Source organism: Heteronotia binoei, chromosome 6, assembly GCF_032191835.1.
Source record: "Heteronotia binoei isolate CCM8104 ecotype False Entrance Well chromosome 6, APGP_CSIRO_Hbin_v1, whole genome shotgun sequence".
NCBI classification, from domain to species: Eukaryota; Metazoa; Chordata; class Lepidosauria; order Squamata; family Gekkonidae; genus Heteronotia; species Heteronotia binoei.
In genome coordinates, this window is record NC_083228.1 from 67,180,632 (window position 1) to 67,252,720 (window position 72,089).

Here is a 72,089-nt window from a genome sequence, read left to right on the forward strand (position 1 = left end):
TATATGCAAGAATTCTACATGATTTACAAAGGTTTTGTGGCAGTCATGCAAAGGAGAAAGTATTCTCTGAAAGTACCATCCTTGAACACTACTGTGATATGTGACAGCTATCAATACTGTCAAATATTAAATATCATTGCAAATTAAGCTAAGGCAGCAACAGCTGAACTGTCATATCAAATGTTCAGAAAACAAGAACATCTGGAGAATAGTCACCATCCAAGTTCACAAGGAGAAAGACAGGCTATAAATAAAATAAATTCAAATAAATTACACCAAAAACAAGATTTTATGGGTGAGGGGAATCTCCCCCAACCCCCGCCCATATTTCAGCTTGTTCTCACTCTAGTTTTCTGTTCTTGAAATAACAATCTCCTATTGAGGCATTAAAGCAAAAACCTGCAGCAGATCTATAAAATGGTAAGACTATAGAGAAGTTGATAATAGCTTTGAAAAGTTTGATGTGCACATTGTAAAAACATACTAAATAAAGAGCTCCTTAGAAGTTATCTTCATTTTTTTTTGCAAAAAGAGTAAACCTATGCATATATTATTAAAGCACTTTGAAATAGTAACATGTTGTTTAGTAACAAAACAAAACATAAAAGCATTGGCTTGTGTTCTTGCTTGGCATTCAACAAGTTCACCCTACAATCCTACCAGCTGCTAGCATGCCTTGCCAGTAGTAGGAAATACACACTTTGGATGATCTATTTAGACTTGCATACTTTAAAATACAAACGTGGAACTAATGCTACATAGCTTGGCCACCAGTCCAATATTAATATGAGAGTAAACAAAAAATATTAAACCAGACTAATTTTTTTCCTGAATGCAGAACAGCTGATGGCTTGGAGTTACCCAAGACTGCCAAAGACAGAAGGGATTTCCACCCACATAGCATATCCCCTGCCTCCCTCCCTTCCTCCTCCAACCTCCAATACCCTTACGAAGGCTGCATGAAAAATGCCAATGCTCATGAACATTATTCTGCTGTGGAGGTGGGGGTCAGAGGTCTGCATAAAGATGAGGAAAATCAGCAAAAATTCCCCTTCCGTGGAATTATTCATCCCGAGCTCATTTATCTGCCTATGAAGACAGGTTTGTTTTACAACATACATTGCACAATGGGAGATTATCAAGGGAGGTGTCAGAAAGTAAATCCCCTCCTTGTAAGCAATAAATATTATGCTTCTGCCAGTCAATTCTGCATGAAATCATGATGTGGGAAAAATGTTAACCCATGTCTCAACAATGCTAAGAACTTGGCTTGCTTGGATACATACCCTTAACAATGTTATATTTTTATTGTAATAATTCTGTCTTTGGCATAATCTGTGTGATTAATTTTGGCAATTAAAATTGCTTGTGCAATTAACTTTGGAAATTAAAGCTGCTACAGAAGAAATGATCCAGACATTCATTGTTAGAACCGGTTTACTTGTGGAGATGTAATGATTATAAATTACTGCATTTTACAAAAGACATTTTGGCTATACCCTTTTAAGTCCACTGAAGTCAATAGGCTTAGAAGGGTGCAACTGTTTAGGACGGCATTAGTGAAGAAATTCACATTTCCAAGGAGACCCTGTTTATAGTAATTTTGGAAGTCCCACTAAATTCGATGGATTCAGCATTTCATTAGTACTATTACATGTATATAAATGTATGTGTAATACAACAACCTGTTCATTAACATTTATTAGAAATGTAGCATGTATGAAAGCTACTACATACATTACTAAATTCTTCAGGCATTTTTCTGTGCCTGTTAGACACTGAAGCTGTTGCAGTGACACCTTATCTGGTGCTTGCAGTTAACTGCCTGCTGTGCCTGTTTCCTATTGCAGGGAACGACAATGTTGTAAACCACTATGAGTAGCAGCTTGGAAGAGGAGGCCTTAATCCAAGTCTAGGCTGCCCTGACCTACGCCAAGCCAAAAAGAGATGCCAGGTGACAGCTTTATTGTGACTCAAAGCACCGAACAGTGGCTAATCATTTCCTCTGGAGGTCCAACAGCAGGTCAGAGGTCAAAGCCTTCCCCTGATGTTGCCTCCTGGCACTGGTATTCAGAGGTCAACTGTCTCTGGACATGGAGGTTTTCTAGTCACTATGGCTGGTTAGTCACCGGTTAACCTATCCTCCATGAATTTCTAATCCCTTTAAGGCAGTTTACAGTTGTGGCCTAAACCATGTCTGTCTCACACTTGCCTTGAAAAACCCCTTGCTTGGGTCATCCTTGGTTTTCACCTTCCTGAATAGTTTTGTGCCATCTGCAAAATAGGCCACTACACTGCTCAGCCCTAATTCCAGATCATTCATGAGCAAATTAAATATCAACCCCCAATACTGAATTCTTGTGGGACCATACTGCTTATTTCCCTCCACTGTGAGAACTGTCCATTTATTCCTACTCTTTGGCTGTCACTTAACCAGTTTTTCATCCACAACAGAACCTGTCCTCTTGATTCTTGACGGCTAAGTTTATGTAATGGTCTTTGGTGAGATACCTTATCAAAAGCCTTTTGAAAGTCTACATGTATAATGTCTACTGGATCACATTATCAACATGCTTGCACACTTTCTCAAAAAATCAAAGACTTATGAAGCAGGGCCACCTGGTGGGAAGGGCGGGATATAAATTACAAATAAATAAATAAATAAATAAAATTCCCTCTGCTGAAACCATGTTTTCTCTCAGGAAAATAGTTCCTTAAATTTTGCCAACAATAGGCCACCTGTGCCCTTCTATTTTTAATAGTCTTGGTGACATTACAGGCAAAACATAAATTGTACTGCTTCACAAATACAAAGGTTGACTAGCTGCCACTCTTCGTTTTTGCTAATTTTCTTTATAGTTACAGCACAAACCACATGCTACCCTAGACAAGAAGGTATGACAGATGAAAATATTTTATTGAAAACAGCAAGTAACTTCCATTTAGAGCCAAACACATCGTTCTGCTGGATTCTGCACCGCCTGGGATGGTTGCTCTAAATGTCTGTTTCAATTTCAGTCTTATAATGGAAGCAGCAGCTTTATTTTTCTAAAACAAATTTATTTTGATTGTATTGGATATTCATTTCCTCTTTGTACTAGGAATTCTTTGTATTGAGCTGAATCTTCTGAAGATGCAGTTTTATAATGACCAACCATGAGGATCTGGATTATGTTTCAATCTAACAAGGAATACTATTTGCATGGGGGGGTAAATGGGCAATTGGGCCTAAAAACTGTCCTTCATCTGGGTGTTTAGCAAAAAAGCATGACTGAAAAAATTAGCTTCCATATAAAGATCTAAGATGTAATCATACCATACACAGCTTCTATTATTTTGTTGTAGATTGCTACAATTACTCACATTTTTGCTATTTTAAGTATTCATCCAGTGTAAGAGAAAAGCTGTGCTCCATTTGGAGGCTGGTTATATCTCAAGCAACAACACGCCACCTGTGCAGCCATGATGTGGTGTATTAGCCAACAAGTGATTTGTTGAATCCAACAATCTGTATGTGGGCACAAGGATCACAGATCTTTCCTGCATTCCCCTTCCCTAGCAGATCCATCCACATTTGAACACTGATTCCAGGGTAATCTACCCCTTCTGTCAGTGCAGTGTATTTCAGCCCCTTCCATCTCTACACCACAACTCATTTGACCTGAACAGCTATTAGTCGAAGCAGGTCCATGATCCCAGGAATCAACTTTTCCTTGGCCTCCCTATGTATTTATGGTGGGCATCAAGTGGATAGAACACTCTTTCATAACAACCGAAGTTGATTTCAAAGAAATCAAAGGGCTGTAGATGCAAAAAATCTTAAGCAAAAAATCCTCATCCCATAATTAACTTGTAGAACTTAATACCAGTAGCTGTAGTAACAGTCAGTAGTTGAAATGGCTGAAAGAGATTAGACAAACTCATAGAAGTTAGGGGTAACAATCACTATTAGCCACAACAGCAGAAAAAGTCTTCTATGTTCAGAGGCAGCAACTCACTGAATACCAACTGTGGCAGACAGCAGCAACTTTCAGGCAGGGGGACAGATTTGGGATTCACTATTTTATTTTGATTTTATCTGAAAATGTTTTGGACTATTTTTGTAAGCTGCCTTGGATGATGATGGCCACTCTCTGGCCATATAGCTGACCCCTAGGAGAACCAGGATAAACTTTATCCAGCAAGGCTCTTAGATTATTACATTCCAATCTAAAAAATGTCTTCCATTATTTGGAATACTGTTACTTTGTTTAGCAAACAGCAGTACGATAATGCCGAATATATGTGACAGATTGTTCTAAACACTAATGAAGAACAATTAACAGAATTAATTAATTAAGTGTTAAAGAATTACTTCAGGCAACTTTTGGCATTTCCCCCAACAAGGTATAAACAACTGCAATTAGCACAAAGTAGAATTGATTTTTGTGTGAGGCACAGGATAAAGTTCATTTCATGTAAGTCTTAAGCAAATTTTAGTATCCGATTACTATTGTTGTTTCATGCATAAACCTATCAGCCAACACTTGCTTAAAATTTCTGTGAAACATTAATGGAACAAGCTTTTCTTTTATCTTCTTCATCCCCATGCTTTCCAGGAATCAAGATGGTGGGCAGACAAGAAAGATTTATTTAACAAGAGTAGAAGCAGTGCGTTTTGTGGGAGGATGAATGAGATCGTCTGTCAAACAGAGCAAAGTACAGGGAGGAACATTCCAAAGGATTATGATAAGAGGCAAGGAAGAAGAAACTGATTCAATTGAAAGCTCTCTTGGAACATGAATCAAAACTTTAGATTTACAAGACTCATAGAAATCCCATGCAATAAAATGAACCAGAGGGTTAAATTTATCTACAAATCAGTAAAATCTGCTGTAAAGTACCTGCCTGCATACTGTTTCTCCCATCTCCTACACTGCAACTAAAATGCATTATACATGAAGCAAAGATGTAAAGAGCAAAGCAGTTTTCCCCAGAAGTATGTAAATTACAGCATTAAAAGCCAACATTTTATTGAAGCTATTTTTAAAAAAAATCACGTGAGGCAGTATAAATGATAAAATAACTGGGAAGAAAAAGATGGCACATTTCAAAAATCTTTTTAAACAGAAAAAAGCTTTACAAAAAATCCAAAAGAATACATTTTCCAAACTACAATGTAATATAACATTAACAGGAATTTTATAAAAGAATACAGCAGCACACACATAAAATAGACTACAAAGATCATGGAAGATCCTAATTCAGATGACCTAAGTTCCAAATCTACTTTAACAGCGACTATGTATTTCAAATATACACAGTTGCCTGATATAGGCACAATATTTTACACATCTGCCTGGCAGACTGGCAATCCTCCTCCACTTAGCCATGAGTAGTATCATCTTCCACAAAGTCTTTAGCCATCTCTGCTGTGATAACATCAATATGACTGACCTGTCATAAAAAGAAACACACATGTAATCAATGAAACTTAGTTAAAATTAAAGCTAAAATAAACAACTATATAGCATGTATAAACTGGATACAGATGGATCATGTTTATAGCTGAAAGTACAGACAATGCAGTCTGCAAAGTGTCTTCTCCACCAAGCTGTGTACTCAAAGAATATGGTAATAGGTACAAAATCCAGCTTCCTGGGAGTCTTAATTTTTTTTCAAAGCTCTTATGCTTGCAGAGATGCATATGGACAAATCCTGGTGAAATCTTAAAAGCAGAATGGTGTCTAAATAAGATTCACACTCGCCAATGCTTTAAGCTCTGTATCAGGGGTGGCCAAACTGCAGCTCGGGAGCCATATGTGGCTCTTTCACACATCCTGCGCGGCTCTCAAAGCCCCCACCGCCTCATTAGACAGCTTGGAAAAAGCATTTGTCTCTTTAAATCACTTTTCCAAGCCAAGGCAGCCAGCAGCTTGGAGAATGAATTTAAAATTAAAGTTGCTTTCTTTCCACTTCTCCCTCCCCCATCTACCTTTTTTCCTTCCCTCAAACATCTGACATTTATTCTATGTGGCTCGTATGTTAAGCAACTTTGGCCACCCCTGTTCTATATACAAAACCACTCCTCACCTTGACTAAAAACAAAAAGGAGAGTAGGCAGAAGGTGCCTGCCTTTCCTTCCTATGATCACGAGCTCATAATCACAGAGCCTAGGCACTAAGTTCCTTTCCTGTTCCCCCATCAATGGAAGTGACACTGCTCCTGCAGAACTGCACCGGGCAGATCTCAGAAACTGTAATGACCTGAAAGCAGGGCCAATGTACTCATCTCTCTCCCTGCACATTCATTCAACACACAAAGGAGATTGTGTCCTTCATAATCTTTGATTCTACTTATTTGTAGCAAAAGTAGAGCAAAACTTTTAGCAGTGTGATGGGGTGGGGTGCACAGGCCCAGACATTTTATGTAGTATTATGTAGCATTTTACTACATAATAAATAGGCAAAAAGCATACAAGTGCCATAATTTACAAAAGTACCAAAATCCACGTGCATTTTTTTAAAATTTAAACTACATACATCCCTACTATTAGGCTATTTACAGAAGTGATAATAAAAATTAAGCAACCATTTAACACACACACACACTCTCTCTCTCTGTAAATGCAGATACCTTCTTGGTATCATATACCAGATACAATGTTATTATAAGCAAGCAACACTGTTTGGAAGTTAACTTTCAGCCACAGCCACAGCCACAATGTCAACATTTAAAAATGCATACCTTATTTCTGAATTTTACACCATAGAACTTATCTGCTGACTCAAGCAGTTCAGGTCTGAAAGTTGTGGTAATGAATTGAGCATGTTCTGCTAATTCCATTATCATATCTAAAAGTATAACAAAATAGTCAATTATTATTTTTCTTACAATTTGTAGTGCATTTCTTTAGTACATATAACTTAAATGCAGAGGCTTATAATATAAACATTTTTTTAAAAAAAATTAAGTTTCGTTTTCCTTCATATTGATGGTCTTAATAAATTTTATATTATTATCATGTATCATATATAATTGATTAATGAAGTTTATTACTTAAAAAGATTAATTTTTATTGTGACTATATATACTCTCAATTATACTTCAACAGGCACATTCTGTTCCAATGTAATGCAGTATGGAATCGGAGCCTGGGCAGAAGAGATCTGTGCTGCATGCCCTGGTTACATCTGGATTATGTTACTGCAATGAATTCTGTGTGGGGGCTGCCCTTAAAAGAATTTGGAACCTTCAATTGGTGCAGAATGCTGGAGCTAGGATTTCTTTTTTAAACTATCTAGGATGTTGACACAGTGGGTTGTAGGGACCATATCATTCCAGTCTTGGCACATCTAACAATGGCTCCCAAATTATTTCTGGGCACAATTCAAACTTCTGGTGTGATCTTTAAAGCCCTATGTCGCTTGGGACCAGCATATCTGCAGGACCATCTACTCCCTACAAACCTATCCAACCGCTATTGTCATCATTCAAGCTCCTGTTTCAGATGCCCCCTGCCTTCTGAAAACAGGTGAGTAGCAACCCAGAAGACCACATTCTTTGTTGTAACACAAAAACTCTTGAACTCTCTCTGCAGGGAGAGTAATTTGTCTTTTTTTGTTTTCTTCTGGCACTCCCTCAGTGAGCCCTCTTGCCTGCCCTATGTTTTAGTTTTTATATATGTAGTTTAACCCTGGGTTTAATTGTTTTAATGATACATTCAGGTTTAGTTTTAATGCCTTTTAAGATATTTTTATTATGTATGCTTTTGTTAGCCTCGGCAGAAGGTGAGATATGAATTTTGTCACTATGTAGCAATACTAATAATAAATTCCTATTTTATAACAATATATAACAAACCTCTCAATTCTTGCTAATATTATAAGGGAGGGAGATAGTGAGGGAACATATTTATCAGCTGCACCAGCTCACTGCAGATCTGCCCCCCTCTTAGATACCAATCAAGCTTGGCAAGAGGCATGAGTCCAGAACCAGCCCAAGATGTCATTTGCTGTGGTTTTCTTTATGGTTTATGCCAATAGCTAGGCTCGAGGGGTGGGATTGGTTGTAAGTTGCTTTGAGTCCCTTTAGGGAGAAAAGACAAATATCGAAATATATATATATATTAACTAATTGTAGATCTTTTTAATGCACCCATCTATTTACATATTACAACACAAACTCACTAAGAACATCAGTATTGAATGAGGCTGAGCATCTAACAATGCCTGCTATCTCCTGCCAACAGTTTAAACCACCCTGCAACTTTACCACATGTGCCTATCATTTGTCTACAAGTTACATTACACCAAGAGAGATCTGAAATACTCTACTGAATCTGCAAGAGTGAGATGCCAGTTACAACAAACTTGTTTTTCTTTAAATTGTAATGGCAGTTTAGTACTCCACTTTTAGTATTAAATCCTCTCATCATTATTCTATTACATTTTAACTTTAGAGTTTTCATCTTAACTCTCTGGACCTTCCTGTATAATAAACCATATATGCAGTGCCTTATCTGAAAATATCATAACAGCGAGAGATCATCATTATTTCCCATGAACCCTTGCAGCATCTTCAGTTAACACAGCAATGTCTTTTGATTCCTGGGAGGGTATGTTCCATAGCCTGTGGGCTTGTTCTGTGGCTGCTCCAATTTTACAGAAGAGTCTTCCAGAGATAATCAGAACATGGGTCCCAATTTTTTTCAGCCTGTGGACACTTTTGGAATTCTGATCCACTGTAGTGGGGACAACCACAAAACGGCTGCTGCAGAAGGTGGAAACAGCTACAAAACCTCTGCCATAGTTTAATTGCAGTCACACAGTGAAGATCTTTGAGTTCTGATGGCACCTGCTGACAAAACTATGTTTTTAAAAATCTGCAAAGCCAATGAAATCACCAATGGCCAACTGGAAAAACCTTGCTGGGCAAAAGTCCTACCATACCTCACCCACTTTCTGCAAACACTTGGCAGGTACCAGAAGTGTGTGTGTGTGGGGGGGGGGGGGGGGGGCACGCCGTGGCATTCAGTCACTGCATTGGGAACCCCTGAATTAGAAGATCGATGTCCCTCTTGCAGTTTTGGAGGGTTTCTTTAGAATTTTTAAAAGAAAAATTATTTAATTTATACCCCACACACACAATGCACATTCCAAATGGCTCATATCATTCTTCTCACCTCCATTTTATATGCACAACAGTTTTAGCTCCACAAGATGATTGCATTATGGGTGCTTTGACTTGTAAAGCTTTCCCCTCCAGACAGTTTTGTGTTGTTTTTAGGATTCTGTTTTTTAGTGTTTTAAAAGTTACCACCTCTCTTGCATCCCTATTAATTAGAAGAATGAACACCTGTTCTATCATCTCTCAATCTATAATTAAATACATATTACAAAATCTACTATTTCCTCATTTTTTGAATTTCCTTATTATCCCACCCTTCCTCCAAGGACCCTGGGACAGAATACAAGTGGAGGAGGAGAGAGTGAAACACTGGGCTTACTATGAGGGTTTCTTCACTTCAATGGATTGGTAAGTATCCTTGTATGGGTTATGCCTCCTTCCTTGCTCCATGAGCAGGGCATATGCAAAATTTTGTTACAAAGGGCTTTCAATATCCTGAGGAGGAATTTAACCCTCCTTCCCTTGTTCATGTCTTCCCCAGCTTTGGAGGAAGACAGCTACACTTCTAGAGTGGCAATCATATGACTTGTCCCTGAAGACCTGTAACTGGATATACTGTAAATGGGAAGAACAGACCAGATAAACCCCAGACAGATTCCCTGTTGACATCCTGTCCAATTCCTCCTCTGCCAGCTAGGATAAAAAGGAATAAAATAAATAAATAAAAAAGAAAGCCCTATAGTAAGTCCAATGTTTTGTTCTTCATCAGTGCAGGAAGATATCCTTGCATGGGATATTGAAAAGCTCCATTATCCTGGTTGAGAAATAACACAGAGGAAAGAAATTACTGAGGAACTACTTTTTGGAGGACACTTCTCCCAAGCATGGCCTTAAGACTACCTTACGGATACTTTTTGGGTAGCTATGTTGTGTAGTGCTCTCCTTTCAATTCCCAAGCACTGCAGTGAAGATGATCTGTGGGTGGTTCTAGAATTCAGATAGTAAGAGCCAGATTCCTCTGAGGAATGGTGCTGGCACCTGCTGAACCCTTTTCCATCTCCTCCTAGGTGGGGAGGGGGAAGAAGAGGAGTAGGGAAAGGAGGAATACTTGCTCCTTCTATAGCAACTCTCCCTCCCCCGACTGTTTATTGGTCTTCACCTTTTTTTAGTAATGAAGGCACAGAAGTCTGGGGTGAAGTGAAGCCCTGTTGATGATGATGGGTGAAGAAGGAAGGGAAGAGACACCCTCTGAAGGCATATGAAGTCCTGCTGATGGGGGAGGACATGCACTTTTGGTGTGTTACTTGCCAGTGCCTCCAGGCTTTGCAAAATTAACTGGGTAAGGTGTGCTGGCTCAAATGAACTGTAGGTGTCTCCACCAACTGGGCCATCTACCACACAGCTTCAGAGCAGAAGAGGACCTGCTGGCCACTCCCTGTTCCTGCCAGTGCTTCAGCAGTGGAAAGAGGAGAGCAACAGCTAAAGGAGGTGCATTGGCTGCCATTGCAGAGCCTTATCTTGGGACCTTGAATAGTGAAGCAGCTGAGCTGTCCCTTTCATAGTGATTCAGTTCCAATTGCTGCCTTGGGGCATTCCATCCAATACAGTTTCTTCTTCTTCACCTTTGCTATTGCTCCTTGCAAGAGAGAGGCTGAAAGAGCCAGTGCTGATTTCTTCAGATGTTTTGGCATTTCTTCTTCTTGTTTTAAACAAGAGAGCTGTGGAAGATCATCTGTCCAAGGAGTGGGCAGGGCATAGTCTTTAGGAGGAGAAGGATCAAACACCTCCTAAAGATAGAGATACCTTGGCAAAAAGTCTGAATATGCCCTGCCCATGAAACAGGGAGGATACATAACCCATTTTAATAAAATCAAATTTTAAAAAATACAATACATTTTTCCACAGAAAACCATGCATCTTCAAACCACCCTGTGAGATTCTTTTCTGTCTGAAATGATACCAGTGAAATATTGTGTGTTGTTACTTGTGTTGTTACCTGCCCCGAGCCTTCCTGTGGGGAGGGTGGCATAGAAATGTAAAGTAATAAACACATTTTTGTTGATCTATAATATATATATAATCATATAAGCCCTTACCTGAAACAGCCTTTCTATGTTGGGCATCCAAGGCTTGATCAATTTCATCAAAGAGATAAAAGGGAGCAGGGTCACATTTCTGAATGGCGAAGATCAAGGCTAAAGCCACTAGTGACTTCTGTCCACCAGAAAGCTGCTGCATCTCTCTCATTTCACCTTGTTTACCAGTAAATGAAACCTGAAGAAAAATCATCAAGAGGTTAACTACTTCTACTATGTAAGAACTACATTTTTTGCTATCTGAAAACTAGTTATTAGCAATATGAAAGCTATGTATAACAATCCTTTACCCTAATCCCAACTCCAGTGAACTGGTCTACAGATGGGACACTGCTTTGAGATCCTGATCCTTTTTCACTCTCAGCACTGCCTTCACCTTCGTCTTGAGACTGACTGCCTTCCACATCACCCTTCTTCATCACAAGAGTAGCTTTCCCACCAGGTACCAGTTTCTGAAATACTTCACTGAAGTTCTTTGACACCTAGAGAAATTCAATTCAGATTTTTAAAAATAAAAATAACATACTGCCAAAGACAACATAAAATACATCAGATCATTTATTTTAAATACGTACAAGAATGAATGAAAGTTTAGTGTTACAGGTGCAAAATACATAATAGGGGTCAACATGCCCTTGGACCCATTTCAATCTGGTTTGGTACTGAGATGGCTTTAGTTGTACTGATGGACAATCTTTGTTTAAAGTTGGACAGAAGATAACCTTCCCTGTTGATACTGTTGGACCTCAGCAGCCTCTGACACAATTAACCACTCTATACTTACTCACCAGACGCAGACTCTCCAAATGCCTCCATCTTGTTTCTGAACCAATGCTTTGAAGTTGGTGGCTAAGACAGAACAAACTGAAACTTAATCCAAAGACAGAAGTAATGCTGGTTGGAAAAGCCAGTATTCTAAAGGGAATGAATCCCTTTGTCCTACATGGATGTTGGCTTTTTAAAAGCAGGTTAGGAAATTTGGGAGGGGGGCTGCTTTCAGACCCTAAAAAAGTTGGCATGGAGGCCATGAGTGCCTTTTATCAGCTGCATCTGATTTACCAACTCTCTTGTTACCTCGACTCAGCTGATCCGGTCATGCTGATCCATGCTCTACAAGACAACCAGGAAACTACAATTGATCCAGAATATGATAGCATGACTATGGGAATATATTGCCTATTTTGAAACAGTTCCATTGGCTGTGAGTCTGTTTCAGAGTCCAATTTAAGGTGCTGGTTGATCTTTAAAGCCCTTCACAACCTGGGATCCATGTATTTGAAGGACTGACTCTTTCCACATATTCCTGTGCACCAAATGGCACTGACCAGAGCCCACACCTTTTTCATCATGGTGGAATAGCTCCCTGAGGATGTGAGGGGGGCATCCTTTGAGATCTTCAGGAGGCTCTACAAGATTTGTCTATTTGCCAGGTTTTTTTGGGGGGGGGGAGGGAAGGGGGGAGGTCAAAATTGGCAGGCATCTTTTAATGGGGTGAGATGTGAGGGATTTGGAGTTTATTGTATCTTTGGTTTTTAAATTGAAAATGTTTTTTAACTATTATTGTAAGCTGCCTTGAACCACATGGAAAGGTGGAGTATGTTTTAATACCTAAATTTGTACATGAAAATGTACAAAATACACATCTTCCTGAAGCAATATAACAAAGTTTTCACTTCCTTCTCTGAAACTAACAGAAATGATCCAAGGGTTACCACTTCTGCCTTTCAGTTTCAACTCAGAGAAATTGCATTTTATAAAATACAGTCATCATTTATACCAACACAAGCATGCATACAAAATTCATTATAGCTCAATTCTGAGACATGTACAGTAATACTGTTATATTTGTGCAGCAAATGAGCTTTCGGTATGATTTCAAACAACCCAGCTTTTCTATAAAAACAAAAAATGTTTAACTGAAAACACATAAATTCTATCAAGATAAAACAAAGTTTGCAATAGTAATAACTATTTTAAATATGCAATTAAAATCAAAACAAAAACTCTATCCATGTCGAGTTAAAATTATAAATAAAAGCCAAGTACTTCAAAAAGTAAATAATGCTGATGTATTGCTACTGTGGCAACTCAATGCAACAAAGTACATTTCCAGAGCTTTACAGTTATGGTTATGCACTTTAACATGATGGCCAAAAATACCAAGATTGAAACCAAGGGATAAATAAAACCCCTAATACCATTGCAAGAAAAGATGGCTTTGTCATTATGGGTGCCATATAATACCTGTTTGAAAGTCAGCTGGATAGCTTCATATTTTCTGAGTTCAAGGACATTCATTAACTCCATAATGGATTTGTAGCCCCTATCTAGTTCTTCTTGACGTTTTATCAATTTCTCCTTCTGCTCCGAAAAATTCACAAATTGATCAAGAGCTTTTTTATTGACATGACTGTACTTTTTCAGTTCTGTGTTGCATTGCTCCAGTTTGCGAAACAGCTGTATAAAAATGTAACAAACAGTCAGCACCACACTAATATCCACTACCTGTGAAAGAGAAAGCTGAACACTGTTGTTACCTGTTTTAGGCTCAGTGTCTGATATTTTTCAAAGGCTTCCTGGGGAAGTGAGCCGAGTTCCCTGATTTTTTTCATACACTCTTCTTTCTTCTTCAGAAGCATGCCTTGCCGGTTAGTCATCTTCTCTAGTTCTTTTGTGTCATGGTTAATGGCATCCATGTGCTCTTTCTCCATATTCTTCCAACGTTCCATACTTTTCTGGAGCTCTTTAATCCCTGCTTCTGTTTTATCAATTGAATTGTCCAGATCTAGTATATAAAATAAAAATATAAATGAGAAAATGCTAACAGTATGGTCGTATTTGAACAGTTAAAAATATAGTATTATTTTAAAAAGTTATGCAATGTGCAAGCAGCACCATTTTCATCACACAATAGTCTTCTCTACCAGTTACAATGAACACAAGTACAATCAGTGCACATCTGATTTTATTACATACGTAATTCTCATGTTACATTCAATACATATGATACAAACCCTACATATATCCAGATACTTGTCTCTGGTTTCAAACACAAAATGAATATATCATGGGTGTTTATTACAAACTGGTGTATCTATGTACATGCAGGATGAATGTGCATTCACTGTTACACGTGAACAGGGCTAAATGTTAAGAAACTTTTGAAGTTTATGTGGAAATCCATGTTGATTTGAAACCAAGAAAAGTGTAGAAAATCCTAGCAGAAAAATTTTGGACTGTGACATAAGAATCAACTGCAATAAGACAGTACAACAGAAGCATTATAACTTTCTGAAAGGCTTACTGACAAACATGGCAAAAATTTCCAGGCATAGAGTAGTACTTCTATGTGTAGTGTATGTTCTTTGAAGACAAAATTGACTTTTAAATTTGCCCTCAGAAGTATACTATACTAATTGTTCTTAAGATTGTTGAAACATGTAATTTAAAGCAGGAAATAAAAGAGCTATACGTAGGCTTCTCCCTTTAAAGAAGAAATGTTACCAACCATCTGATCTTGCTAAGGTATCCTTCACTCTTTTGTTGATTGCCTCAAGTTCAGATGTTGTAGCTGTAAGAACAGTGCCACCTTCAGTCTCTCTTAGCTCATTTAGCTCCTAAAATTGCAATGCAGAGTTAATATTTAGTTCTAAGTTGTCCGAGTATAACTGTACTCTAACTCTTGGCTTGCTACCATGGAATACTTGCATTAAAGTCCCACTGACAAGCAGAAAAACTGGATATAAAGTAAAATGACAGATTTTGTTCATTAGAAAGGAAACACATTTCATTAAAAAAATTTAACCAAATAACACAAACTAATTGTTCAGTTTATGATTGTATACTACAATATGAACTGAGGAGTTTTTAACTGTACATGTTTTCAAAGTGTTGTTAGTAGTACAAGTTGTTCAGGTACGGGTTTATTGTGATCAATATTTTATGAATTTTCTTTTCTCTGTAAGTTTTTATATAGTACTTTAAACAGAAGTGATATCCTAAATATTGCTACCTCTAGCTTCATAATGAAAAATACACGAGTAAATCAGGAAGAGTGTGGTGTTTTGATATGTTGTAACAGGGAAAGTTTAAAATTTGGTGAATGCTGACAGTTTCAGAACACTGAACAACTCAAAATACACCAGTTAATATTCACAGTGTACTTAAATTGTCAGTGTTCACCAAATAATGTTGGACATTCAGAAAATTTGTCTGGAGTCACCCACAAAAGAGGGAAAGTAGGTAGCAGACAGGCCTTCAGTCATCATGCCTGGGTCCAGTCCCAGCAGAAAGTCCCTCCTGCCCTACTTCCAACTGCCATCACCAGAGCCAGCATAAGGAAAGCTCATAGCAGCTTGGCATTTTTTTCTTCTGTGCCTCGACACCCCTCACTTTCCAGCTTTCAACTGGTGTAAGAACATAACTTGCCATCCCTCCACAATGCCCTTCCACAAAAGAACATTTTAATTTTTCATTTCTGATTTGATTTCTGTGAGCCACTCTGGAAACTCATTTTTCACTGAAAAGCGAAATAAAACTACATCACACAAACAGCCAAACATGTGAACATCCACTATATCTTGGACATCATATTACAATACAATTTCAAGGTCCATTTTCAAAAACTGCTTGTTGTGGCAAACATTTTTTAAAAATGTAATCTTACTTGTTCCACTTGGTCTAAGCGCTTTCTAAGATTCTCATTGAGATATGTCTCAACTCGTGTGATGATACCTTCAAGCTTGATCCTTTCATTCAAAAGCTGTCTGTTTTCCTAGAACAAAAAAGAAAATTGTATTAAAAAGTCATTTTAAAAATACTTTGTGGGCTAAGTATTACACATTTAAAAGAATCAAAACATGACAGACCCTATCTCAGTCTTGTTATTGTTATGAAAAATGTATATCAACTACAATTTTAAAAGTTAGTTTCTCTGCACTTAACTGGATCCGATTTAACTTAGAAGTCTTGGCAAAGAAATTCTTGAACTCTAAACAGACTTTTGAACATGACCACTTATATTGAAGTAATACTGTTAATCTACCCTATGCTACTGCAATCTAGACTGTAAAAGGCCTGTTGTTCCCTTCCAAATGAAAAAGTAACTGAATCATTCAGAATTAGATTTTCATTCTTGTTTTACATTAGGATAGGACAGACACAAAGGGACCAATAATCAACACCACTTTTGACTATTTTTTCTTACTTGCTGTAGCTGTCGGATCTCATCATTAAGTGCATCTACACGCTTCTGATCATCTAAACTAAGTTGAGATAACAGGTCTGTTCCAAGTTCTGCTTTTAATGATTCTCGTGTTGATTCCATAGCATGTAAACTTGCTTCCAAACTTTGTAAGCTGCGTTGCTAAACGTAAAAAAATTACATTAAATGTGAGCACCCCTTTAAAGACAAAGGATAATCCTCCAGTTCATCACCATCAATAAAAGTGGCAGCAGAACTTGCTAGAATAAGCAATAAACAGCAATCCATTACAACTACATACTTCTTAAGGGCCTAACGGTATAAATATGGAGACCTTTGAGAATATAAAGTGGCTCAAATGGTCAATAATAAAAAAACGCGGGGGGGGGGGGGGGGGAGAGATCCCAGCACAGAAGAGAAAGAAATTACACATTAAAGATCTCTTCACCGTGCTGTTTCATAGCCTAATGTGTACCTTTCTTGCTGACTTTCCTGACAACACTGAACTCACTCGGCAGTTACCATAACTGGTGGCACTGAATTCTGTAACTCAATGCAACTAAAACAGTTACCTAATACATGTTCATATGTTTCTCAGAGATCCCATACCTTTGGCATAAATGTTTTCTCAGACTGCTGTCTCTTTTCTTTCAGCATTTTCATCTCTGACAAGATGCTGTCTCTGGAGGCTTTAAATTTTCTTTGTTGGGTTTCAATCTGCTGCATTTGATTCATTAGCTGATCAATTTCATTATTAATCCATGCAATGCGCTAAGGAAAAAAATCTTATTTTTTTTTTAAAAATGAGGGGTTATGTAACAATTATTTGATGTCTTATGTATTAGTAAGAAACTTATGTAATACTGTGGTGATGCAAAAATGATGTATTCCATGCCATAACGAATGAGTAATTGTAATAGAACGGCCCATTGGACTTACCGTGAGGGGTCCTTCTCCTCAGAGGTTCGGAGGACATCTCTGTGGGTTATTCCTACTGTTCCTTCAGGGAGGCAGGAACACTTTTTTCACCTTCCTGTTGGCGCCTTCGGAATAAGTAGTACTTTATTCACGGTCATCCGACCAGCTTAATTTCGGAATAACCCTGCCCTCAGTTGTGGGACTCCGAAAGCAGTATCGTCTTCCCTCTAACTAGAAGGACTATAAACAGAACTAAGAACTCGTATTAAAATGCAAACTGTAAACTTGAACTCCGATAATACTGAAAGTAACACAGTACAAGGGAGATAGGCTGTAGAAAGAAACCTAAGCGATGAAAATGAATCTGGGAGTGGCGAGATGTCCTCCGAACCTCTTAGGAGAAGGACCCCTCACGGTAAGTCCAATGGGCCGTTCTCCCTCAGAGGTTGTCGGACATCTCTGTGGGACCTACCAGAGCAGTCCCCTTTAATCGGGTGGGTCTTCATCGCTGACCTCCCCCAGAACATGCTGCAATACCTTTCTCCCAAATGCTGCATCTGCCGATGCCATGGAATGGATCTTATAATGCCTTATGAATGTAGACGGAGAGGACCAAGTAGCAGCTCTACACACCTCTTCGACTGAAGCCCTATTCAGCAGTGCCGCGTTTGTGGAGGCACTCCTAAGTGAATGTGCAGTAATTCCTACAGGTACCTGTAACCCTGATGCCCTATATGCTTCACTGATACAGGCCTTCAGAACTGCACTAATTGATGAATTAGACATCTTGTCTCCAGCTCTTGGAGGAGAGATGTTGATGAACATGTAGTCAGTTTTTCTAATTGACTCTGATCTTAGAATGAAAATCTTCAAGGCTCTGCGCACATCTAACGTATGCCAGACTACCTCCTTTGGGTGTTTGGGTTCTGGACAAAAAGTGGGTAAGTAGATTTCTTGTGAGCGGTGGAACCTAGAAGGAAGGAGGGATCCGTGCGCAGAACCACCTTTTCTTTGTGGAACACGCAAAGACCCGCCTTCACTGATAAGGCCCCCAGTTCCGAAACTCGACGTGCAGACGTGATGGCTACTAAAAAGAGAGTTTTCATTTGCACCCATTTTAAGTCCACCTCTCGAAGAGGCTCAAATGGTTTCTTAGTAAGCGCTGATAAAACGGTATAGAGCCGCCAAGACGGAAAACGATGGACTGTCGGAGGAGACCTCAAGTTTGCCCCCTGCAAAAACAACTGGATGTGTGGATGTTGAGACAGCCTGAACCCTCCCACGACCGGTAAGACAGTGGACAGGGCAGCTATCTGTCTTCTTAACGTAGCTGGTTGTAACTTGGACGTTAGGCCCTCCTGCAGGAACGCTAGTATCTCCGCCACAGAGGGATTAAGTGAAAAAACCTTTTTTCTACGACACCATCGGACAAAAACCTTCCAGGTAGTGTTGTATGTGCGAACTGTGGAGGGTCTTCTTGACGCTAGCATAGTGTCCGTCACCTCCGGGGAGTAACCTAGACTTCTGAATGTCTCCCGCTCAATCTCCATGCGGTCAGATGAAACCACTCTGGGTCGGGGTGCCACACCGGACCCTGATGGAGCATGTCGGGAGAAACTGGTAGCGACATCGGAAGGTCTATTGATAGCTCTGTCAACATTGAGAACCACGGACGCCGTGGCCAATAGGCAGCTACCATGATGATTTCCGCCTGTAGAACTCTCACCCTCCGCAGAACTCGAGAAACCAGAGGGACCGGAGGAAACGCATACAAGAGACCTGGAGGCCATATGGCTGTCAAGGCATCTGTCTGTTTGGCTTCTGGATGGAAGAACCTTGTGAAGTACCTTGGTAGCTGTGAGTTTGTGTCTGAAGCGAAAAGATCCACCTCTGGTTGACCCCAACGCTGGCATATGAGATCGAATATGTCTGAGCTGAGGGCCCACTCGCCCTCGCAGATTTCCTGTCTGCTTAACCAGTCTGCCTGTATGTTGTCCTGGCCTCTGATGTGTTCCGCCCTTAGTGAGGCCAGATTCTTTTCTGCCCATGTCAGAATCCTTGATGCTTCCCTGTGCAACTGCGAAGATCTGGAGCCCCCCTGGTTGTTCAGATACGCCTTGGCTGTGATGTTGTCCGTTCTGACGAGCACATGCTTCTGGAGCAATTGGGTCCTGAAGGCAACCAGAGCTAGACGTATGGCTCTGATTTCCAGAAGATTGATGGGAAGCAGACTCTCGGGTTGTGACCACCTGCCTTGGACTGGTTTGTCCTGAAGAGAGGCCCCCCAGGCTGGCATCTGTGAACAGCTCTAGGGATGAGGGAGGATGGAATAATTTGCCCTGGCGAAGATGAGACAAGTCCGTCCACCATTGCAAACTCCTCTTGACTGTTAGTGGAATTATCAGATTTATGACCTTTCTCTCCATTATCTGAAGTTGAAATGGTCGTAGGAACAATTGAAGAGGTCTGGAATGGAATCTGGCCCATTGAACCATGTCTATGGTCGATATCAAAAGTCCCATTAGTTTGGCAAGCAACATCAGTGGTGATGATTTGCTCTGGATGACCCTGGTAGCCAAATCCTTGATGGCCCTGGCCTTGGACAGAGGTAGAAATAGCAAATTGCAGGTGGAGTCGATCATTGCACCTAGATGTTCCAACCTCTGGCTCGGCTGAAGTGAACTCTTTTCTGTGTTCACCAGGAATCCGTGTGACTGAAGACACTGAATGGCCAGAGTTGTACCCCGAAGGGATTTCTCTTTGCTGTTGGATCTGACCAAGAGGTCGTCTAGATAGGGGTGAATGTGAATTCCCTGCTTCCTCAGCTGGGCTATCGGATGTATTAACATTTTGGAAAAAACTCTGGGCGCTGTTGACAGGCCGAAAGGTATGGACAGTATGCCCTTTAGAAATTTCTTGCCATCAACGGAAATTTTAATAAATACTGCTTTTGCAGCTATCAATACCATATTGAAAGAAGGACTTAATTTTGTGCACAACCTATTTACAGTAGAATCCTATGTGAGGAATACTCCTATGGAACTTAATACAGCTGTTTTCACCTCTTTCTCTACAAATGTAAGCTGTTGAGGGAAAATGGGATGCCTGTGTGTACATTTCCCAGACCTCTTCTCAGCCAGATACAAATTATTTGTACTCCAGAGCACATATAATCACCATTGAGAAGAAGTAGCTAAATATAAATCTGGCAGGGTCACACATTTCCCATTCACCTCAACAACCAGTTGTGTTGCATACAACTAGATATGAAGTGGAAATGGTAAAAACAGGACTTGGCTCAAATAGATCAAGGTCTCATATTACCTTTACTCAGTGCCCTAAGATGCAACACAGTATAAGAAGATCAGTCTTGGCTGTTTATATAGCAGTGAATGTCATCATTAATTAAAATGGATGCTTATACGGTCCAGCATTTTTCTTTTTACAGAAAGAGTACAGAATTCTGCCACCAATTATGAATGAAAACACAAACTTGCCAAAACAAAGTCTCCTATCCAACTTATGAGTTGTCTACATATTTGTCTCAGCTTCTAATCACACACTGCTCTCAGCAGATACTTCCAGTCCTTCCCTTTTCTTTCCTCTAGCAGAGTTTGATATATCCTGTTAAAAACCTACCTGTATCTATTTGTCTAAATAGTAGTTACTCCTCATTATCTTCCTAAAATTGACTGTAACAAACACACAAAAGTGTGTGCATGCATTCAAACTACCAGCTGTTTTCATATTGTAATCATGTCAGTCTATATAATTTTACACGAGACCTTTCATAGAAGCAGATATGTTGCATTCGTGAAGGATATTTTCAATGTTTCTACGCAAGTTTTCATTGAGTTTTGCTTCAAGTTCTCCTAATTCTTCTTCTGCCTTTCTAACATCTTTCTGAAGTTCAAGTCGAGACTTCCTTGTGTCATAATAACCTCCAGTCAAAGCCCCACGGTGGCTGACTTGATCACCTAAGAACATAATTTTTTTTTGTTAAGAATAAATGCTGTTACACACCCACACAATGTGCATGTCAGAGTAATTCACATTATTAGCAGTGATTCTGTAAAGCTTCTATAGAGAATCATGAACCTAATGGTGTGCCATTAACATACAAATCCCTCAAATAAATGCTTTGCTTTCAAAAACCAATTTATGCCTGAAGTTCAGCAGGTTTCTAACGCTAGGACTAATATTTTCTAAACATTCAGACAATTATAGGGGTAGCTTTTATAACACATGAACTGAACAAATTTAGGTACAGAACTGGCACAGCATGTTATCCGCATAGCAAACCACACCAGGTAACAGATGATGCACTGAGGAGCTGTCACAACAGTAGATCAAGTGATACTCTCGTTATATATACTTTCCACACAAATACCCTTAACTTTCTCTTAAAAACCTGAATAACAGATCCTCTACATCAATGTCTAACTTTCTATTTGTGAGTAATTTGTTTTCAAGTACTGAAAGTCCAATTCAAGATGTTTAAGGACTGTTCCACCCCCCCCCCCAAAAGTCCCACTCCTTAGTCCCTACCACACAGTATACAGCTTAAAGCATAAATTGCTTGGACTTATCCTATGCATGTGGATATTAATATTAATATGTAGGGATGGACACAAACCAACTGATGAACTAAAGTTCATCATGAATGAAGAAGAAGAAGAAGATATTGGATTTATATCCCGCCCTCCACTCCGAAGAGTCTCAGAGCGGCTCACAATCTCCTTTACCTTCCTCCCCCACAACAGACACCCTGTGAGGTGGGTGGGGCTGGAGAGGGCTCTCACAGCAGTTGCCCTTTCAAGGACAACCTCTGCCAGAGCTATGGCTGACCCAAGGCCATGCTAGCAGGTGCAAGTGGAGGAGTGGGGAATCAAACCCGGTTCTCCCAGATAAGAGTCCGCACACTTAACCACTACACCAAACTGGCTCTCCAGAATGTTAGTCTGTTCGTGGTTTCTGAAGTTATGTTTGCCAACTGAAGAACTGCCATGAACTTCCATGAATTTTGGTGCAACTCAGGAAGAGAAGAGAGGAGCTTACTCCTGCTTTCTGCTCTTCACAAAAACAGCTGAAAGTCAGGATGCTCTTCACCACTCAGCTGTTTGGTTTAAATGGCTCAGTATCATTTAAACCATGCTTTCTGCTCCCTACAAAAAAGCAATCGAGAGCAAAAAACAGCAGTTTTAACTTTAAATGGTTCATGAACTAATACAAACCAGGTTGATTTGCGAACCCAGCCTCCTTTGTACAGGTTCTTGGTTCAGCCACGAACAACAACAAAGCGGTTCATGCTCATCCCTACTAATGTGGATACAAAACTGTCTAGAACACATAAACAATTTACAGTGCAGTCCTAAACAGGTACAACTGTTTAACCCAATGGACTTTGATGAGTGTCTTCTTAAGACTGCACCATTAATTATGCAGTATTTATTTCAATGAAGTTTGTACAGTAGTTGGTAAATAAAAAGCACAATTTAGGGCTGAAATGCAAGAACCAACATAGAGAGCCAGTTTGATGCAGTGATTAAGTGCACAGACTCTTATCTGGGAGAATCGGGTTTGATTCCCCAATCCTCCACTTGCAGCTGCTGGAATGGACTTCGGTTAGCCATAGCTCTCACAGGGCTGTCCTTGAAAGGGCAGCTTTTGTGAGTGTCCTCTCAGCCCCACCTATGTCACAGGGTGTCTGTTGTGGGGGAGGACATTAAAGAAGACTGTAAGCCACTCTGAGACTCTCTTGTTAAATATACTTTCCACACACATACCCTTAACTTTCTCTTAAACAACCTGAATAACAGATCCTGTACATCAATGTCGAACTTTCTATTTGTGAGTAAAAATCCAATATCATCATCATCATCTTACACTGCGGACAATCTTCTTGCATGCAGTTCTAATATCTAGGACCCAAGTAGTATTTCTTCAAGGCAAGGGTGATATTCCCCCAAATAACACTTGAATGGAATTCACGCTTTTTGTTGTCATTATATGTCTCCACAAAAAGCTGGCATTCTATCTACAGGACTCATATATTGGGAGGTCAAGTTGAATGGCCATCTCCTAAATATGGAATTTGTAGAGGGTTCCCCCCCCCAACAAGTTTGTATAATTAATTTGAAATTGCTATATATTGAAGGATTAGCATGTGGAGAAGGAACAGCAAATTTAGAGTTGCTCCCAAAACATACCTTCCAATGTAATGCAATCCATAGTAAAAGCTCTGGCCAGCTGTGTAGACACTTCCATACTACGACAAATTAGAGTTTTTCCAAAAACATGTTTGAAGGCTTTATCAAATCTTGGATTGTATCTTAGTTTACTGATCATAGGAATAGCATCCTGTAAGCAGAAATGGGATAAAACACTTGAGTTGTGTCAGTTTTGCAGTTACATTCCGGTATCAAATGTAACATATACAATACAAACGGGAAGAAAAAATATAATCTAATGTATAATGAACTAAAACGTACTTTAAAAATCACTGATCTTGAATAGAAAATGTTCACATAAGAATTCCATTACAGAAATGAAAATAAACTGGGCCATAAAAATGTAGCTAGAGCAGTGCTGAAAATATTACAGCTAAAAGTGTTAAAATAATTTTAAAACAAATAGGCTCACATTGGTTTCAGGGTAGGCAGTATCTCTAACATCCAGTTTGTTCAGTGGCAGAAAAGTTACTTCTCCAGGTAGATTCATTTTATTGAACTCCATTAAGATCTTTGTACTAACTTCGTCAGAATCTACAATATGATAGAATAACCTAACATAAAACAAAAAGAAGTCAAAGTGCAGTTACAAAAAACACTGTCCTCACCCCCAATCAATAAAGTGTTCATAACTTTGACAATAAGCTTAGTTCCACAATTTTATAAAAGTTTTAAATCTCTTCTCTGATTAATTTTGGCTGTCCATCACCTACTGGGTTCAATTCAAAGTACTGGTTATCACATACAAAGCATGCCATGGGCGTGGTGCCTTGTATCTGCAGGACCACCCCCCTCCATATGCTCTGCCACAACTTCATTCATCTCAGCAGGCCTTTCTACAGTTGCCACCCTGCAGATGGGCAAAATCAACTGCTCATAAATGCACATTCTCTATTGTGTCCCTTTCTCCACCTTATGGAACAGCCTGCCCGACAAGGCTAGAAAGGCTCCCTGCTCTTATGGCTTTTTGCAAACTATGCAAAGCTGTGTTGTTCAGGAGGGCTTTTTTGCACAGGTAATGGGGCTGTACTGTAATGCAATGGTTCAGAAAGTTGTGTTGGTAAAGGGATATGAACTGGGAGTGACCATACTTCAGTGATCCATCTGTACTGTAAGTATGCTCTTAGTATATAGTTTCTGCATCATTTGTGTCATGTTTAAATGCCTATGCTTTATTAATAGGTTTGTTTCAGGTCTGTTTCAGATTTCTTGTTGGCTCCCAGATTTCTATAGTTCAAATCCTATTGTACTGTTTAGTGAATGCTCATCCTCTTGACTGTATTTGACTATGTAATCCACTTTTGAGTCTCACTGAAAAAGGCAGACTATAACTAATGTAAATAAATAACAAATAAAGTAAATAAATTTATTTACAATCTAGTTTAACAGGATCATTTTCCAACTTCAAACATTTGTACAAGAAACAATATTGTTCAAATATACCTGTTTCCTGCAGTAACTTCAACACAAGTGTAAAAAGCAGGCTCACACTCAAAGTTATTCATTACTATTCCATGATAGCCATTTAGAACATGCTGGTTAATGCCTTTGCGCCGAAAATGTTCCAATACTTTGTTTATGCTGTCAATTCCATTTAGAATTGCCTGTCATAATAACATAAATGAAGACACTGTAGGACATGAAAATAATCTTATAATATTTCTATCCTGTAAATTATTCTGAAGATTTGTTTTTGGCCATTAGTTTTGCACTGATCAAAACAGGGTCCTTGCTGTATGACTGCGGGCCAAGAGACAAGTGGGAAAACCAGGGAGAGGGTAATGAAAAGAATAACATTCAGACTAGTTCTGATAGTCAGCATGTTTGAAAGGTGTCAGTACGACATTAGCAGATCAACCAGCCTGTTCAGGTTTTGTCCAACAGGACTGCATCAAGATTTGTTTTTGTTTTTTTGTCAAACTGTGTATGCACAAGGACACTCACAATTCAAACCAATGCTAGGACACACAATTCAAACCAATTGGCAGCTATTAGTATTGCTATTGATTACTTACATGAAAACTAAATAGTAGGATTCTAATGAAAGATAGCATTTACAGTGATTTATGATTTGCGACTGATACATCTATTTAACCAAATGCAGCAAGAAAAGGGAAGAGAAGTAGTAGAACTCAATCGACTGCATGAGAACATACATGTGCAAAAATCCAATTGCTTTGTACTGCAGATTCAGAAGCAATACAGTGAAAACCTGCCAAACAGCTGTGATTGGACAAGAGCTGAACAGGTGGGTGTTTCAGCATCCCCAATTATACTGTCTAAAGCGGGGTGTCGAACTCATTTGTTACGAGGAACGGATCTGACATAAATGACGCCATGTCGGGCCGGGCCATGCATGTAACTATTTATGATTAGGTAGTAGAGATATCGACTGGTGCTTGCACAGGGGACTACCTTTACCTTTTTTTAGCAGAGATATAAACGTTATAAAGGAAACAAACACAATTAAAGATTTATTTTAAAAAAACTTTTAAATGCTTAAAACTTTAGCACTTATTGGTCTTAAAGGTGCTTTCTTTGTATCTCTCTTGTGCAATCCAGGGAACTGGGCAAAGGAAGCTCTGGCTCGTTCTTTCCCTCCCCAGGGGACCAGGAGGGGGAGGAGCTTCAGCCAATAGAAGGAAGAGACGCTTGGCTCAGTAGTTCTGCTGTGCAATTGAGAGAACCTGGTAAAGCAAGCTCTCCCTCCCCCTCTTCCTCCTCAAGGGAGGAGCCTCAGTCAATGGAGAAAATAGAGGCTTTGCTCCATAGCTCCTGTGTGATTGTGAAGCAAGCTGCTATGCAGAAGGAAGCAAGAGACAGGGAGATGGAAGCAGATGACAGCCAGTTGCTTGGGGGCCTGACAGGAGCCCTCTGGGGGCCTGATTCAGTCCCCAGGCCGCATGTTTGACACCCCTGATCTAAAGGAATCATGTAGCAGAGACACATTAATTAATGTAGTTAAAGTGGGCAAGGTGTCTGCCAGTCAAAAAAAGATCTGATCAAATACTGACAAATAATAAGTACTTCTAAAACATTAACTTTATTTAAAGCAACAAAAAGACACCTTAGTCATCAACAGGTATGACACGCTAATCACAAGTTAGTTTCAGTTTTGTCAAAATAAATTAACTTTTAAAACTTGTAATGAATTATCACAGATTAACAAAGTTAGGTAGGGTTTCTAGAAATGTGAACAATTTGCTAAATTGCTCTTCAAGGACTAGCCTATAGATACAATTAAAACAAATATCGCTACCATTTACACCATGGCATTCTTGGCTTCATGGAATATTCAACCACAGGCAAATATTGGGACAGTTGATGGACAGAAGTTGATGGAATATCAACCCCAGAATTAGGGAATTAAGGACTAAGCATTGGTGCTGTTTGCACAAAAGCATGTCTATGGGCAAAGGACCTAACAGAACAAGAAGCCTAGCTTGATTTGAATCTTATAAGCCACCAACCACTTACAACTCTGTCAACAGCGCCTTCATCTTCAGCCATTTAATATTTACACATTATAAATAAAGTCCTCATAAAGGACTATAAACTGGAAGAGCTCATCACAGAGCCAACTAGAGGTGTAGTGATCTTGAACTTGGTACTGAGTGGGTCTAAAGACCCTGTGAGAGATGTGAAGATGCCAACAGTTACACCAACTGTGAACAGTGACCGCAATGCTATAAAGATTAGCATTTAGATCAATGGAAAGTTACCCTTAAAATCCAAAAGTGTAACATTTGATTTCCAAAGAGGAAACTTTACAAAAATTAGGGGAATAGTAAAAAGGAAGCTGAAGCGGAAACAAAAGAGAGTCAAATCCTGAGAGGATATTTGGAAGCTATTTAAAACCACACTAATTGAAGCACAAATACAATGATTTTACAGGTGAGGAAAGGAACTGGTCACGTCTAAAAGAAGGCCTGTGTTGTTAACAAGGCAAGGATGCTATAAAAAGAGGCTTCTTTTAAAAAGTGGAAGGTCTGTTCCAATGAATGGAACAGGAGGGACCACAGGCTCTGGGAAAAGAAATGTGAGTCAATAATTAGGCATGCAAAAAGAAATTTTGAGGAGAAGGCTACTAAAAGCATCAAAACTGACAATAATCATTAATTTAAATATATCAGGAGCAGGAAAGAGGAGAAGCAGTGAGGCCTTTAGGTGACAAAGGAATAAAGGGGTTGCTAAAATAATATAGGGAAATGGCAGAGAAGCTCAATGACTTTTTTGCTTCTGTGTTCACTGTGGAAAGTGTGGGGCATGTACCCATGCACAGCCTCTATTTTCAGGAAGGAAGTCTGAAGAATTGAGCCAAATGAGGTGGCCACACATGAAATTCTAGACCTACTGGTGAAATTAAAAATGGATAAGTCGCCAGGTCTTGAAGGCACACACCTGAGAGTTCTTAAGGAACTCTGATGTGAGATTGTTGAGCTATTAACCCATATCTATAACCTAACACTACATTCAGCTGCTGTACCAGAAGACTGGAGGGTAGAAAACATGACACCAGTTTTAAAAAGGGATCCAGAGGGGAACCAGGAAATTACAGGCCAGTCAACCTAGTGTGTATCCCAGGCAAATTAGTAGAAATTGTAATCAAAGATACAATTTAGGCACACAGAGGGACAAATCAGCTGAGGGATACAGCGTGGCTTCTACAAAGAGAAGTCCTAACCTTTTGGAGTTCTTTTGAGAAAGTGAACAAGCCTGTAGACAACAGTGACTTGGTAGACATTATATACTCAGACTTTCAAAAGGCTTTTGACAAGGTAGCTCACCAAAGACTCCTGAGTAAATTTAGCAGTGATGGGATAAGAGGATGGGGTTCTCTTATGGATTAAAAACTGATTAAATGACAGGAAGCAAAGAGTAGTTATCAACGGACAGTTCTCACAATGGAGGGAAGCAAGCAATGGATCCCATAAGGATAATTTATTTATTCAGCAATGATCTGGAACTGGCAGTGAGTAGTTTAGTGGCCATGTTTGCACATGGCACAAAATTACTCAGAATGGTGAAAACTAAGGCTGACCATGAAAAGCTCCAAGAAGATCTCCACAAACTGGGTGAACGGACGACAATGTTGCAAATGAAGAACAATGTTGCTAAATGTAAAGACAAAAAATCCCAACTTCAAGTGTAGGCTAATGGGGTCTGAACTCACTGAGACTGAGAGGGGAAAAGATTGAGTGGATGGCTCAATGAAAGTGTCAACCCAGAGTGCTGCAGCAGAGAAAAAAGCAAACTCTATGTAAGGGATTGAGAATAAAACAGCCAATATTGTAGTCTCTATAGATCTGTGGCATGGCTTCATTTGGAATACTGTGTACAGCTATGATCACTGTATCTTCAAAGAGACACTGTAGAGCTGGAAAAAGCACAGAGGCAGGCAACCAAGATGATTAGGGATTAGAGCACCTTCCCTATGAGGAAAGGCTGAAGAGTTTGGGACTTTTCAGCTTGGAAAAGGGATGACTAAAGGGACAAGGAGACATAGAGGTATATAAAATTATGTATGAGATGGAGAGGGCTGACAAAGAGAAAATTTTCTTCCTCCTTCAAAATACTAGAACTCAAGGGCATCCAATGAAACTGATGGGCAAAAAGTTCAGCACAGACAAAACAAAATAGTACTTTACACAGAGAGTGATAAAACGTGGAATTTGCTTCCAGGGAATGTAGTAACAGCTACAGGAACAAACAGCTTTAAATGGAGATTAGATAGATTCATGGAGGTTAAGTCTATCAATCGCTACTATAGCTATGGTGATGGGAAGCCTCCACATTCAGAGGCACTAAAACTCTGAACCCCAGAGCCAGAAGGCAAAATGAGTGGAAGGCCTCAGCCTCTATGACCTGTTGTTGGCTGTCCAGAGGAACTGGCTGGGCACTGTGTGAGACACGATGATAGACTAGATGGACCATTAGTCTGATCCAGCACAGCTCTTATGTTCACTTTCAACCTCAACAAACCACTTCAGTTCCAAAAAGATTATTGTGAGAAAATATAAGTTTTAATAAACTTCAAGAGTGTATCTGCAATACTAGCCTAACTATTGTCTCTAACACTAAATGCAGGACTCCTCACCTTCCCAGTTGCTGCTCTAAGCAGCTGCTGTTTCTTTTCCAAGTCTTCTCGTTTTGCAGCAAGAGCTTGCTGTTCTGCATTCTCTTCTCTCCATAAGTAACTGAAAAATTAAGTTGACATTCTTTTTAAATAAAAGCACCTACTACAGACTACATAAAAGACAGTTTATAATCTCTTTATTTAAATTACCAGGCAGCGATGCTTTCATTGGTTTTCAAACCTCTAAATCCAAAATGCATTCCAAGCAGTGTTAACACTTCTGTTAACTTTTCTACAAGCTGTATTTCAAGCTAATGTTAGGATTTGGGGGGAAGGGAAAGTAAATAATCTCCAGCTATAAAGAGGTAAACTGCAATGTCCATTTTAAAGACATAATTTCCTTTTCAAATATCAACCCTTTATTAACACAAATTGCCTAACTTCAGTTGAATCAGCATTATGTTCTATAACTGAAAGACTCCAACAGTGAAACTGTTTCGTACAGTTCTTGAATAATTACTGCTGTTGAGACTCAATATAAAGTCTTTGTGTAACATTTAAAATATGAAAAAATTAAACATTTTTAAAAGCTAAGCTTGCACATTCTTCAAAATAAGAATAGAAGTAAAACCACAATAAATTACTAACTTTCTCTCACTCTGTAGTTCATCCTTTTTGTTTTTTACTTCGTAGTATTTTCTGTCCAATTCTTCAACACGAGCTTTTACTTCATTAAGATCCTGATCCAATTTCTAATTCATACAAAAAAAGGTTTTTAAACTAAACGTCCCATAAATACTGTTACCTTTAATATAATTAAAGTGCTAAAAATCCAGTTGTTTTAAAGTTTTATTTAAAAGTCTCAAACACCACGAAAGAACCACCATACAACCAGCAGAGTTCAGGCTTTCAAAAGAGTACAATGAGTTAGCAGAAACATATGAAGATAGGATGCAAAAAAGCTATATCTAGCACTTGTTTTGAATGTTTTCTTTTACAATTTACGTCCTATACTGGGGGTGGGTGGGTGTATTATTGGGATTGCGCTATACTGCAACCCCCACTCCATGCTCACTCTGCCACTGGACATGTGTGAGAAGCCATAGGCCCAATTCAGACAACATGGATCTGTTAAAGTCAGGGGCCATGTTCAAACATAACATACAGAAGCATTCGAAGGTATGCTGAGTGTACTAAGGGGAGGCAGGGCAAGCTGATGCAATTTTAATCCTCAGTTCTTCATAATGAGAGAAACTTCATCTAAAGCTCCTAAATCATTACAAGTTTGATAACAAGATAATCTACCTCCCATAAGAATTCAGAGAATGGCAGATTCTTACACAGCAACACACACTTACTCCTTAACCAAAAAGCAAATAAATACAAATATAGGATTTTCAAGTTAAAGGTACATATTGTGATGTCCTATGTAATATAAACACAAAATGTAGCTAGCTGAAATACTCCTAATATATTATCTGTAGTGACAATCTTGACTCCTTACACTGTATTGCTCTAGATTCTTCTCTTTGTTAGCTTCTGTATCTTCTAAGTCCTTATGTATAGCAGCAATTTGCCGCTTCTTGTCATTGATTGCTTGATCTAGGGACTTGAGCTCTTTTTTAATCCATTTATCTCTCTCTTCTTTAGAAGTAAACTGACTTCCTCGACCTTGCTTTGCATAAAGATCTGTTCTTTCCTGAGTTGCTTGTGCCAGTCTGTTTGAAGAGAAAAACATAATTTTAAAATGACAATATTTATACCATAAACATAATGGGCTAGCTTTAATAATGTTCAGTGTTAACCAATTTCTGCAGCTTAACTCAGCTCTCCCCTGTGATATGAATAAATGCTGATTATCATCTTGTTCTTATACAAGAGGAATGGTTCCCAGCTACTTCAAGAAGGAAATGCTTGGGTATGCAGTCATCCATGCAGAATTATTCTCACTGACATGGCACTATGGCGCCACTAACCATCAAACAGACCTGGCAATTCCTCGTTCTTCTTTTTCTTTGACACTGTTGAACTTGGGTTCTGTTTCAGCCAATTCCTTCTGTTTTTCTTCTATCTTTTCTAGAAGTTTCTGCCTCTCTTTTAGCAGTCGTTTCTAAAAACAAAGGACACATTAATCTGAACCCTAAAAAAAGCAATCTTTCTGTCAAAGGATGAATATTAATCATAGTACTAAAAATGTCTGCTCAGAAACAGCTTTGGTTACTAAAATTTTGGCTAATTTCAAAGTACAATTCTTGAAAACAGCTCCTGTGTGATCATGAACCAGACTTGAAACAAGAGTAGATGAACACTTTTTTTGGAAAGTGTGGTCAAACAGGGACATCATTAACAAGACATGAAATCTTGGTATGGGGTAAATCACTCTGAGATCCTCATGCTGCATTCTTTAAATAACCTAATTATGTACAACTGCAACTAAGATTGCATTTTTCACTATGGTAATACAACCCAATAAGAGTATTGCTTTCACTGAATCTCAACATTTTATAAAACACAGCAACGCTCTACACTAAAGTGCCTACAATCTGAAAGGACAAAATAAAAAATAACCAGAACCATTTTTATGAATAACCGACCCTTACCCGTTGTTCACTATTGCCAGCTAGCTCATCTTGCAAATCTTTTGCCTTGAGTTCTAATTTGGTCCTCTGCTTAATCTGTTCCTGCCTTTCAGAACTGAGCTGCTCCTTCTCTTCTTTCATAGCTGAGATCTTAGTTTTTAGTTCTCGGACTTGGCGCTCAATTTCCTACAGAAAAATGCAAAAATTAACACAAAAGTGGTAATATCTCTGTTGCATAATTTCAGAACTAATTCATCAAGTTCTTGTTATCGAACAAGTTACCAAACAATGGAAGAAGCATACAAGTTGAAATTTAAGAAAACATCATTGTAGGAAGAAGGATACTTAGGTAATTGTTCCCCAGCATGGTGTCCATGGTGCTGCGGCACCTGCCAGTTCTTTCCCTGTTGCCCACTGAGCTTTTCAGAAAGTAGGTGGGGCCTATGTAAGACAGTGCTTGATTCTGGCTGACCTCATTAAAATGAAAGGATTTTCCTTCTATTCTCCCTTTCTTCCCCCAGGCTTCCCTTCATTCTTTTTTATTTTCCTTCTGCAATTATTTTTTGTTTGTCTCTGTCTCCTGTGGCAGCCATTTTGAGATTGCACTCACCACCCCCTTTAAAAACACCAAGTGTCTGCAGCCTGCGAATCCCCACTTCACATTCTGCTTGTGCTCCTCTTCAACTATGAAAGGCACATTCCTCTGATAACAGGCACATCTACTTATCCAAGGACACACAAAAAGCACCACCTAGTGTTAGAAAAATGCACTCCAAAGTAGAGAACTGCCTCTGCAACAGACAATGAGGAGCACAAGTGGTAATAAGGCATATGATGCAAAAGAACACATATTCATTAATTAGTTCATCCACATCACCAAATCAGCTTGACCAGTGATTTGCAAATTGCTTTAAAACTACAATTTCACATTCTATTCTGACTACTGCTTGAAAGCTGGTTTGCAATTTATATCACAGCCATTGCTATTACTATGATCTGGAGGTGACACACACCTGGTAGTAAGTCATCCTTTCTCATGGCTGTTTACACTGCACTACTTGAATGGACATATGCACATCTCATCTACCATCTTGGACTACTACCTCATGACAATATCTTGTTATATGTGGCCCTGACGAGATAGCCTAGGCAACCCCGATCTTGTCAGATCTTGGAAGCTAAGCAGGGTCGACTCTAGCAAATACTTGGATGGAAGACCTCCTTAGAATACCAGAAGTCGGGAGCCAGGGGCAGCCTTTATTCAGCCATCTCTATGAATATCCTCCATGTCCCCAGTAGGCGCCAGTCACCAGAAGTTACCATGACTTCCAGGTGCGCGCGCACACACATACCTCCCCCCCAATCTTGTTATATATCTATGGGTGGAGGCTACTCTGTAATAAAAACTGTTCTTATGATAAGATGCTTCTGGATCTTACTTCCATTTTATCACGAGCATCCTGTTGTGCATCTCTTAACTGCCTTGATTTTTCTCCACTTGTTTCTCGTTTGGCAGAAAGCTGAAAAGATTTAATAAATAATCATTTGAGTTTTCTTGATATGAAAAAATAAAAACATTTTAAAAATTTCACAGTTATATTACGTTGATCAACAGTGTATAATGAAAGAAATTACACTCAGGACCAGTATTATACAAAATGACTTACCTCATCAAGTTTAGCCCGGGTTTCATTAAGTTCCTGATTATAAATGGTGTATTCCAACGCTCTTCTCATTTTATCCCACTTCTGATATTGAGCTAGCTCTTCTTTCTCCTCTTCCAGAGTATGTAATCGTTCCTCAATATACTTTAACAGCTCATTGATTTTCTCTCTTTTCCCCTCTTTAGAAAGTTTTTGTTTCAAAAAAAAAGAGACAGCTGAATATCTCATGACAAAGATTATCATAATTAAATCCCTTTAAGCACTCATATTAGGGGACACTATGGAACACGGCAGTATGTGCTCTTCAAGCTTATTATTAAAAATTGGATTTAAAATTCCATGAGGACTAATTATTTCAAATTAAATTTTGATACCAACAACTTATCTATTTTTCAATATAAACAAATCCAGAACATTAGCATTGAGTGTTTAGTGATGTTAGGCTTTGTGAAAGTGTGATCTATGAACAAAGTAATGGATGGGAAAAAAAAGAACAGGGAGACAGTTTCCACATAATATCAATTACAAGCAATATCCCTTGCTAGAAGATTAACATATTGTAAACTGGTGTCAAGTGTTAATTCCCTAGCCCAAGCCAGCACATAGCCCTATCAGGTAGTCAGACTTAGACCCAAGCTACTCTTTGGAAGGGGAACTGGATTTAGTACATCCTACGTAGCTGATAAACCAAATGTTTGATATATCTCTGTGTGTGGGCAGTTCAACATATTCAATTGAACCAATGTACACATACCGGACTCCTACCCAAAAGCAATAGCTGCCATATGATGTCAATATATCAGTTATTAGTTTACATGCACTATTAAAATGTAAATTAAGAAAACATGCAAGTTAGAAATATTTGGAAGTTATGAATAACAGTGACACAGATACATGTTGAATACTGAATGGAAAAAGAAACATGTTTACCTGTTTCCTTCATTAAAGAGATACTCTCTTCTTTACGTTCATCATATACTCTAGTGCCAGCAACCTCCCTTAGAAGTTTCAATCTCTGAGAATCAGGAGCTGTGGCCATCTGATTGATCTAAAATTGAGAACAGTATATGACTGAATAAACCAATAGTATATAACTGTTCATAGGATTCTTCCATAAATGAGAAAAGGAAATAACTAAAGCAATAAAAAACAATGTGTAGCTTATACAACACTGTACAGATCTTACATAGTGCACTTTAAGAGAATTCTCTTTAACCTTAATACTACTATTTTTATTTCTTTCAAAAACAAAATGCAGGAAAAAAGAACAAAGCAAAAAGCAAAATCCAGAAACTAAGTAAGATTTTAAAAAGGTGCAAACAACTTGATACTTCTATTGTAAACTGCTATAACACCTAATGTCCAGCAGATGTTATACTAAGCACTAATGTGTCAGTGAAACAAGAGTTAAATTTGAGCTACTTATTAACTGGTGTAACTAGCCTTGAGAAACATCATGCCTGCAGTAGTAGTGAGCTGTGCAGAGGGACAGTTGCAATAGGTGGGAAGGTGGAACAAGGAAAAGAAGCTGAAATCACTCTCTTCCCTCTTCCACCAACTCAGCTCTCCTCACTACAGTCCATTAATCCTCACAGATGTTTCTTTGAATGGTTCCTGTGACCCTAGGAATGCTCTTGTTCAGAGTTCAAAAAAGCAGCAGTAATAGAGAAGAATGTGAGAAATTCCTTTGCCTTCCACACATGGATGGCAGCAAAATGCCCATTTATTTTTTCATCAAAAACTGCTTTAGGCATTTATACCCTGAATCCAAATATGATGTTCTAGGTAACTTAATCATACCTTTCCTTGCTTAACAATATAGTAGGGATTGCTGCGAGAAAATCCAGCACTTTCAAGAAGGTTCATCACATCGTTTTTTCTGGAAGTAAAATTTTCAAAGAGTAATTTGCAATTGTGGTAATTAAAAATAAATGGAATAATTTAAACATGGGATTTTAAAAAGACAAATGATCTGCTTCCATTCCATTTTAAATGTGAAAATGTCACTGTTTCTTTTCTGAAGTTAGAAGAATATGAGTCTCAATGACTAGTCCTCTTTTACACTATTAAGTAAACGGGACCTATACCACCAGCAGAATATCTGCTGATCAGGCATCTCTATCCAACAGCCAATTTCTTCCATGATTACGAGGACCCCAAATTTTGAGTACCAGTGCAGTAAAAAACAGAATATATGCAGATCTTCCCTCACCTAGTTGCTATGAATAAGTATGTCATCGATTCAAGATACTGTAGCTTGGTCTGGATTGCCATTTAGATGGGGGGAAACAGTATGCATGGGATATGATGACCTAAGACTCTCTCTATATAAACAGGCATTTATCCTTGAATGTGACTGCTGGAGAGAAAAACAATTCTTTTTTTGTGACCCTCCCAAAGAAAAACCCCCAACTATACTACTTTGGCATAGGGGTCAAAGTGACCCCATATTACAGCAAAAAAGCAATGGAAACCTGATAGTCATGACATTAGCTCCTAAGAACAGAATCAGGACTCAAGAATAACTTCCTTCAGAAATTGAGGACAAAAAAGAGTAAAATTTGGATTTGGGGTCAAAAATCCCCCCCATTGAAAATGTCAAAACTCCACAAAAACGTAAATGGGGTCAAATTGACCCTGCCATTTTTAAAGCAGAAGACACAGTTAGGAATCTATAAAACTGTTTATTTTAAAGAAAACCATCATTTTAAACTATTACAACACCGAAACTTAACATGATCTAGTGGAACAACTAATAAGGACAAAGGCAAGCAAATTAGCTCAAAAAACAGGAGTAACTTCCCCCTGTAAAGTTGAGATGGTCAGATTAGAGGTTTGGAAAATCTGAAGGTGAACAGTTCAGTGCAAAGGTCAGCTCAGTGGACACGTGGCTGGGGGTCATCTGAAGTACTTCCCCCACCCCAGGTATGTAAAGTTGAGAAGATCACTCAGAGGCTTGCAAAATTTAGGGACAAGGGGAAGCAATTAGCTCAGAATGGCCAGGGGTGATCTAGAGTTCCAGGCTTCATGGCTCCTTCAACCATTGGCACTTACTGTGAAAAGTCATTCTCCTCTGAGGACAGGAGGACATCTTGGGTGTTTCCCACCATCCAATCAGGGAGGCAGGAAATAGAATTTTCTTCCTCTTCCTGTGATGAGGGAACACCCATCTCTTCAGTTCAGGTGCTGTGAGAAGCAGTCCAAGCTAACAGCCTTACTCAAATCAACAATATAAATAGTAATGATGTGAACATTTGGAACATGAACAATACTAACTGTATAACATGACAGCTGTAAATAAGGCAGAAAAGGAATTCAAAACAGACAGAAAGGCAACGCATAGTGGAGGGCAAGATGTCCTCCTGTCCTCAGAGGAGAATGATCCTTCACAATAAGTACCAATGGTAATTCTCCTTTTGAGGCAGAAGACATCTTTGGTGCTCTCAGAACAGTCAACTATTTTCTGGATGAGACATTGTCATCTTCTGGAACCATACTGTAGCACTCGTCTGCAGACATATAGATATTCAATCTGTAATGTCACACAATGGTAGAGATGGAAGACGAAGTTGCCACTCTACAGGTGCGGTCACACGTCACATTAAAAGCGGGCGTGTAGCGCTCAAATTTGAACCGCTGAATATTGATTTGATGTAGGGTCATTCAGATGAGTATCCAAGAATGCTACTCATTCTGTTGTTGAGCATTCAGACATCCAATACTATCATGCTCTTGGAGCATGCGTGATCAGATGGTGATTTCTGGGAGGGGGGGAGGTCCACTGAACATGCGCCCAACTGTTTGGAGGTGGGAAATCAAAGGTTGCTTCAGAGGCAGGGGGAAAGTTTCCAGAATTAACATTGCCGATTCAAACCAAGGAACTGCCAGGAATTACTTTCCTAGAAATTGGCAGTGACAATGATATCTGGAAATCCTCCACATTGAAAAAAAATATTTTTTTTCCTGTTCTGAATAGTGGGATAACGCCCCCCCCCCCCGATCCTGTGTTGATTGGAGAAGCAGAAGCGTCACCTCAGATTCCTGGATGATCTGGCAATGCGCATGTCTGCTGGGGCTTTTTTTAAAAAAAAGTTGGGAGGAGCGGTAAACATTCCAAGGGGCAGTATCATGCATGAGCTGTCCAAACAGGAAAAAGCCAATCTTGTGCCGCTTTTTTGAAAAAGGGCTGGACTTTCTGCGCTGTCAAATTAATGCGGCACTGATCCGCAGCAAGTTGGAATGACCCTGGATGACGCTCGATTGCCAGATGTGGATGTCTGGACGAACATATTTAATTAGTCTGCGAGACGGAGCTGTGTTGCCACTAATGGTACATGTGACCGCACCCTACATGCTTCTCCACTGAGTCATTTCTGTCGGCCCCAAAGTTGGGTACATTACCAGACCATGGATCATGAAGGGGGCATGAAGCAGAGGCTTGCCCTGGCTGAGGGTGCTTTGACATCAAGTCTTCTGCCTGGAGGTTGGGAACCAGCACATCTGGTGTAGCTTGGAGCTTGTGATGCTGATTGGAGTTGTTTTGCACCAAAGATCCGTCTCCTAGATGGCTGCATTTCCTAGCCATGCAGCAAGGGCAAAGTAGATTGACAGAAGCTAGAATGGGGCCAGGGTACTTTCATCCATTAAGGCCACATTGGCAGAAGCCGGGACAAGCTGGAGGGACATGTCGGCTCTGGATCTGCCTCCCACAGTCGCAGACTGGGCGCTGGAGTTGAGTGTACTTCCATGAAGTCGTCTCTCTGGGTCTCCATGCTCAACCTCTTTGCTCCACAGCTATTTCTTGTGGCTGATAGCTGCCACTTAGCCAGACCACCGCAGGAGAAGGAGGTAGGAAAAGAAAACATAAGGACTAAATAAGTCAGAAAAGAGAAGGGACAGCAAAAAGAGGTAGGTTAAGAGACTACAGAGAAAAACAGTAGGCTGCAGGAGAACGAAAGGAGTAAGGCTGGAAGAGGAAAACTGAAAGCGAAAGTAGAAGTAGTGACTCGGTTTTAGCCTTGGAGTTAGCCAAACACGCTGCTCTCCTTATTGAGGCACGAAAGGAACTGAAGAGATGGGTGTTCCCTCATCACAGGAAGAGAAAGAAAATTCTATTTCCTGTCTCCCTGATTTGATGATGAGAAAACCGAAGATGTCCTCAGTCTCAGAGGCAGAATGAGAGATTCAGAAGATGCCTTCTAACATGTCCAAGCTTAATCTGCTGGAGGACAGAATGGTCCCATTTCCAAAACTGCAGTAGAGTTCAAATTGAGCTTTTCCATGTGGCTGTGGGCATGAGGGAAGCTTTTACAGAGCGCAAACACAGGGCTTTTACCTGCTGCTACTATATAAACAATTCAGGTTGCACAGACTGGTTCCTTGCAACTACCATTTCCAAAAGTGGTGTAAAATCTCAAAGCCAAAAAATGTCTACAGATATAAATTTTGAGATTTTTTTTCATTGCTTGTTCCACCTTTCAATAAAATGGAGATAGTAGGCATTGGTCCATTTATTCAAACATGGGAACATTTTTTTCAGTATTTGTTGGGGAAAATAGAAACCCCAGTAATGAGTATGCCAGTGCTTTCATTTTCAAGTCAAGTCTACTGGGGACCATATGGATCCCATTAACCATTTTGATGAAACTAAAAATTAAAAAAGAAAGGCAGTGGGGAGGGGAGAGAAGGACTTCCGGGCAGTGCAGTTCATTGAGGAGAAGACTCAATAGGAGTTTGGGGCCTGTAGAAAGCTTTAAATGAGTAAACCAATTTTTTCCCATGACTTCCCAGGTCAAAAAACCACCTGATTGCTTGGAAGGGTTAACATTAAACAGTTACCTGAAGTCTATGTTTCAAAGTCATTTTCAAGCAACTGCTACATACAAGCCAGCTACAGTAATCCCAACCATGGCACCATTCAGTCCAGATTTTCTAAGAACTGAATTACAAATCATGGGGTGAGAACAGAATGTAATTGGTATCTCTAAATTTTAAAGCAGTGGGTCATGTTTTGTGTATTCCCCAAAAAAGTACTAGATATTGTTTTACATAAAAATTGAATACTGAGCTTTTCTAAATTTCATCAACAACTTGTGGGTTACATCATCCTCAATTACTACAAGTATCAGACTGGAATTAAAGGAGAAATTGCACCTACGTAACCATTTTCTTGTCTAGGAAATACTGGTCCTTTTTAGCTCCGATGACTCTGCGAAGAGATACTTCTTCCTTATCAATCTTAAGACAACAAAATGACACACAGTTAACATTCTGAATGATTAAACTTACACCAAACTTAGACCAAAAGGCAACAACAAAGTGTACATCAATAAAAAGTTAATATATTTAACTTACTGGTAACCGGTTGTCTGAATTGTCAAAGATGATTTCCACAAAAGCAGAAATAACACGAGGACCTGTTCCTTCCTTTAAAATAAAAGAGACAGCCCAAACAGATTAAACCTTTGAATTTATTTTGCCTATCCAATGCTCCTCTAGTAAACTATTTTATTTTACTAATGATACAAAAGCTTTTATTTATTCACTTCATTTGACCCTGCCGTTCTACCCCATGTGGTCCCAAAGCAGCTTACATTATTCTCCTTTCCACCATTTTATTCTTACAAGAAATTTGTGAGGTAGGTTAGGCTGAGAGAGTGCAGCTGATTCAAGGCTACCCAGCAAGCTTCTATGATATGAGTGCGGATTCAAACCTGGGTCTCCCAGTTACTAGTCTGATACTTTTAACAACTACATCACACTGGGTTTGTGTCTGTACAACAATCAGCCTTCTATTTCTTCTACAATATGAAAAAAACTCATCTTAAAAAAAAAGATATTAAAATAGCCTACTCTGAAACAGGATCTCATAAGGACAGCATTTACCAAAAGGGTGCAGAGACCAGCACACACAGATTCAATAAATGCACCAAAAACATGATACTGTACATCATTTACAACCGAAGTATGTCTATTGTTTTCACTTACATGTAACAAAGCAAGCCTCTGCTCAGGACGAAGGTGACTGAATTCATCACTGAGAACAAACTGAATTGCTGTAACACAGGAAGCACAATAAAAATTTTTAATTTACCAGCATGGATTCAATAATGAATTCAATAGTAAATGTTTAAAATATGTTGGAATATTTCTCATAAATACTAGCATTCAACCTATCGCAGTAGAACTGTGCTCATATATCATTGAAGTTTGGTAAATTTCACAGCAAGGGTTTTGTTATAACATTTCAAGTTATTTTAGCTTCTCCTATTTTCAGCAGATTTATCTTAGACCCTCCCAACTTAGAACAGCATTCAACAAAGTAAAACCATGTGCAAGCATTATGAATAGGTTTTTCCATAAGAGTGGGGAGGTATACTCCTGGAGCTGCGCAAGCCTTCAGCTTGAAAATGGTTCTTTATTCCTTTATAGCTCAGCTATTTGGATCAAAGTTATCTCTAATAATACTGATTAACCTCAAGCCCAGTTTTAAAGAAAAATACTGAATGGCCCCCATTGTGTATCAAGTGTTGTATTGTGGGCAGGATTTGGACAAATATCCCCGGAAGCAAGAACATGGCTCTATGTCTTCAAACTAACACTAAAATTGTTCTGTGCTAAGATGGCTTGCTAGCCTCTCTGAAATGGCATATCCACAAATCAATATGGATGAAAGTTCTGGATGAGAAACTGACATTAGTTAGAATGTCAACTAATCATATTTCTACTGTGGGCAAAGCAAAGCGTTTTCTTTTATCAAAAAGCATGTCCTAGATACTGATTACAGTAGTTTGATCTTAAGAGGCCGCCGAGTTTGCTCACCCCTGTATTTTGGTCTTTCCCCAAAAAAATCTTTACCCCCTGTATGTACTATCTTACAAACCTGCAATACTGCAGAGTTTTCTTATTCACAAGGTTGAATATTGTACCCTCAATGGTCTACAGGGGAGATTTCTGAATAAGCCTTATTTCAACAGAATCTGCCTTTGTGGCCTTAACAGGATTGACAGAGCTTTTAATGTTTTTCTTGAATGCAGGTTTTTTGAGAATATAAAGGATCATTATAATAAGCTTCTATTTGATCAGGCTTCCCCTTACACCTTGGAAACTCTATTGCCTTTGTTTAATGATAAGGATCATAAGATCACTCTGCAATAGCAAAATTCCTTTTAGTCCTTTTAGCCCTTGTGTCCAAAAAATGTGGAATGAGAATCTTCTGCTGCTCAAGATTTGTCAAGAAGAAGAGTTGGTTTTATACCCTGCCCTCCACTACCTGAAGGAGTCTCAGAGTGGCTTACAATCTCCTTCCCTTCCTCTCCCCACAACAGACACCTTGTGAGGAAGGTGGGGCTGAGAGAGCTCTGAAAGAACTGTGACCAGTCCAAGGTCACCCAGCTGGTTGCAAGTGGAGGGGTGGGTTCTCCTCATTAGAATCCGCTCTTAACCACTACACCAAGCTTCTAAGGCAATAAAAAGGAAGGAATGTTCATGGAGAATGAAGTGTTCTCCTGCTGATTTTGATGTCTGATTTGTGTTCATTTATTCTTTTGCATGTAGACTATCCAGACTGACCAAATCTCTCTGCCTTCTAAAAGTAACATTTCAGGCAGCAGGTGTCACAAAAGCTTAAAGACAAACTTTTTATGGTATAAACTGCCACAAGATTATTCTGTTATTTTAAAAGTGTCTTTATTGCAGTGTTTCTTTATACTAGCCTAAAGCAAATCTGAATCAACAGCATAAACCAGGGGTGGGGAACCTTCTTTCTGCCAAGGGCCATTTGGATATTTATAACATCATTTGAGGGTCATACAAAATTATCAACAATTCAGGCTGGCAAAATTAATGCAAATAATTGTTTTTTTTATTTGAAGGCATGTGGGGAGAGCCCAATTTGGCTGGCACACACACACCCTGGCCAGCCACCCTAGGCAAATGCTCTTTTTGTTTTAAAAAAAGAGAAAAAAACCCAACAGGAACTCATTAGGATATTAGACCACATCCCTAATGTTAGCATATTACGTCACACACTCATTAGCATATTAGGTCACCCCATCTGGGATAATCAAGTGCAAATAAAACTGGTGGTAGCTGGCTCTTGCCCCCCACCCCTCCTCCATCCAGAAACTGCAGCTGGTCCCAGCAGACCTTTAAAGGCACCCACATACCCCAGCAGCAGTCCTTCACAATGCCCACCACTCAGAATCCACTGAGAGAGAGACAGAGAGAGGGAGGGAAATGAAGAAATGGGGGGGGGGGGAGAATAATAAAGGAAAATAAAAAAGGGGAGAATAAAGGGGAATAAAGGAAAATAAAGAAATGGGGGGAAGAAATGGAAAGAAAGTGGGGGAAGAAAGGGGAATTAAGGGAAACAAAGAAATGGGGGAGGGAGGAAAGAGAAAAAAAGAAAGTGGGGAAGAAAGGAAAATTAAGGGAAACAAAGAAAGGGGGGAAGAAAGAGAAATCAAGAAATGAGGGGAAAACTTACATGAACTGTGACAGTGACTTTTCCAGGCCCCACAGCGATCCTGGCTGGCCAGCCAGGCCCCAGGGAGGCTGCTGCATAGTGCAGCTGCCCACCACAATCCTCACCAGCCAGCCGGACCCCAGGGAGGCCACCACATGGCTCAGCCCAGAAATCCCTGAGGGCCAGTCCAAGTGATCTCGAGGGCCACTTACGGCCCTTGGGACGGACGTTCCCCACCCCTGGTATAAATAAAGACTTCAAGCAGTAAGCTTATCTTCTACTATCATTTGTATGTTTCAACTCACCATAGAAAAAGTTGCTTTTTCCAGAACCATTTCTACCCACTAGAGAGAGAGAGAGAGAGAGAGTTAACAGACATGTCAAACTACATGTGAATTAGTTTTTAACTGTGGGGTTTATTTGAAAGTTACAGAGACAAATATTAAAAAGCAGAACAGCAATGAAGAAAAATTGTAGCATTAAACATCACAGTTATATTTAATATTCCTGCACTTATGCAGGGTACATGATTTCAATAAACCTATCTGCAGATCTAACTCTCACAGATTTTAATAATTTTACTTCTTGTACAAACTGCTGTTTGTAAAGGAATCGTTCAATTCAGGTGTATGTGCTAATTATATTCTGGCAGCATAAAGTAAATTTAAAAAAAATTCAAAGCCTATGACTCAACTAATCCTCTCAAATCTACCAGCAGAACAATCCATGATTCAGAGCAGAACATTTTACTCTTCATTGGATTACAGTGTGAGATGCTTTCACCTGTCTCACAATAGCTACACAGATGAACTTGCATTCATTATGAAAAAACTAACCTGAAACATCATACAGCCATATGGGAAACCCATATATATTCAAAGGTGAACAATTTTTGTTATTAATACGGTCGACAAATCCATATATCAACATCTCAAAGGAGATTCATACTTAGATGATACATAATCATAGAATCATAGAGTTGGAAGGGACCTCCAGGATCATCTAATCCAACCCCCTGCACAATGCAGGAAACTCACAAATACCTCCCCCTAAATTCACAAGATCTTCATTGCTGTCAGATGACCATCCAGCCTCTGTTTAAAAACCTCCAAGGAAGGAGAGCCCACCACCTCCCGAGGAAGCCTGTTCCACTGAGGAACCGCTCTAACTGTCAGGAAGTTCTTCCTAATGTTGAGCCGGAAACTCTTTTGATTTAATTTCAACCCATTGGTTCTGGTCCTACCTTCTGGGGACCCAGAAAACAATTCTGCACCATCCTCTAGATGACAGCCCTTCAAGCACTTGAAGATAGTGATCATATCACCTCTCAGTCATCTCCTCTCCAGGCTAAACATGCCCAGCTCCTTTACCTCTCCTCATAGGACTTGGTCTCCAGACCCCTCACCATCTTCATTGCTCTCCTCCGGACCCGTTCCAGCTTGTCTATATCCTTCTTAAAATGTGGTGCCCAAAACTGAACACAATACTCCAGGTGAGGTCTTACCAGAGCAGAGTAAAGCGATACCATCACATCACGTGATCTGGACACTATATTTCTGTTGATACAGCCCAAAATTGCATTTGCCTTTTTAGCCACCACATCACACTGTTGACTCATGCTCAGCGTATGGTCCACTAAGACCCCTAAATCCTTTTCACACATACTACTGCTAAGACAAGTCTCCCCCATCCTATAACCATGCATTGGATTTCTCCTACCTAAATGCAGAACTTTACATTTCTCCCTGTTAAAATTCATTTTATTGCTTTTAGCCCAGTTTTCCAGCCTGTAATAATATTACAGCCATTAAACTAAAAGACCTTACCAATGACATTATGCTTTGAACTGAAGGGATCTACTATAGTCTGATCTCGGTAGCTTCGAAACCCCTGGATGATCACCTATAATAAGAGGAAAAAATCCTCAATATGTAAGATCATTTTTACCATTTGCAGGTTTTGAAACTACAATACATCAGTTTAAAGGTTCATTATTACACTTTTAAGTGCACAATATTTATTCACATCATCCTGACATGCCAACAAAGGAAGCCTAGGCAATTAAGTAAGAGCACTGAACAGCTGATCAGCAACGTGGGCCTGATTTTTTCTTGTTGTTCAGTCGCACAGTCGAGTCCGACTCTTTGCGACCCCATGGACAAAGTCACGCCAGGTCCTCCTAATGTGGACCTGATAGTACTACTCAAATCATACTCATTACATTGCTCTGGATGCAATTTCTTGGTCATCAGATGAAAAATGGGGTCAAAGCATATTAGCAGATTGTAATATAAGCCAAAGGTTGCTAACACAACATGTTAAAATGAAACAATGCCACTAAGTACAATACAAATAACTCATACTGTGTAATATATGCAATTCTACAAATGTAATCATTTTTTAAAAGGATTTCACATCCCACTTGGCAATTTTCAATTGTAAGCACAGCCACAAGAGCTTTAATTTAATCACTAACAGGCATGTAAAATTTTAGATAATGCACTGTGCTTGAATTTATTAGGAGAAATTAACTTACAGTTCAAGCAGTTTAGCTGGTTTTTACAAGCAACCTGCATTAAACACTTGTAACAATTTGACAGTAATTTTACCATATTATATAGTCTGCAATTTATTGGGGGGGGGTGTCAGAAAAGTTCAACCTTAATACTGAGAAGAAAACAAAACTGTATATCTACTTAAACAGTTTCTTTGATGTAAGGACTTTACATTTTCTGAAGAGGGATCCCCATGTCCCTTTACTCCTCAAGAAAGCCTGCTGACTACCAAGAACAATTTAAGGGGACTCCCTAGTTGCAAGGAACAAACACCACTATTTAATTTATTACATTTGTATACTGTCTTCCTTCTGCAAAGGTACCCAAAGCCTCATTTTATTCTGTATCCAAGTTACTGCATAGGGTTTCAGTTCAAATGGGAGTTAAAATTAAATGGCAAGAGTGATAGCTCTTCTTCTGCCATTAACCCCTCTCCCCTACAAAAAATGACACCTTAGCATTTACTGTTCGGTTTTCCTAGTCCTTTTATATATCATCTATTTTGATACAGCACTGAACTAAATCTTTCCTTCCAATTATATACTGTACTAAATTCTGAAAATAATCTTATTGCCCGAGTGATTTACAAGAATGCCATTTAGCTATATTGCAAAGTTCATTCCACTGCAACTAAAAAGGATGCCTTAAACTCCATAAGCAAGCAACATGGATTCACATGCATATTTGTGTCACACCTTATAGTATGGTTTTCTTGCAACTTTTTCTCCAGTATGAAGGTGTTGCAGCACTGGGGAAGAACTGCAACATTCTAAATCAGCACTAGCCCAGTTGTATTCATTTCATGGCTCTTAAAGAGCAAAATGGCTACTACATATCCTGCAACACCACCCCATTGAACACACACATACAGTAACATACTTATTAATCTAAATATGTAACTATGACCAGAGGCTGTGGAGGGGGGGCGCTGTTGGAGAGAACTAGCCCTTTACTTCTGCCCCATCACAAGGCCAGGAGCCCAGGAAAGCTAGCAGCTTATTAATTCTTCAGCTCTCATCCCAGCAGCGGTCACACCATAGATCTATGCAGAGACATTACAATATTGGCCGTTTTATTCTTAATCCCTTCCCTAATAATTCCTCACATAGATTTTGCTTTTTTCACCGCTGCAGCATGCTGGGTTGACACTTCCATTGAGTCATCCACTATGTCTCCAAGATCTTTCTTCCTCTCAGTCTCAGTGAGTTCAGACCCCATTAGCCTACACCTGAAGATGGGATTTTTTGTCTTTACACTTACCAGCACTGCACTTCATTTGCCACATTGCTGCCCACTCACTCAGTTTGTGGAGGGCTCTTCACTGTCACCCTTAGTTTTCACCATTCTGCATAATTTTGTGTCATGTGAAAACCTGGCTACTGTTCACTGCCAGTTCCAGATCATTGGTGAATAAATAAATTACATAGCAGTGACCCCAATACTGATCCTTGTGTGACCCTGCTGCATGCTCTCCTCCATTATAAGAACTGTCCACTGATTAGTATCTTTGCCTCTGCATTACTCACACCTTGTTCCAAATCATTTAAACCTTTTAATTTTTTAAAAAAATTCAGGTTATGAATATACCACACATTTCTAGCACATATGGTCCAGCAGGCTTTTAAAAGTGTTGCCATCTGACCGCTCAATCCTTTTATTTATCTAAAAAATACCAAAGAAAGGTTTACAAAATGACCATTCTGCTCATTGCCTTTATTTTTATTTATTTTTCGCATTTATATCCTGCCCTCCCCGCCAAGGCAGGCTCAACGTGTAAACAGCATACACTAGAGGGAACAAACAGCAATAAGAAAACTCTAATCTTCATTTCTCCCAAGCACAGCATAAATCTTTCACCAAAGCAAAAACTCATTTATGGGGCAATTAAATGGTCATTTTGTTGAAGAGCAACACTGACATCAGTCATCACAGTTGCAGAGTAAACTAGAATCAGGAATATAATTCTTCAGCACAATTTAGTTATGTCTAAACTATTCAGCTAAAACTGTTAAAAGCAGCTGTCCTTCAGGTACCCTCATCACCTGAAGCCTAGACAGTTAGCAACCAGTCTGAGGTCTTTCACAGTAATGGCACCAAAACTATGGAATTGCCTTCCCAAGGAGATTTGTCTACCTCCCCTGATAATTGTTTTCTGCTAGCAAACGCAGACTTTTTCATCAGGCATATTCTTACTGACCCTCCTCCTTGCTTGTTTTTAAATTCTGGCTTTATATATTTGGACTTTAAAACACTGACTTTACTTTCCTTCTAGTTATGTGCTGCTTTGAAGGCCCTACCTAGGAGGAAAGCCAGCATACAAGATCTTTAAATAAAATATATATAAATAAAACAACAGCCCCCTCTATAGTTTCAATGCATGATAAGAGTAGGAAAATTGATTGCCATTGGCTTAGTCTGTTGTAACTCTGGGTATGACAGGCCTGCAAGGGATGAATAAAACCATGAGATTAATTTATACACTGCCTCTCTTGTAACATGCTTGAAACAACTCACAAATAAAAGGGACATTATAAAACACTGGGTCAAATCCAGACAAAATTGGCACTTTCTACCACTTCCCCTTTCCCATCATAGAGACCACCCCCTCATGTTGTTCCTCAGAGTCCCCAATCCCCCAGGAGCAGCAGATTGTGGAGATTTGTAGGCTATAATGGGGGGAAGAAGGCAGAAAAGTTCCACTCTTCTAATGGGAAATTTAGATGGGTCCTAACTTCATAAAACCAGCAACATAAATTATCAATATTAGAAGTTGTTTTTGAGGACCTAACAAGATGAGAAACAGATCTGGTGGCACTGAGACTTTGTTTTCACAGACAGCTGTTGAGGTAGAAAACCTTGTGTCTACACTATGTCACTTATTTACTTGACTAATAGATTATGGCTTACATGATAGAATACGCAATCACAAAAAAACATTTCTTTGCATAATAGGAACTAAAATGTTAGCGAGACTAGGTTATATTATTTCCCCTGACATTCCTGCTACCTATATGCATGGAATTTTTGTTTATTTAGTAGTGTACAATCGTAAGTGCTAACCCACACTCTGAAGAGGTAGAAGCCAGATACAGGCTTTCTTCTTCACCTGAGGAACCAGACTTGTAAGGTAGGGGCTTTAAACATATAAAACATATGACTTCTAGTTTAAAACAGTCACTCGTATCAACTTGTGCTTCTAGTAATTCTATGCATTTGGAAGAGCAAAGTTCACACCTGCAGGCACCCGATGACACTATTACTTTTCTAGGATAATTCCAGGTATAATCCAAACTTCCAAGGGTTACTCATTGAGTCGTTCAGTTTAGCACTACGGCTGACTAAAGCTACCATAAACAAAGGCTGATCACTGCCTCCTGTCAACATACAGACTGAAAGGAATTTTGGAGTCTTTTCATCAGCCTCACCATACCAGGTAGAGGCCATAAATAGGCCGGGATTTCGTCTGGTCAAGCGCTGCAGCACTTGGCTGCTCACAAAAATCCACACACTCCTAAGCATCTGAAGTGTCCCCATCCTTTTCTGAGAATAAACCGTTCCAAGTGCAATATCCACTGAAGGCGCCCGCCCCAGATTCTGACCGATAACATCGCCACTGTCCCTGCACATTTCACATCCCCGGGCCCGAACGAGTGAAGACTAACGACCAGTCCCTTCAGTCAGTCAACAGCGAGCCTCCCCCCATTCCATTAGCAACGGGAGACATGCATCTACCTACTTTACCTGCTTGATATACATGTTGGTAGAAGTAGTGGTGGTGGTGATGGCGGCGGCAGTAGCGACCACCCCTCTCTTCACTGTGTACTGCCCGCCACACTAACAATCACACACAAAATGGCGGTAAAGCGTCCCTCATCCACTCGTCGTGGAACGTACTACTTGGCACAGGAAAAGAGGGGAGGCAAAAAGGGGAAAACACGAGAGACTGTAACGCTGACTGTCCCTGCCACCTCCTGAAAATACCACGCCGACTGGAATGATTTCTAACACTGACGACTCGTGGAAGGGCGAACGGCAGATGCGCATTTCTTGTCCGCCTTGTATAAAGTTGGTACGGCCCAATACGAGCCGCGATGGGCGCCAAAGGCAAGCGCAGCCAATGGGAAGGGGGATAGAGTAGCAAACTCCAGCTCCGCGGTTAATAGGGTGTGGAGAATCACTAGGAGACTGCAGAGGGCACTCGTTGTTCTACTGACATTAAGGGAGGAGTTTCTTGTACATCTTGTGACCTGCTATTTGTTAGCCTTGTTCTGGAAGAGGCGGACAGGAGCAGCTTAATTCTTCTTTGCGCTGTCGTTTCGTCTAGCTGCGAATGCCTGTAAGGAGGGAATGCCTGTAAGCGATTGTTAAAAGATGCTTCCTATGTAATCTACACAGAGATATCGGGAATAGATGAGAGGTTTTTCACGATGGTAAACTGTAAAATCTCTGAGGAGGGGCAGTGTTGCATTCTGTACCATACCACGCCTATACAAATATTTTTTGCGGACAGGGCGGGTGGTTTATCTGAAACTGGGGGGGCATACAACTGCTCTAGAAAGAGGTTGTGGATGAGTGCCTCCCCCTTTCTGTCTTCCCACCCCCTTACCCAAGCGGAGGCATTCACTCCCCGCAACCTTGGTATCTTTTGACCCACCCAAGGCAGCAATTTGCTGTAGGGGAATTGATATTACTTCAGCTTTCTATATCCTTCCCCCCGTCTGCAGCATCTATCTAGGAAAAGTACAGTCTTTCTGCGCATTGTGGACCAAAGCAACTTACATCATTTTCCCCTTCCCCTTTTGAGCTGCATAACAACTCTTTGAAGTAGATTAGGCTGAAAGTCTGTGACTGGTCCAAAATCACAGTGTGGACTAAAGCAGGAAGGAAGAGCCCTCTGCATGATATAGTGATAGTCAAGCCTGGGGAGCTGAACTCTACCATCTGGAGACCAGTTGTAATTGTGAGTGATCTCCAGGCCTCACCTGGAGATTGGCAACAATGGTTCTTCAGGAGGAACTGGCTGGTTTGGACGGTGGAGTCTATAGCATTGTACATTTCTGACATCCCACCCCTCCTCAAACTCCACCGTCTCCAGGCTTCACCCCTCAGATCTCCAGGAATTTCTCAGCCTTGGGTTGGCAACCCAGTTTCCTTCCCAGCAGCAGTAGCAAGCAGCCAGGCATAGGGTAGCCAGCCTCGAGGTAGAGCCTGAAGATCTGGTATCACAACTGAACTCCAGACAACAGATCTCTTTCCCCCTGAGGAAAATATCTGCTCTGGAAGGTGGACTATATTCAGTAGAGGCCTCTTTCTTCCCCAAACTCTGGCTTCTGTAGATTCCATCACAAAATCTCCAGGAATTTTCCACCATCCTGGAACTGGCAGCCTTAGTCAGGACTGGGCCCAATGAGCTCTCCCTCAAAGGCCAAAAGAGGCCTGGAAAGGGCCTCCCACACACCTTTTAATAAGAGAACTATGCTTGGTTGCCTTCTACTGATAGAAGCAAGATTGGTTGCCTAGCAACAGCTACTTCCTAGAAGTTCCCCCAGTGGTCCAACCCTCTTCTGTCCTGGTTCCAGTAGTGGGCAGGAGAGAGAAGCATAGCCAGTGAATGGCATGGAAGAGCGATTGACTGGTGGTTCATCGGCCAATCATAAATGGAGTGTACACCACAGCCAGTGGGAAAGCCAATTCCATTAGGGAATTATTATCTATGATAATAATAATATACCTTAGAAATGGTGCTAAGAGAAGATGGTCATTTTCTAAATGTTACTGTATTCAAGTTCTGCATGTAGATCAAAACATGCAGCCACCCAGGAAGAGGAGAAATGTTTCTGCAACCTGCTGGATAAATAGAGATCTCTCTGGATCTGGTAGGCAAAACAGTGCAGGGCTGAAATCTAAATTGCCCTCATCCAAGTGCATATACTCTGAGACACATGATGGAGAGATCCAGGCCAATAATGTCCTGGAATAGAGGTAGGGGTGCCATAAAATGCCTATAGAACATTCAAAAACAAGTATTCCCAAGCCTCTGATGATGGCTTCTAACTCTACCTCCTTCCGTCTTGGGTTCGTAATCAGCCACTTCTTCTGTCATTGTCAGAGCCCTGCAAACTTTAGTGGGGAGGGGGGCTATTTGCAGAATAAATGGAGTCAAGTAGGCAGAATAGATAGGAATGGAGACAACCAGTCTGATTGCATTGTAGAAACAATGGCCTGCTTGTGAGTTGTGATAAGACTAGAGAAAAAATTGACTCAGTCATGGACTGATGGTTCGATCAAGGCATTTTTGTTCAGTCAGGGTGCTCTTATGCCCAGTGCTGTGTTGTGTTGTTTTCATTTCTAACAAACGTGACTCAGGTGATAATAGCCTAAAAGTGTGATGTTTTTATTTGTATCATTTACTTTGATTTAACTGCTGATCTTTTCCCCATGGGATTTCCTAGGGTTACCAGTTTTGGAGGCTGCCAAGGATAGAAAAGAAGCAACTGTGGGGAAGGAAATTAGATGTCCCTCACTAGTTATGGGTCCCCGTTTGTCTGAAATATTTATCTTCCTGCGGGTATTCTAGTATTTGGTATGCTTGATATTACTCTGACTGTGTAAGTATATTCAATATCAAATAAATTATTTTTCAGTATTCAGTGTTTTTTCCCAAACTCACCTAGAAGCTTTCTACAAGCACATGGGCTGTGATCACACACACACCAAATAATGCACTTTCAGTCCACTTTCAATGCAGTTTCCAACTGGATTTTGCCAGTTCACACAGTAAAATCCAGTTGGAAAGTGCATTGAAAGTGCATTATTCAGAGTGTGTGATTGCAACCTTAGATTTCTTTGTGCATCTTTGCACCCCCTTGCCTTACACATGGTATTTGAACCTAAACCTGCAGCTCCTTTAGATGGAAGAAGTTTCGCTTTGCTTATGGGCAGTGAATTTGAGTCCAGTTAAGAGTCAGTCTTTGTTTCTGTGCATATGTGTGTAGTAGACAAAGATGCATACAGTTACAAAATTGGTGGAAGAATATGTACAAACATCAGAACCAAATGTAGGGAGAGCACGTACCTGTGGTTAGTCTGAAATCTGTCTTTCAAGTTTTCTTGATGCGCTTATATTAAAGGTTGTCCATGGGCCAGGGGAATTGTTTAAATTAAATTAGCAAGGGCTATAACTGCATCTTGGCCTAACCTTTGGCTTTCGTGTGTACTTAAGATAATTACCTTTTTGGATTGAGCTGGTTGTTGTGTGCTGTTACCCTGCAAATTGGCCTGGTCATTTGTGCTGGATACTGACCTCCATATCCTAATGGGGTATGTACTGTGGTCATAGCACCCTTTTCATCGCAGTACCCATGCTAGGATTCCATTCAGCTATTGGATCTTAGAATTCTATACACAGCCCAAATGCTTTAGATCGGGTGGCCAACGGTAGCTCTCCAGATGTTTTTTGCCTACAACTCCCATCAGCCCCAGCCATTGGCCTTGCTGGCTGGGGCTGATGGGAGTTGTAGGCAAAAAACATCTGGAGAGCTACCGTTGGGCACCCCTGCTTTAGATCAAAACGGGTAGATGTGTTAGCCTGTCAGTAACAGCAGAAAAGCGCATGAAGCCACTAGCACCTCAAAGACTAACAAAAGTTGTGGCAAGCTGTGAGCTTTTGTGAATCATAAAGCTCATACCCTCAGGGTCAGCTCTAGGCAGTCAGCAATATAGGCCATTGTCCAGAGTGCCATCTGGTGGCAGGGCTCCTGCAGGCTGAAAGGAGGAAGCGCTGGCCTGGCAGGAAGCTGTCTGCACCTGGATGGGCCACTGCTGCTCCTGGCAGCTTCCAAGCCCCAGCCCCTGCTGCAGCCCACTGCCCTGGAGAACCCACCAGCCAGCTTCTCCCCATTGCCCCCTGCAGCTGCCAGGCCCAGCCCTGCACTCAGCCATGCCAAGGTGGTCCCCAGTGGGCACACAGCCTCCTAGCAGCAGCAGTGTCTTCTGCAGTGCCCCTTAGCCCAATGCCACCATCTCCTAGCCCCACAGGCTTTAACCGCCACTGCTAGATGATGCTTCTGGGAAAGGAGACCTCTGCCCGAGCACATCAAGCACAGCTGCCTGTTTCTGGTGGTGGTGACCTATGCCAGGCAGCAGCAAGCGCTCCCCAAGAGCATCGAGTGCAGTGTCTCCCTGCCTGTGAAATGAGCCTCTCTACCTCCTTTAGAGGAAACATCTATAAGCATCTGAGAAGAGTAAGAATCCAGTAACACCGTAAATGCTAATAAAATTTGTGGTAGGGTATGCAGGGCCAGTGCCAGACTTTTTGGCACCCAAACAAGGCTACCTACTTGTGCCCCCCCCTTTTAAAAAAAACAGAAGAAATGCAGGAAAAATGAAAACCACAAAACTTGAAACTTGTTACATTTTTAATTTATTTTTAAAAATTTCTTGAATTTTTTTAAAAAAATAATTCAGTTTCTCATTGTGCGTATGCAAATACACGTGTGCAGATTGTCCAACACACTGCTCTGCTCCAAACATGGGTTGCACACCATCTACCTGCATGGAAATTCTTGCTTGTATAAATGTCAATGAAAGATACACTCCTGGTGAACACACACACAACTGTTCTTCTAGCCTGTTAATAGTACACAAGCACACGACTTTCCTGTGGTTCACACCGTGTATCTTTCCCAACACCCTCCTCATGAAGTCAGCATCCTCCTTATCCGTAACATTTTAAGTAACCTTTCTACAGCTCTGCTATGAAGTTTTAACTGGTAAATTTCCAAACTTCCAATATGCTCCAGAATTACTTACTGTTTGTCCACCTAATATAAAGCTTAATGTGAACTTTGAAGCCCTGATTCACAATCAAGATGCTTCCTACATTTTGCAGGATATACAGTTTTCAGTACAAACAGGAAATGATTTCATTTTCTCTCTCATCATAGATAGTAGTTGTGACACACTGATATTGGATGACATACAAAATTTATGTAGAACAAAAACATTCTCACTTCCCCTACTACAAAAGCCACCCTGAGTCTGCTTGTGGAGAGGGCGGGATAAAAATCTAAAGTACGGTAAATAAAATCAATTTAAAAATATTTAAGTAAACACACATACACAGCAAGCTGCATTTAAAAGTCAAAGTTACAGTGTATTAAACATTCAAAATAATTATCTACACTGAAATTTTGAAAACTATGCTTTGTGGGAAGTTTGGTAAGTTTGAACTTGCATAAATTAATAAATTCTACTGAAGATAAGAAACAATTTGTTTTGAGAAAATACCAAATGCAAGAGCACACATGCTAGAAGATCTTCCAAAGAGCTTGTGTGCATACTTTCAGATTTTTGTTTGGGGGGGGCCAGGGGGCCACTTGAGATACATACAGATGGAGGTAAATTTGGATACTGATCCACTGTTGGGGTGAGGAGTGTGTTGCAGTGCCCTGGGCAGGCAGAGCAAGGAGGCAGGAGAGCGGGGAAGCCAGCATCAGTGCAGGGAGGCTGGCATGAGTTCAGAGAAGCTGGCAAGAGTGTGGGGACAAGTGCAGGGAGGTCAGAACGAATGTGGGGAAGCCGGCACAAGTGTGGAGATGAGTGCAGGGAATCTGGCACGACTGTGGGGAAGCCAGGACGGGAGCAGCAAGCTACGGTGGAGGGGTCAGAAAGGTGAAACGGGAATGGTTCATGGGATCTTCCCCACCTGGGCCCTCCATAGCTATGGGCCTGCACATTTGTCTTATGAGGTCTTTGCATTGCTCTTTCCTTCGTGTTCCCTCATATCTCATCTCTGCTTATTGGTCTTTGTCAGGAGGTAATATGGTAGATAGGAATTCACTCATTCCTTTCAGTAACTCCAGAGGTTTCATGGCCTGTGCTTTAGGAACTCTTGACTGTGGGCCTGTTATCAAATATTGATTATCCCATATGAAACATAATAATATAAGCTTTTAAAACAAAATCAGTATTTTGAGAAGATGGTGGAGCACTTACAGAGAAATATTCAGATTTCAAATGAAAGCACATAAAAAGAGCCAGTGTGGTGCAGTGGCTGAAGTGTTGGCCTAGAGCAGGGGTGGCCAACGGTAGCTCTCCAGATGTTTTTTGCCTACAACTCCCATCAGCCCCAGCCATTGGCCATGCTGGCTGAGGCTGATGGGAGTTGTAGGCAAAAACATCTGGAGAGCTACCATTGGCCACCCCTGGCCTAGAGTGGTCTTCCCAGTGGGAACCCCAAATGGCTTACAACATCCCCTACTTCATTTTGTCCTGGCAACAATCTTGCAAACTAAATGAGTCACAGAGCATGTGACTGGCCCAAAGTCACACAGCAAGCTTCCATAACAGAGTGGGGATTCAAGCTTTGCTCTTCCAGATCCTAATCCAGGGGTGGCCAAACTTGCTTAATGTAAGAGCTGCATAGAATAAACATCAGATGTTTGAGAGCTGCAAGGCAGGCAGATGAAAAGGGAGAGGGGTGGAAAGAAAGCAACTTTAAATCCATTCTCCAGGCAGCTGGCTTGAAGAGATAAATGCCTTCTTCAAGCCAGCTGACAAAGTGGTGGGGGCTTTGAGGCATAAGTGGCTCCTAAGGCACATTTTGGCCACCCCTGTCCTAGTCCCGCACTCTAATCACCACACCATGCTGCTTAATAAATAAGGTGGAGGGAGTGATTTGCAGAGAGGTTGTAAGCCAAAATGCCCTCAAAACAAGGTTGGGGAATTGACAGACGGGCACCTGGCTTAAACAGGATCTTTTAATCTATGTATACAGGATACACGTCCAGAAATTATTGCTTAAAATTACCAGGGACACTAATTAAGTAAAAACAAAATTTATTCCAGAAAAATATAGGCACACATACAAGACAATAAACTCATAAAACATACATACAGTCCTAAGAAAAATAGAGACTCAGAGATAACACAAGGATGGACAAACAGGGTGATAATTACCAATCGTAGTCTTCAAGGAAGGCTCCAATGGCGATGAATGAGGATTAGGCGGAGGGGACCCTCAACTGATCAGGAATCGGGGATGTATTTAGACAGCAGAACTGGGGTACTGCTAGATGCACACCTGTGAGGAGCTGGGTCACAGGTTATAAGGACTACTTTGAGCCCTTGGGATGGGAGGTACAGGGGCAGATGAGAGTGGTCAGCTGGTACATGACCTCAGAAAAAGGGGAGGCCCTGCAGTGACCATAAGGGCTGGACTTCTGCAGTAGCCAATAGCCAGTTAATTCCCTGATTGGATGCTCATAGCTAGCCAATGAGCAGACTCAGCCTTAGTTACCTTATTGGACTTCCAGGTAACAATGAGCCAAGGGGGAGGCTCCAGGATGACCATTAAGGGAAAGAATGGGAAAAATTGTTAAGGTGGGGGTACTTAAGTCTATAAAACTTATCTAAAAAGGTGACAGTAGATGGCCAAATTGCTACCTAGGTAACACCTGGTCTATACAATGGAACTTGGCTCTGGGTGAAGATGTTCTTCCTCCTCTTCAATCTTCCATTGGCACTAGTCTTTGTCTTGAGTTCTGTTGGACAAAGGCTTAGGCAGTCTGACAGGATCCATGCCTAAGATAAGCTTGATGGCTTTTATGCATAGGTGACATCTGTTGAGTACGTGAGCCTCCCGCTTCGCTGTAATGGAGTCTGGCACTGCAGGAAGATAGCTGCTGGTGGTGTTAGCCCCCCAAAGTGGATTCTATGGTCAAGGCTGGAAACCGCTTGCCTGGACAGTTCCTGGCAGCGCACCTTCTTCCGCTTCCAAAGCCAAGATGGGGATCGCATGGAGCGACTGGAAACCATCTGTTCTCCTGGTTAGCCCTCCTTGAGAGACATGGAGAGCTGCTGCAATGTTGTGGCTGTTAGTACTCATAAGTCCCTTCCAGTTCGGTAGACAAAACCCACATTCTCCTGGCAGATGTGTGTGAGTTGGGTCTCCAGGCACCCTGGCAACCAAGCGGGTGACTACGATGTTCTGGAAGTAGGGGTATTTTTCTCACAAGGTGTAACTCAGTCTTCACATAGTAATCAAAACTCTCAGCTTCCCAACACAGTTTGGAATCTTACCCCCTTACTTTGCTGCCTTGCAATATCTGTTAAAAGAAGAATAAGTACATTAATTCAACAAATAACTCATGATATGATTAGAGGGAAATCACTTTTCTCTATGCCTGCCTGCTTGTAGTAACTGCTGTACAGGGCTTTGTTTGTAGAAAAAGGTCCCGCAGGAACTCATTTGCATATTAGGCATTCCCCCTGCTCCTATGCTTGCAGCTGCTGGAATGGCCTTGGGTCAGTCATAGCTCTCTTAGATGTTAGGGAAACTGCTCTCAAAATAACTTGGGGGAATTAGACTGAGAGACAGCTAGCCCCAAAAAGGAATCTTTGTTATCAATTGTATACCAGGCTCAACCGTTCAGAGAGTCAATGCTCAATAAGAGACTCTAATTTAGTAAAAATCAATTGTAATTTACTTAGAATAATATTTCTTCCATACAAGGTAAAAATACAAAACACTCACACATTCACACAGGTCTAGGAAATATAGATAGATCAATAGGGGAACATATATGGATAAACAGACAGGGTAATATTTACCATCGTAGTCTTCCAGGAAGGTTTCCAATGGCGACTTAAGAGGACAGGGGAAATGGACCCAACACTGTGGCCAGAATTGGGGATGGATCTAGACAGCGGGTAATAGGGGTTGCTGAATAGAAAGCACACATGAGTGGAGTTGGGTCAGAGGTTAAATAGACTCTCTTAGACCCCTCAGGTGCTGGGAGGTCCAAGGGAGGAGAGATGGGAGGTTCAAGAAGGCTGGACATTCCTTACTGACACCTAATTGGATGCCTGCTTTGGCCAATGAACTTCACCTTAGTCCAGTGAACCTGGAAATTTCCAAGCTGCAATGTTGCCTGGGTTGGCCCCAGGGTACTTAGACTGGAGTAAGAATGGGAATGGCTGGATACTTAAGTTTAAATGGGATTAACTAGGAGGGTGACAATAGGTAATCAAATGCTGGCCTAGGTACCACCCAAGTTAGACAAAAGACTTGATGAAGACAGGAGATGTCCTTCCTCTTTCTCATCTTCTGCTGGGCAAGATTTATTGTTCTGGCATTGCTGAGCAATTAGGATCAACAGTGGAGCTATTAATCCATTCTTAAAACAGATGGGTTGCTTGCAGGCTCAGGGTGTGTACGTGTGACTTTCCCACTAAGAAGGAATGAGTTCAGCCTGGCAGGGTAAGCTTGGGTCAGGAAAGCAAGCTGGATTCTGCTGTTGTTAGCTCTAGGTCCATGGAGCCAGGCTGGAAACATGGTGGCTTCTTCCACTGCAGTGGCCAAGACTGGGCACACAAGGAGCAGCTGGAGCATGTCTTCAGAGACGTAGAATGCAAAGCTGAGGCTTATGGTATCCACATAAGCCAGAAACTGCAAGCAAAGTCCACTTCTTAGAGCAGAGGTGTGAGAGTCAAATCTCCAGGCACCCTGGCAACCATGCTGGTGATCATGATGTTCACATGTATGAAAAGTAGGGGGCTTTTCCTCACAGTTCCCCCCCTCAAGACCTATGTCACCATCTGGTGGCGAGGTCTTGCAATAACACAATGTCCATATCTGTAGTTGACAGGCGGCGAGTCCACGTAGCTTCAATTGTCTACCGGGGTGTACCGTCTATCTAAAAAGGTTGGAGCCACTATCTAAACTACTCAAAAATCAATTTGGAAAAATATTCCAATAGGCCAAAGGTTCCTTCCTTTGAATACTACGATACAGGGATAACAGGCATTGGCAACGTTGTAGGGCATACAGTATTAAAACACAGGGTTACAACCATTGAAATAAAAGTTGAGTTCATAAAATCATTACTGCCATTTAAACCAGATAAATAACAAGAATTGATCTATAAATCACACACAATCATGACAATAATTGATTAGGAAAACACACAGGTACATTAGAGTTCATGGTTACAAGTGAATCCATATCTTAATCTTGAGTCTTCTTTTCTTCTTCTCCCCCCCTTGATAAGCTTCTTATACTGGGGTTTGAAGAGGATCTTCTTCCATGTACCTATTGGGTATGTGAAAGTCCTAGTGGAGGGTGAACTAAAGAGTCTTCCCACCCCCCCTAGCACCCAGCGAAATCTGTCTTTATTGTTGCTAAAAGGGAGTCTTCCTGTAACCCAGCATGTAATTGGCAATGGTGCTTTTCTGCCTGTATCACTGATGGTCCATAGAGCAACAGTGGGCTTTGAGGAAAGAACCAAAAAGGAACCAAAAACATTCACACATGACAACATGGAGATGATTCTGTACCATTGTAGGGAGCAGTGAAAGCAGATCAAAAACGCATACATTCAACCATGAAGAAAGGAGTCTTAAAAAGCTATTAGTGAAGTGTCCTCCTGTCCAGAGTATGGTGACCAGTGAGCTTTTACGTCACAAGCTTACATATGTCATGTTAGGGGCCTGCATTGGGCAGGTTTGCCTATTACACTAATCATTCAGGACTTTAGGAGGCTTTTTCCTTGTCAAGGAAGGGAAGTAACATACACAATTCAGAAAACACAACCCAAAGTATTCTTTGTTGCAACATAAAACTTAAAATAAAACATTGTGCACAATCCAGGAAAATGACCATAGTTTGGGGCGTCCCCCATATGATGAAAATAGTTCCATAAAGAAGAGACAAAAGAAAACCTTTGCTATAGCTTTGGAATATAATAAATTGTCAAAACAATATAAAAACTTCAAAAACAAAAACTGAGGCCTCAATAGAACAATGCTAGCTAGCTTTACATGAGAGGGATCATACCCAAAATGGCAGGTGAGCTAGAGCAGAGAAATTAAAACCTGGACATTAGTGAGCTGATCAGGTCCCACTAAATCCAGTTTTTCTCTAGGCTAGTTCAGCTAAAACGATCTCGGTATGGGGGTCTCACATGTGAGCATAGATTTCAACAAAAACTTAAAACTTAACAAAACAGGAATTCTGAAAAGCAACATAATGGTTACACATACATAAAACAATTCTTAACAGGACTATCAACAACCTTTAGAACTACTGAGCATGCATTAGACTTGATTTGCAGGTCCAGATTCCCTGCACATCTATATTGAAAGAAAAGATGAGCAAACTTAACAAAACAGTTACAACATCCTAGAAATCAAATTATGGTTAATTCACCTTGACAAACACATTAAACAATTCATAAAAAGAGAAAAGATGGGCAAGGCATCTGTAGTACCACGAGAAAAATGCTTAGTTGTTGCAAGGGCAAGTCAAAAGAAAGACTTGAAGCACGAAAGCATATCCCTTGAAGAAGAAACCTTTTATGGAGTAAAAGGCAAAACTAAGATGATGGCACAATGCTCCAGGTTTAAGGCTTGTGCCAGAGAATGATTTTCCTCTGTGCATACACAGAGTGCAAAGAATGTGTTGCTGGAAGGCAACATGCTGTCAGAAATACCAAGTAGACCAAAATTTGAGCATAATACAACAAGACTTAAATTGGGGAGCCTTGATAGGCTCAGCCAACTGGTTATAGATGCAAAAATAACACAAAGGACATTTAGTGGCAAGAAGAAAATCATGATCAGAAATGAACCCTGAGGAATCTATGTTAAGAATCTAACAGGTTATTGCTCATTTCCTTGAGAACATGGAAAATAGAAAAGGGTTTTCGCTCAGAGAAAGTCTAGCTCTAACAAGATATATATTATAGGTGGAGGCAGAACCATCCATTGGTCATTATATTACTTAAGACCAAACAAAGATATTGAGCCCACAAGGTGGGGCCTTTTAAGAACATGTGGATACCTCTTTCCACAGGCAGACTGGATTAACCTAGAGTTAAAACTCAAGATTCACCAAATAGCTAAAAGGGAAGATTGATCATAGATGGAACATAGCTATAAATGACATTCAGAGAGCACAAAATTTTCTTAGCTCTAATGTTTAGCAGAGGGCCTATAGATTGTAAAGCATTTTCCTTTTACTACAAAGCACTGGGAATGCCCAATAGACTTTGAGGAGCAATTTCCTAAAAGTGTTTCCCTTAAAATTAAAACTACAAAATCTAAGTATAGGGGAGATGGGTACCAGTCACTAGAAAAAATATTTTAAGACTTAAAAGGTAAAGCAAAAATAAGTAACAGAAAGAAAGCTTCTAATCTAGGAGAACTCTTAGTATTAGGGCAGTTTACAGGCAGGGGATTTTCTCTAGCAGAGAACGATTGGCTGTAAGCAGAGCTTTGGGATGCCAGCTCCAGGCTGGAGATTTCTAGAAATTTGGGTCAAATTTGGAGATCACAAGGCATGCAGTCCATGTCCTTGGACACTCATTTCCTCCAGAGGCTTAGCCTCAATGTACTGGGGGAAAGGCTATGATTTTGGGAGAGACCTCCAGGTCCCACCTGGAGACAGGCAACCTTACAAAAAGCACAGTAGTATGCACATCTTCCATCCAGGTATTTCTCTGGCTGGGAAGAGGCTGTCTCTGTGAGAGACTGCAATATAAAAAAAAAGTTTTGTAATGAAAAACTTTTGAAATTATATCTTTTTAGACCCAAAATCAGGAGATGAGAATTCAAAATAGCACAAAAATACCTCAACTGTATTTCCACCCCCCCTAGATGAAGAAGGCGGGGAGGGTTTTAACAGACAAACCAAAAATTCCTTCCCTCTTGCATGAAGTTTAGCTTAACAAAAGGCTAAAACAGACACAATGGATCTGGCCAGTACTCTCTTATCTGACCCTGATAAGTTTTTACAAAGAAAGGTGGAGGAGGAAAATAATGAGCTTTCTGCCTGGGTGGGGCTCAAAATTGTAACTCTTTTCCAGTTTCTTTAACTCAAGCTGAATTTGGCTGAGTTTATTTCAAGAGGGTCTGCATGAGATTTGCCAATCAGTACTACATTAGTTGTTGCTGCTCTTGCAGCTGGAGGTTCTCCTTTCTGTACTTTCAGATTTAAATGACAGACTTGCCCATTTGAGGTTAGCTGTCTTGTGTTGCTGTGACCTTTGAGAAGGAGAGGCAACACTTCTTACAAGACAATGAGGCTCTCTCACTCTCAAAGACACTGAGTTGCTTGTACCTTAGGGAGACCCGAGATAAACAAAAATTTAATTTCTCAGGGCAATGCATTTAAAATTCTATCCCTTTGCTTTAGTTACTTATCAAATCTTTACTGCTACAGATTTCCATTGAGCAAGAGGGAGAACAATTAGCATTTCTTCCTGATAGCAAGAGTGCTGAGCATTTGCAATACTTTAGCCAGCTCTATTCGGGCTAATCTGCAGGCACTCTGTACAAGCTCAGAGGCTATACCATTTAAAATTCATAGAACTGAGGCAATAAATATTTTCTGACTTTATAAGCAAGAGAGAGAAAGATGAACTTGTGAGTTTCACAGATTTTCATTCAGCCAATTTGAAAGTTAAAACAGTCAGTTTCTTACATTTTGCTCTAATTGTTTTGAATTAACAAAAACTAGTGCAGTCTCTCTTTCTCAGGTACTTGATGCTGGCATCTTTAAAGGGTTAAACTAAATATATATTACATCAAGCTCCCATTACCCTGCAGAGAAAACTAACTCTGCAGGCTGGAAGCCTTGCTGGGATTCCAGGAGATCTCCAGGCCTCACCTGGAGAAATGGCCTGGTCTAATTGTAGTCCAAGTCATTGCTTGTATGTTTTCTTATTTAGTCAAGGGAAAAGGTGCCCTTGTTACCTTTAAACCTAATAAAGCCAGATCTCTCTGTTTTAAGAGACATTCAAGTCTAGATGTTAGATTTTCCTTTGGGTGGGGGGAGGTTCAGAGACAAAGGAACCTTGCCTGCCCATGTGGGACTACCATTCTCTGAAGTTCCACAGAATTCTGGCTTTCAAATTCCCCAAATGGGATGAGCTAAAGACAGAAAATTTCTGGCGTAAAGGGCTGAGGCTTGCTCATGTAGGAGTGTCTGGAGCAAGTCCTTGCAAAAAGGAATACCTTGTGCCATAATTGTGGAACTCTGCATAGGCTCAGAGACCACATTTCCTTCATGATTCTGGGGTAAGAGAACTGAAATAGGGACTGTTTTCTCATTTTCATGGGGGAAAGAAGTCTGGGGCTGCACAGCTGGGTTTGCCCCGCCATATTTCCTTTTATCCTGCACTTCCAGAATTTCCAGTCTCCTCTCTGTGGCCCTGCAAGACTCCAGGACATGTTGCAGGAGACTGGCAGTTTCCTTTTCTTTCCTACTAGCTTCTAACTTTTGCTGAAGTTCCTGGTTTTTCCCAGCAAGCTGTTGGATTTCTAAATCTTTTTCCTGAGTAAGATTTGTAAGTTTCTCTACCCTTTCCTTATTAGGGAAATTTTCCAAAGCAGTAGCTTTGGGGAGGCTATCTCCATTTTCTGCAGACCCTGGGGCTTTGGGAGCCATGTGCCCTGGTGGCTTCATGGCATCTGAAAGGGCAGCAAGTAGCACATGTGTGGGCTGCTTATCAAACTGCCTCATGTCTGCTCCAGTGGCTCTAAGCTGGGACCAAGCTACCATTCTGACTTTGTCTCGAGGGGTCCGCTGAGGCCAGGGTTGCCCAGAGGCTGACTGTGTCTGCCTAAGAGCACCAGCCTGCTTGTTGAGGGGAACCTTTGGGGCAAGCTGGGGATGGCAAGAAGAGCTGGAACCAAGGCCATTGTTTTGGAACTTCCAGTTCTGGCTCTCTTTTCCATGCCCACCCTGCTCTTGATTATATTGTGCCTGAGTGAGCTGTGTTTCTAAAACAGCAACTCTTTGTTCAGAGACTTGGGCATGCTTTAAAGCATTCTCCAGTCTCCATTTGACCTCATGGAGAGAGTGGGTTAAATTTGCTATCTCCTTCTCATGCGCACTTAATCTAGCTGTGTAGTCTTCATGAACTATTTCCCTTTTTGCATAGTCAGCTTTCATTCTACTCTCTCTTTCCATAAAATTGCCAACTCTGTCAAGATTAGCCTCTAGATCTTTCCAGGTGGTGTTTACCAGGGCTGTTATGCCATAGCACCTCAAGGTGGGTATATTGAGACCTCTGATCACATCGGATATGAAATTTTGATTCTCATAATCTGGTTCCCCATTGTCTTTGGGTGATACTACCTTAGCTGCTTCTGCTAGGAATTTCTTCCTTATTAGATAACTCACTGGACGCTCATCATGACCTTGTAAGGTCTGATGGTAGAGATCTTTTATATCCTCTCCATCCCAGGTGGCAAATAGTACCTCAGCCATCCATTCTAAGATGGTGGCATTAGACAGGTTCAGGCGATACATTACATTTCTTACTTTGTCTAGTTCAGGGCCTGAGGCGCATAATCTCAGCACATGGTTTAATTCAGTTAAGGAGGCTTCTTTGTAGTGAATTCTAGCGCTGGCCATCCACAACACTGAGGTGTCTATGTTATAGGGGCCAAGGAAGCTGGCAGCCATTTTAATGTCCTCTGCTCCCCAAGATCTGGTTTCCTTCACTACTTTTACAGATTCAGCTCCATTCTGTTTTCTGGCTGTGGTCTTTTTAGCGACCACAGGACGGACTGGGGCTGGCTGTTCTGCTCTGAACTTCCCAACTGCCTCGTCCTCACTCTCTTCGTCTGAGGAGAAGTCACAGAGAGCAGAGGCCGACACAGTTGCTATCAATGTCTTTTTAATCTCTAATTTCTTTTTTAAAGCTGCTATTTTTCTTTGGCACAAATCATGGTTGGCTGCTTCTCTAGCCTTTCGGTTTTTCTCTGAAATGTACTCTATGACACTCTGTAATTTATTATTTTGGGCTTTAGTTTGCTCCATCTCTTTTTCCAATGTGGCTACCTGCATTTGGGCCTTTTTCAGAGCGGACATGGTGTCTTGATGCACTAAGTTTAAGGTGTGTTTCTCTGCCTTAATCTCCTCTATGGTTCGACTTGCATGTTGCCAGTCGAGGTCCAAGCAATTGTTTTCCGCCGCCAGTCTATTTACCTCTGTGGCATGTTTTCTATGCAATTCTGCTTTTTCAGCCTCATGGGTCTGGAGTATGAGTTCCTTTTCCGCTGTATGCTTCCGGAACTCATCCTCCAGCACCTCTGCATGTCTCTTAAGGCTTGCCTCCAATTCTTTTCCCTTCTTTTCTGTCTGCACCTCTTGCTGTTCTATTTGCTTGTCCCTTTGGGTAAGCTGTTCCCTGAGTTGTTTAATCAAGGTTGAGCTATCCCGCAGGGCTTCAAACAAACCCCATGTCGCAAAAAGGTCTCTTTTGCCCGAACTTATTGTTTTGTTGCTACAGTTCTCCTCAAATATATCTCTAAAGGACTGAAGGGGATCAGAGCCTTGGTTAAAGATTCCCTTGTTCCAGGGGTTGTCCCCTTTCTTTATTAACCATTTCTCCAACTTGGGGAGTTCTCCCTTTTTGGCAAAGATTTCCATAGCTTACAATTTAGTTCCTTTCAAAGTTCTAACTTTACTTGCAGGGCTGGTTTTCCTGCACTGTTAGGTGCCTAACCACAGGCCACCAAAATTAACTGATGCAGGAGCCTTCCCTGGCACTTTTCCTGCTTATTGGGGAGCAAAGAACTTGCAGGACACCTCTGTGTGTCTCACAAGTAAAGGAGAGAGTTGCAGGACCTTCCTTAGTTCTCTGCAACACTAACAAATGTTTGTGGCATGGGCTTATGGCCTTGCACACATTGTTGAGCTCCTCAGGAGGGGCTTTTCTCTAGCCTCTGCCTCCAAACAAATCAAAAGTCACTGGCCTGCACCTTTCCTTAGTGGGGCAGTTCTGAGTTCACCAAAAGGTTTTAAACGTCTCAGAGCCTGAACTTTTCCTCAGTTGGCCCTAAGCAAAAGGGAAATTTTTCGGCTGAGAAGAGTTCCTACCTCCTCAGACCCGGGACAAATTTTTAACCCCCAGGGAGAGCTTCTTGCTCCTTCCACTAAATTCTCTTAAAGGCACAGCCAAGTGTAAGAACTAGCAGCATATTTCCAGATGCTTTCTGGCTCCTATGTGCTATTTTACACCTGGGCTGGCAACTTTACTTATGTTCCCTTTTTTTGTTTTGCCTACTGCCAATCTCTGATTGCGCTTCGGCTTGGGTTTAGGGGGCAGTGAGCCAATCCTATGATTGCGTCTCGGGCGAAAGGGAGCCACGAGCCGACCCAACGGTCGCGTCTTCGGGCAAAAGGGAGCCACGAGCCGACCCAACGATCGCGTCTCGGGCGAAAGGGAGCCACGAGCCGACCCAACGGTCGCGTCTTCGGGCAAAAGGGAGCCACGAGCCGACCCAACGATTGCGTCGCGGGCGAAAGGGAGCCACGAGCCGACCCAACGGTCGCGTCTTCGGGCAAAAGGGAGCCACGAGCCGACCCAACGATCGCGTCTCGGGCGAAAGGGAGCCACGAGCCGACCCAACGGTCACGTCTTCGGGCAAACAAAATAAAAAGTTGCCCAGCAGTCAGATTGCAGCGGTCCTACGACCCACCTGCCTTCTTGACTGTCGGGTGCCTTAGACTAGCCTTGGCCTAGACTCGTGTAAGGACTTGGGTGTGTGTGTGCAAGTGTCTGAGTGTGTATGTAGTGTGTGTGCACTACGCTCTAAAGAAAAGGGAGAAGGGAAGGGTGCTCTATCCAGATCTTAACAGCTCTGACCTATCCTGACATTCCCTCCCACGATAGACGCGTTTAGAAAGGCCTCGGGACGGCGGCCAGGCTTCACGGGACTTCCCCCTTGCGTTCTATCGGGCTCAGTCCTCTTTCGAGGGGTCTGGCCTCCTAGGGGCGGCTGAGAAGTCCAACGCTGAATGATAGAAATGGGAGTAGCCCAACCCACAATTATATAGAGATGCTCGCTAGAGCCGTTCACACAGAACTCATTCACTCAATCACTCACACAATAGCCTCCCTAGCAAGACTGTTTGAACGGTGCAACCCTACGTCTGTCTGTATGAAGACACGCGTGTCGACTCGCGTGTGTTCCTACAAACAGGATAATGCCCGCATTCTCCACCAATTTCTGTTAGGGAAACTGCTCTCAAAATAACTTGGGGGAATTAGACTGAGAGACAGCTAGCCCCAAAAAGGAATCTTTGTTATCAATTGTATACCAGGCTCAACCGTTCAGAGAGTCAATGCTCAATAAGAGACTCTAATTTAGTAAAAATCAATTGTAATTTACTTAGAATAATATTTCTTCCATACAAGGTAAAAATACAAAACACTCACACATTCACACAGGTCTAGGAAATATAGATAGATCAATAGGGGAACATATATGGATAAACAGACAGGGTAATATTTACCATCGTAGTCTTCCAGGAAGGTTTCCAATGGCGACTTAAGAGGACAGGGGAAATGGACCCAACACTGTGGCCAGAATTGGGGATGGATCTAGACAGCGGGTAATAGGGGTTGCTGAATAGAAAGCACACATGAGTGGAGTTGGGTCAGAGGTTAAATAGACTCTCTTAGACCCCTCAGGTGCTGGGAGGTCCAAGGGAGGAGAGATGGGAGGTTCAAGAAGGCTGGACATTCCTTACTGACACCTAATTGGATGCCTGCTTTGGCCAATGAACTTCACCTTAGTCCAGTGAACCTGGAAATTTCCAAGCTGCAATGTTGCCTGGGTTGGCCCCAGGGTACTTAGACTGGAGTAAGAATGGGAATGGCTGGATACTTAAGTTTAAATGGGATTAACTAGGAGGGTGACAATAGGTAATCAAATGCTGGCCTAGGTACCACCCAAGTTAGACAAAAGACTTGATGAAGACAGGAGATGTCCTTCCTCTTTCTCATCTTCTGCTGGGCAAGATTTATTGTTCTGGCATTGCTGAGCAATTAGGATCAACAGTGGAGCTATTAATCCATTCTTAAAACAGATGGGTTGCTTGCAGGCTCAGGGTGTGTACGTGTGACTTTCCCACTAAGAAGGAATGAGTTCAGCCTGGCAGGGTAAGCTTGGGTCAGGAAAGCAAGCTGGATTCTGCTGTTGTTAGCTCTAGGTCCATGGAGCCAGGCTGGAAACATGGTGGCTTCTTCCACTGCAGTGGCCAAGACTGGGCACACAAGGAGCAGCTGGAGCATGTCTTCAGAGACGTAGAATGCAAAGCTGAGGCTTATGGTATCCACATAAGCCAGAAACTGCAAGCAAAGTCCACTTCTTAGAGCAGAGGTGTGAGAGTCAAATCTCCAGGCACCCTGGCAACCATGCTGGTGATCATGATGTTCACATGTATGAAAAGTAGGGGGCTTTTCCTCACATAGAGGTTGTCCTTGATGTGAGAGCCCTCTCAGCCCCACACGCCTCACAGGGTGTCTGTTGTGGGGGAGGGAGATAAAGGAGATTGTGAGCCACTCTGAGATTCAATATAAATCCAATATCATCATGTCACCACTGTTTCACAAAAGACTTTTTTGTAGAAAAGGCCCAGCAGGGACTCATTTGCATATTAGGCAACACCCCCTGACACCAAGACAGCTGGAATTGCATTTCTGTGCATTCTTGCTCAAAAAAAGCCCTGCTGCTGTACATGTAAATTAGAGATTTTTTTTGGGGGGGGGGGAGTAATAATCTTGCGCCAGCATCTTAATTATATTTTTGTTTAACAAAAAAATCTCCATGGAATTTTAAATGTTGTAGCCAAGTAAACAGCCCTTCTCTTCCAAACCACAAAACTGTGTCTACGTACATTCATAGATCAGTGGTGTCTGGAAGGGCAACTTGAAATATTGCTGTTTAATAGTATATCACAAGTTCTACCCAGTGATATCACAGGACCCACATGGCATCATCAGGTCTCACCCAAATGTGAGGGACTCTGCCTCCCTCAAGGGGCCCCCTCACTATAAAAGTTCTGTCTCTCAGAGTAGTCACAAACACTGCTGTGATCAACTCTATGATAGTGTATTCAAATGAGTGTGAGTGTGTGTATGATGTGTGCATAATGAGTGTACATAATGAGCACAGAGTTAGTTTAAATATCACATTTTCAAAGGTCCCCACTCATCTTTCCTACTTGGCAGATGAAAAACTAAGGCCAATTAATAGTTACTATGCCTGAAGATATATAGTGATTAAATGCTATAAAAGTCACAATAACAGGGAAATTGTTATTTCTAACATTTTAAATTACAGTAATTTTAAGCACAACAGGTAACAACAGTGTGAACAAAATTTACAAGAGGAAATGGGATTTTCACCTTGTCAGCTCCTCATCCTAGAAATGTAATTACTATCAAAATCAATTTATATTCTTAATAGAATTCTTGCAACTAACTCTTTTCATATTAATACTGTTTTGTTGAGAACATAATTGCTTGTTCCTAGCTCTCTGCTGTGAACAGTAGATATTGGCAAATTACTTCTCTTTACTTCTCTTTACCATAGGCATTGATACACCACAAAGCACCTTTAATAGTTGGTGCGAAATCCGCGCAGACGCTGCGCGGTGAAGAGGGACGTCGCTCCGGGGGTAAGCTCTGTGTGAAAACGCCCTGAATCTCAGAGCGGTCACAATCTCCTTCTACCTCCCCCCCCACAACAGACACCCTGTGAGGTAGGTGGGGCTAAGAGAGCTCTTACAGCAGCTGCCCTTTCAAGGACAACTCGTATCCAACCCAAGCAGGTGCAAGTGGAGGAGTGGGGAATCAATGACTCAGTGGGGAATTAATGACTGTGAGCCCAGATAAACTCTGGGACTGGAATAACAGGCACCAGAGTAAAATGATGGTTCCCTAGAAAAGAATTAGTGCTCAGGAGTAGCAGAAGCAGAAGCATTCTGGGACTGGAATGACAGCATCCATAGTGGAATGGGCAGCCCAAGAGAGTAGTAGAGATATTCTGGGTTTGGAGTGACAACCCTCTGAACAAAAATGGCAGCCCTTAGTAGCAGCAGAAGTGTTACTGGGAGTGGAATGATAGCGCCCTGGGAGTAGCAAATGTGTTCTTGGACTACGATAAAAGCCCCCACAGTAGAGTGACAGCCCCTGAGAGTAGCAGAAGTATCTTGGGGCTTTCATTCTAGTCCTGGAACACTTCTGCTGCGACCTATCATGGGCCACTCAATCCACTCTGGGGGCTGTCATTCCAGTCCCAGAACACTTCTGCTACAACCCACAGGCTGCCAATCCCTGTTGAGGGCTGCCATTCAAGTCCAAGAACACTTCTGCTGTTCCCAAGAGCTGTCATTCCACTCTTGGGGACTGTCATTCCAGTGCCAGAACTGTTCTGCTAGTCCCAGGGGCCCTCAATCCACTTTGGGGGCTGTCATCATTCCAGTTGGAGGGGGGGTAGTCATTTTAGTACCAGGATACTTCTGCTGCTGTCAGGGGCTATCATTCCAATGCCTGTAGACTTTTTCTTCTCTCTGTGGTCCCCATTACCCTCATCCAGCCCCTGAACACTTTTGCTAGTCCCAGGAGCTTTCATTTCTCCCCCAGGAAATGTATCAGGTTATGTATCAGGTTATCTGATCCCAGAGACAGTAACTGGAAATCCACTCAGCATTTACACTACAACTATTTTGTGCTGTAATGTGTTTCAGTGGAGTTCAAGCAAGTCAATTGGCATTTCTGCTCTCATTATCTCTAATGGACCTTCAAGCCTCTCCCATTGTTTCCAATGGGCAATCCTTTTAGCACACACTCTTGTGTGGTATGGCTAGGGTGCTTGTCAAGTTGTCATGAGGTTACTTTGGGGAGATTGTTTCAAAACTCTGGGGATGTCTGCCTTTCTGTCCTTCAGAACCTGCCTTGGAGACTTGGGGGTGGGGGCTGCAAGCATAGTGGGGATGTTTGCCTTGCTTCCAGTGTTTGGCTAGGTGGAGGATCTACTCAGGTGAAGTTTTCCTGTGAATTTGGTGTCCCTGGCTTGTTCCCAAGCTGCTCTATGGAGTCCTGTAAAAACAGCTGCCTGTTCCAAAGAGAACATTGAGGAGACCAGGGGTCATTTTGTAAAAAAACAGGTGGTGAAGCTCATTAGCATAACTCATTAACATATGCTGCCCCTCCCAGCCAAAAGCAACCTGATGCAAGAAAGGAGAGCCCCGGGCAAGTGAGGCCTGCTTGGGCTGGCTAGAGATTCAGCCAGCCCAAGCAGGCCTTGCTTGCATGGGGCTCTCCTGGGCTGCTCCCCCACCCCAGTCAAAAGGCCAACAAGCCACCAACTGCCCAAAATCACATAAGAAGTA

At 41.1% G+C, this 72,089-nt stretch overlaps 1 protein-coding gene across 1 annotated transcript; it reads right to left on the minus strand.

The window, feature by feature from the left end:
- Positions 1-4,607: 4,607 nt before the first annotated feature.
- On the minus strand, positions 4,608-49,996 carry SMC3 (structural maintenance of chromosomes 3). The gene is made up of 29 exons (XM_060241689.1): positions 49,637-49,996; positions 45,167-45,242; positions 43,646-43,684; positions 40,862-40,929; positions 40,229-40,300; positions 40,032-40,111; positions 35,675-35,753; positions 34,805-34,922; positions 33,878-34,053; positions 33,650-33,730; positions 32,232-32,396; positions 31,620-31,741; positions 31,136-31,349; positions 30,280-30,383; positions 29,653-29,752; positions 24,999-25,159; positions 23,968-24,109; positions 23,535-23,685; positions 21,150-21,302; positions 17,017-17,168; positions 16,411-16,569; positions 15,871-15,978; positions 14,713-14,821; positions 13,742-13,989; positions 13,449-13,661; positions 11,495-11,686; positions 11,205-11,382; positions 6,727-6,833; positions 4,608-5,436 (listed from the first exon to the last, which is right to left on the minus strand). The coding sequence occupies exons 1-29, from the start codon at positions 49,649-49,651 to the stop codon at positions 5,365-5,367; spliced, it is 3,654 nt and encodes a 1,217-aa protein (XP_060097672.1). The 5' UTR covers positions 49,652-49,996; the 3' UTR covers positions 4,608-5,364.
- Between the last annotated feature and the right edge of the window lie 22,093 nt (positions 49,997-72,089).

Excerpts from the sequence above, each read along its gene's own strand:
- SMC3 (XM_060241689.1), bottom strand. Across the intron at positions 43,685-45,166 it reads TTCAAAGCATAATGTCATTG|TGGGTAGAAATGGTTCTGGA; the intron begins GTAAGGTCTTTT and ends CTCTCTCTCTAG. Across the intron at positions 13,990-14,712 it reads TACCTTAGCAAGATCAGATG|ATCTGGACAATTCAATTGAT; the intron begins GTTGGTAACATT and ends TTTATATACTAG.